General features: G+C 41.0%; 5 protein-coding genes across 11 annotated transcripts in view; all 5 read right to left on the bottom strand.

Moving 5' to 3' along the window:
- Positions 1-1,458, bottom strand: part of LOC308705796 (vitelline membrane outer layer protein 1-like) — a 24,123-nt gene extending 22,665 nt beyond the window's left edge. For both annotated transcript variants that reach the window (XM_081390997.1, XM_081390998.1), the window contains exons 1-3: positions 1,195-1,458; positions 834-958; positions 598-711 (exon numbers count right to left, since the gene is read on the bottom strand). In XM_081390997.1, the coding sequence (XP_081247123.1) occupies positions 598-711; positions 834-958; positions 1,195-1,380 (425 nt within the window). In that variant the 5' untranslated portion in view covers positions 1,381-1,458. The remainder of the gene's footprint in view (positions 1-597; positions 712-833; positions 959-1,194) is intronic.
- A 30,094-nt stretch (positions 1,459-31,552) lies between these two features.
- Positions 31,553-35,594, bottom strand: LOC308705789 (vitelline membrane outer layer protein 1-like). Of its 3 annotated transcripts, XM_081390987.1 has the most exons (6): positions 35,275-35,594; positions 34,323-34,453; positions 34,027-34,140; positions 32,613-32,797; positions 32,502-32,541; positions 32,257-32,328 (listed from the first exon to the last, which is right to left on the bottom strand). In XM_081390987.1, exons 1-4 carry the CDS (start codon positions 35,539-35,541, stop codon positions 32,614-32,616), a joined length of 696 nt encoding a protein of 231 aa, XP_081247113.1. In that variant the 5' UTR covers positions 35,542-35,594; the 3' UTR covers positions 32,257-32,328; positions 32,502-32,541; position 32,613. The 3 variants fall into 3 exon arrangements, with proteins under 3 accessions (XP_081247111.1, XP_081247112.1, XP_081247113.1); XM_081390985.1 differs by having other exon boundaries at positions 31,553-32,541; positions 35,275-35,500; XM_081390986.1 differs by lacking the exon at positions 32,502-32,541 and having other exon boundaries at positions 32,251-32,328; positions 35,275-35,500.
- A 7,365-nt stretch (positions 35,595-42,959) lies between these two features.
- Positions 42,960-45,312, bottom strand: LOC308705795 (vitelline membrane outer layer protein 1-like). The gene is made up of 6 exons (XM_081390996.1): positions 44,891-45,312; positions 44,248-44,372; positions 44,009-44,125; positions 43,336-43,517; positions 43,220-43,259; positions 42,960-43,037 (listed from the first exon to the last, which is right to left on the bottom strand). The coding sequence occupies exons 1-4, from the start codon at positions 45,092-45,094 to the stop codon at positions 43,337-43,339; spliced, it is 627 nt and encodes a 208-aa protein (XP_081247122.1). The 5' UTR covers positions 45,095-45,312; the 3' UTR covers positions 42,960-43,037; positions 43,220-43,259; position 43,336.
- On the bottom strand, positions 45,247-52,825 carry LOC308705792 (vitelline membrane outer layer protein 1-like). 4 transcript variants are annotated; one of them, XM_081390992.1, is made up of 5 exons: positions 52,428-52,825; positions 50,771-50,895; positions 50,537-50,650; positions 50,084-50,265; positions 45,247-45,436 (listed from the first exon to the last, which is right to left on the bottom strand). In XM_081390992.1, exons 1-4 carry the CDS (start codon positions 52,629-52,631, stop codon positions 50,085-50,087), a joined length of 624 nt encoding a protein of 207 aa, XP_081247118.1. In that variant the 5' UTR covers positions 52,632-52,825; the 3' UTR covers positions 45,247-45,436; position 50,084. The 4 variants fall into 4 exon arrangements, with proteins under 4 accessions (XP_081247118.1, XP_081247119.1, XP_081247117.1 ...); XM_081390991.1 differs by lacking the exon at positions 45,247-45,436 and adding an exon at positions 46,329-46,395; XM_081390990.1 differs by lacking the exon at positions 45,247-45,436 and adding an exon at positions 49,638-50,005.
- Positions 52,826-66,032: 13,207 nt separating this feature from the next.
- LOC308705794 (vitelline membrane outer layer protein 1-like) lies at positions 66,033-67,746 on the bottom strand. The gene is made up of 5 exons (XM_081390995.1): positions 67,374-67,746; positions 67,057-67,172; positions 66,828-66,941; positions 66,388-66,569; positions 66,033-66,318 (listed from the first exon to the last, which is right to left on the bottom strand). The coding sequence occupies exons 1-4, from the start codon at positions 67,575-67,577 to the stop codon at positions 66,389-66,391; spliced, it is 615 nt and encodes a 204-aa protein (XP_081247121.1). The 5' UTR covers positions 67,578-67,746; the 3' UTR covers positions 66,033-66,318; position 66,388.
- Positions 67,747-70,783: the final 3,037 nt, after the last annotated feature.

Raw genomic sequence — 70,783 nt, 5'->3', positions numbered from 1 at the left:
GCAAACGCGAGATCCGAGCCACTATAGATTCTGTATTGCAATGCAGACCTTTAAACTACGCGCTGCCTCGGCAACCACGAGATCCCAGTCACAGAATCCTTTCAGTTTGCACAAAATAGACAGTGCCCTCGAGAACTGTCCGTGCAAGCTCCGCTCACAACCCAACACCACAAAGCAAGTGTGCGCCATCCTTGCTTCTTTAATTTTTCTTAAATCAAGGAGACGCACACTGCCTTCGCCATAGTAGATTTGACAGACAACACCAAATAAGACGTACAGTTTGACATAGAACGCTGCTGAAGAACAGAAGCTGTCATTTCCTTGTTCCTGTGACCCTTATATAGCGTCCGGGTCACCGTCACATGCATGACGCACGATGACGCACACCAATCCAGATTGGAATAGTTGTATAGTGACTTCAGATAACGCATGCCGAAGGCATTCCCCGTAGCGTTTATATTAGACGCAGCGGGAGTTCCCCGTAACGAAGGGGAACTGAGTCCTTAAATAGCTAAATAAAACCAGGATGGGTAAGAGATGGTGTAAGAGGTTTACACTGGGTAAGAGATGTTATAACTTATAGCAGCACACACTCACATGATGTTGTTTGCGGCCGTATCATCTCCGTCTCCTTGGGAAGATTCAACTCTCAGCTGGAAAGCTGTCAAGTATCCAGAATGACACCATTTGATATCGGTCCACTCACCCCAGCTGAAGAAAACACACATAGAGGTTGCCTGATCAAATCGATTATTATTTTCAAGAAAATCCTAAATTTACTTATCTAGCTTAAACACTTAATGCAAGAATTGTTAATAATCTGAGTCCATTACTTTCCTACATCGGACTGAATTGTGTAGAAGTCATATAAGCCTGATGATTCTTTGAACTGATCGACACAGTGAAGACGAATTCCATTGAGCGCTGTATCATCACCACCACCAATTGGTCTTTCCACCTTAAAACAACAACAACATCAAAGCAATCTTCCATTTGAAAGAGTTAACTCTAACCCAGCCCATAGTAACATTTATCTTCATGCTCTTTAGTATTACACAGACACTTAAATCTTAAGCAGGTGCAGTTCCCTGGAGAAACCTGGAATTAAATGACAAACAGCAACTCCACAGTTTTGAGCCTTTGAAGCACTCATCCACCCCCATATTAGCAAAATAGAGTCAATGCCCAACTTACCTTCAGACTAAACCCTGCGGCGTACCATCCACTTGGACACATGTCCACAGGCCCCCACGATCCCCAATGCATTCCGTTCGTCACCGTCAGCTCAGATCTGGAAAATCGGTTGATGCTCCGCTGAGAACGACCTTCTGCAGGCCGACCGCTCACATGCCCAATAATGGCCAGCAGTGAAAACATCATGGAAAAGAAGAGATGGATTTCTACAGCACTGGCCTGATTGATAAATACAATCAGTGATCAGGTGGAAACAGACGCCTCAACCCTTGTGATGAAAAAGGCTCATATTTATACACAAGATTAAGCAAATTCATCCACCTCCTTCTTTGGTTGGTCAGTAGAACATGCCTGATTCTTTTTTAGCCAATCAGAACATTACAAATGTTAAATTCAGCCAATCAGCAGCCAGGAACACTGAGTCCACTCAATAACTGTAAATAAACACACAAAAATACAAACATCTGTTTGTTTAACTGAGAAAGTGTTTTACTCAGTAAAATGCCTATCATATGCTGGTTGATTTTGTCATTTTATTTCCTGTTGTAAATACCAAGTCTTGCAAAGCAGCAGGAAAAGATCAGCTAAAAATGATCATTCTGTCATCATTTACTCACTCTCACGTCGTTCCAAACCTGTATGACTTTCTTTATTTCAAGAAGAATTTAAGTGTCATAAATGTATTTTCACACAACTTGACTTGTGAAGTCTTATGATAATTTCCATGAATAATGAAAACACATAAAAATCATTGTTTATCCATATTGTTCCAGACGGTGAAACTAAATGATTGTGCAAGTCACGTAAACACACTTTAGACAAACACTGATCAGGTCGAATTGCCAGTAAAATCATGTGCCCTTTTAAAAAGTTTTACACTTTTTATCTTTCATGAGGTTTTAGATACTGGGAAGCAGAAAGCACACATTTAAGCAAATATGAACCATGAAGCGTCTGTGTGTGTAGGAAAATAACAAAAGCCTAAAATAAAAATAAAAATATTTTTTTTATTAAAAATAAAAAATAAAATAAAAGTCTTTGACTTCTTGATTCTGGCACCGTTTGTGATAGTCGCTGCAGGAGTGGCTTTACAATCTTCTCAAATATTAAAATAAGGTTTGAATTTGTTTTTGCATCAAATCATTTTATGAATATGCATTGTTCCATTTTAGCTGTAAACACATTGGTAACACTTTATAATAAAGTTCAGTTGTAAGTCATTTATAAGTGGTTAGTTAATGATGAACTAATCATTTACAAAACATTCATAAATGATTATTAAGTGATATACTAACATTTTATGTATGTTTTGTAAATTTCATTACAAGTGAATAGTAAATGATAAATAAATCTAATTATAAGTAAATTATCTAATAATTTACGAAACATGACTACGTGTTCATAAATGATTAATAAGTAATATGTTCATTACTTTATGTATGTTTTGTAGATTCATAAGTAATTTACAATTGATTAATTAATGATTAACTAATCATTTACAAAACATTAATATGCGTTTCATAAATGTTTAATAAATTGTTATTTTTTGCATGTATGAAAACACACAAAAATATATTTTTTTGTATGTGTGTGTGTGAACTCGTAAGTACGATGTCAGCAATTGGCTCTGGCCCCCTTCCTGTTCACCTGTTCAGAGTGATGAGATACTTACTAGACGGTCATTCAACCAACCTCACTCAATGGCTGGCTGTCTAAGTGGTGTGCACCAAATAATACAGAATTCCTAGACAATTGGAAAAGTTTTTGGGGCAGACCTGACCTGTTGAAAAGAGATGGTATTTATCCCTCCTGGGATGGTGCTGCTCTTTTCTCTAGTAATATGGCACATAGTCTTAGAGCTCAAACATGGCAATCTGGACCTCAGGTCAGGAAGCAGACAGACTGGCTAAACCGACCGTCTGCTAGCGGCCTCGCGTCACCAAGGTCAGATACATCCCATTAACAAAAAAAGAAAAGTGAAGTCCGCACACTGCATGCTGCTAAAGATTAATTTATTAAAAGCACAACGTTTCGACCATCAGGTCTTCATCAGGTGCAATATAAATATAGAGCAAAGTGAACTTTAAGTAGAAACAGGTAATCACCTTAATTAGGCCCACACACAAAGATTTGTGACCAATAATACAAGTAATTGACAATAATAAGTAGCACGTGACCGAGAGAGAGAGAGAGAGAGAGAGAAAAAATAAAAATAAAATAAAAAAATAATAATAAAAAGAAGGAAAAAAATTATGAAAAGAAAGAAAGAATAATAACAGAAAAAAAATACAAACAGCTAAACTAATAATAAACAACAGATAAAGAAATGACTCAATCATTATAAAAAAAAGGCTTAATAACAAAGTCCTCATTAAACCTCAATGGTGACAAAGTATTTAAGGTATAAATCCAAAAACATTCCCTCTGTAATAATTTCTTCTCATAATCTCCCCCTCTTGAGGGTCTTTTTACCTTCTCTATACCAATATATTGTAAAACACTAACGTTATGGCCTGCTTGTTTAAAATGAGATGCTATAGGACTACGCATATCTCCGGTCCTAATATTACTACGATGTTCGCTGTTGAGTTATATGTTCTCATTAATCATATAATTTATGTTTTGTTATGTAGCTTACTATTATTTTATTTATTTTTTAGATTATGCTACTGACTGTTGTATGCCAAAAATGTGCAAGAGTTCATTGTGCGCATGTGTGAACAAATGGGACCTTTATTTTGACTCAAGTGAATGTTAAAACTTTGTACTCAGTATTTAGTACGTGTTGCTGCTCCCTCGGGCACTGATGTTATACCAGTGCGTTGAGATGTAAACGGACAAATAAATAATACTAAGAAGTTATTTCTGGATTATTCTTTAATTGATGGATGACAACAACATATTGAACATAGACATGACGGATAGAAATGAAACCATTCGCTAATGCGAGTACGCAATGATCTAGAAGTTTTACCGACATACGCAAGACCACAAGGGCAACGAATGAGCACAGGTAATGGTACCACGTATCGGAATATTGCGGCCAGTGCGTGGATGACTAAAGGAATTACACTTATAAAGGCACTGGACACACTTGCCACACCTGTAATTGCCTGGAGGAAGAGTTGAAATACCTTGTTTTACACGTGATGGAAATTCAGATTTTACAAGCAAGTCACGAAGGTTGTTTTGACGTTTAAAAAACAATTTAGGACCTTTCTTAAAAACACCTGATAATTTAAGATCACTTGAATGATATGCCAATGCTTATTTAAGACTCTGCGAAACTGCGTACTTAATGCTGAGTACTTACAGTAGTAGTGCAAATGGGAGCATTAAAAGGTTGCTTTTTATTATTTTGTTTAGTTTTTTAAGCACTGTATCTGAGATGTCTCATTCAATTTCTTTTTGGCATTATCGATCCATTCAAAAATCTTAACGTTAAATCAGCGGATTGTTGAGAGTAGGATTCTTCTGTGCTACAAACTCTGCGAACACGCTTAAATTGACTAATAGGCAAACTCTTAATTAGATGTCTAGGATGGAAACTATGGTATTACGATCCGTTGGTTTTCGATACAAATCGGTATGGAGTTTCCCGTCACATATGTACACTCTAACATCAAGAAAACTAATGCTTACTGGATAGTATTCCATAGTAAAATTCACATGCTCAGTCCTTAAATTAAGGTAATTCAAAAACATCAATAACTCTGCAGGTGTACATTTACATTTACATTTTGTCATTTAGCAGACGCTTTTGTCCAAAGCGACTTACAAATTAGGACTAAATTAAGCGAGTCATCATGAAGAGGCAAAAACAACGCAAGAAGTGCTCAAAATACGAAGTTCAGGCATTATTCAGAGTAGGCTAAGCCCGATAAGTGAGGTTTTAATGGGAAAGGAAAGTTTTTTTTTTTTTTTTTTTTTTTTTTTTTATGCGGTCGTGTTCACGGAAGAGATGGGTTTTCAGCTGTCTTTTGAATGTTGTCAGGGATTCTGAATTCCGGATGAGGGTGGGGAGCGCATTCCACCAGCATGGAACTGTGAATGAGAATGTTCTGGAAAGTGATTTTGTGGCTTTCTGTGATGGAACCACGAGACGTCTGAAGGGATCCAAATTTAAGAATCTATTTCAGATATGTTTCCTTACATAACATCACGGTGAAGAATACTGATTTTAGCATTTGAGGTTTTAATTTAGATAGTATATAAACTGAGAAAGTGATTATTGAGTCTCTAGCAAGAGTCTCCTATTCCTACCAGACCTGTTTTCTCTATTGTGTTTTAAATGAGTCTTTAATGGCTCTAGCCAGTAGCTCCAAGACGCACCCTTTGTCTTAAATGGCTCTGGGATGGCCCGTGGAACCAGAGTTTCCTGGCCAGTATCAGCATTTGAATAGGTATGCTGATTAAATTGATACTGGTAAACACGCTGGGGTCTGGGGCAGGTTAGCTTAACCTTTATACCTCATTTACATGCTTTGTTTGTATTTGTCTCCACCTTCAAAAAGTCCCTCCTCCTAAAATGCCTATAAGATAACATGTAAAGCTATGTTAGATCAGATCATGTTGGAAGTTTCTACAGCCGCGTACAGAGGAGTTCTCAATAAAGAATAACTTCCGTTGAACGCGATCCCAACTGTCTCCTGGTCTCTGCTTCGATCAAAGAAAACTTTACAACAGATGGTGCCGTGACCCGGGTGGAGAAGAAGGAAACTCAAAGAATTTTAAGCTCAAAGAACTGCATCTTGAAACTTCAAGCTCAAAGATCTCAACCAAGCTGACTGAGTTCCAGACTGAATCTTCTGAATCCAGATTGAAAACTTCAAGCTCCAAAAAGATCTCAAAGACTGAATTTTTCCAGACGGAATCTTTCTCTACAAATGAAAGACTCGGTGAGTTTCACTCCATTAAAAGAACCAATGCAGACCAGTACAAATGTTTTCCTCTGCGCCGTTCAGAGAAGAAGTTAACAAACAGCTGTAGAGTTTGGTTAACTAAAGATAAGCCTCTAAAAAAGTTTTTCTTTTAGAGATGAAATTTACCCCCTGTTGTTGGCAGGGAAGATTAACAGTTACATGTTAATATTGTGTGTATGCTCTTGCTAGAGAAGACCTATCTGTAAGCTAGAGAATTAGCTTTAGAATTAGATTTAGCCTCTTGTGCTAATAAGATTGTACCCTATGTTTGCAAGACAGTAGAGAGAAGTTTTTTTAGTGTTTGTTTGTGGTAACAAAAAATTCACAAAATGTTTAGGAAAAGTACTAGACAGATTACACCTTTTTGGACAGATAGTGAATTCAAGTCTTTGTTATCAGAGCACATGGACTCCATCGTGACTAAGCCAGTCAGATTGAATTTAACCAAGAAATTTGGCATTGATCCAGAGAAAGTGTGGTCAATTGAAGATTGCAAGAAAGTGTTGAGTGCATGTATCAGGAAGAAAAATCTGAAAGGCATCATCGGTTGTCACCGAGAATTTAGCTTATCCATTGCACAAGAACAAGCGCAGTGTATTGCTAAGTTGAAAGAACAGATCAAACAATTGCAGACTCAGGTGTCCTGTCTCAAGACAAACGTGGGCCATAACAAAGCCTCAACCAAATGTGATTTAGAAGACTTTTCAGAGGAAAGCTATCCTGATTTACAGTCTTTTGATAGTATAGAGGACAATGTCAATACAGATGTAAATGCAGTTGAAGTGTGCGTAGCTAGACAAAAGCCTCAGGGAAAAGGTGTTGATACAGTTCCATTTGCAACCCCCATATTGCAGCCACAAGCAATCAAAACATCTTTAGGTCCTAAAGAGATTGAGAGAATTGCTGAAAGTTTGCCATCAGTGCAAAGAAATTTTTCTGAGTTTAGAAGAGCATTGATCAGCAAAATGCGGCTCTATGATATGACTCTAGCTGAAGTCACCCAGCTAATATCACAGATCTTGACTGAGTCAGAATTCAATGATTTTGAAAGTGCTGTAAATAATTCTGAACTGCAACAGGCCAGTAAAGATGAATTGAGAGAGGAAGTTGTTAAAGTGTTAAAAAACATTGTTGGACCGAAGGTGGACTGGTCAAAGCTCACTAATTGTGTACAGGAGGAGGATGAAACTGTTTGTGAGTACACAGAAAGATTTTGCCAGACCGCTGCCGCTTACAGCGGAATTGCCGACACTCCAGAGAAAGTGTTAGGTCATAATGGTCCTCTAGTTCGTGCATGGTCCGATGGTCTTTTGTCAGAACATAGAAATGCATTGCCTTTCTTAGATCTTACATGGTCAAATAGAACCCTGCAAGACAACTTGGACAGTTTAGCTATTTGGGAAAGAGACTTTGATGTCAAGGCAAGAGTAAAAATTGCAGCAGCATCCTTTAAGGTTAACTCAGAGAAGCCAAAGAAATGCAAAAGTCCTAGAGAAGCCAGTTGTTCTTACTGTGGCAAGCACGGACATTTTGGAAAAGAATGTCGAAAAAATAAAAATAACTTAAGACAAGTTAACAATGTTATGCAGCTCTTACTACATTTGTTTGCTACTTTGAAGCAACCCCTCCCCTCGTCATTGGACTCGTGGGTAAGCTTTTTGAGGTGTTAACAATTTGGGCTGTGATTGCTTAATCTCCCCAGTAACTTACAACAAAGATGAAAGACTTATTTTTTTGTTTAATAGAACAAAAGGAAAGTGACTGTCACAGCCTTTGTTTGGGGGACATTCAGAAAACTCACAGCCATAAATGTTACACTGCAGAACACTACAATCAGACCTCCATGCTCTATATGATGTCTATTAAGACTGATGTTTCACTGGAGAATGAAAATGTGCCAATTTTCTCACACAGTGTACAGTGTGTGCACAACACAGGGACAGAATAGGACACGGTTCAGTGAGGGCCCTGGAAAGAACTGACGCAACAGGCGTCGGGGGCCAATCCAGGGTGAAGACACTACCTCATAGGCCTTTCCTCATTTAGTCCATCCTTACCTCACTGGTCCATAGGTGTCAAATCAATTAAGAAATAGGGAAAGAATGAAACGACAACAGTACACTCTGAAAACGATAGAACCATTGTGTTTAAACTGCTACAACCGTAGTGTTTTGAAGAAATACTGCTCTCTGTTTTTCTGTTTTCTGTCTTACAGTGTGCAGATAAAACTTGATGGCTTTTTCAAGATCCATATGCAGCGACCGTCTCATTTGCGTATGAAGCCCCAACCTCAAGAAGACAACCAGACCCACTGCTGAACGAACTATCACAAAAGAAAATGAAAAATACACAACGCAGAAAATTCACGGACCCTAAATTGCATGTTTGTTTCTGTGTCAGCATGCAATTACAGATGAACAACACAGAGCAAGTTATATGTGCCTGTAACTTACACCAGTTACAAGAATGAACTTTATATGTCTAAATTTGTATTTTTGTGAGAGTTTGTAAGAACTCTCAAAGAGGGGACTGAAGGGATCCAAATTTAAGAATCTATTTCAGATATGTTTCCTTACATAACATCACGGTGAAGAATACTGATTTTAGCATTTGAGGTTTTAATTTAGATAGTATATAAACTGAGAAAGTGATTATTAAGTCTCTAGCAAGAGTCTCCTATTCCTACCAGACCTGTTTTCTCTATTGTGTTTTAAATGAGTCTTTAATGGCTCTAGCCAGTAGCTCCAAGACGCACCCTTTGTCTTAAATGGCTCTGGGATGGCCCGTGGAACCAGAGTTTCCTGGCCAGTATCAGCATTTGAACAGGTATGCTGATTAAATTGATACTGGTAAACACGCTGGGGTCTGGGGCAGGTTACCTTAACCTTTATACCTCATTTACATGCTTTGTTTGTATTTGTCTCCACCTTCAAAAAGTCCCTCCTCCTAAAATGCCTATAAGATAACATGTAAAGCTATGTTAGATCAGATCATGTTGGAAGTTTCTACAGCCGCGTACGGAGGAGTTCTCAATAAAGAATAACTTCAGTTGAACGCGATCCCAACTGTCTCCTGCTCTCTGCTTCGATCAAAGACAACTTTACAACACGTCGCTCGTTGACCGATCGTAGGCTTCTGGTAGGGATGTAGACTCGTAGGAGTGAGTGAAAGTAGGAGGGAGCTGAGCCTGCGATAGATCTGTAAGCAAGCGTCAATGCCTTGAACTTGATGCGAGCAGCGAGTGGTAGCCAGTGCAGTGAGATGAACAGAGGAGTGACGTGGGCACTCTTGGGCTCGTTGAAGACAAGACGAGCTTGAAGCATTCTGAATCATTTGTAGAGGTTTGGTTGCACATGATGGAAGTCCAGCCAGAAGAGCATTGCAGTAGTCAAGCCTAGAAATGACCAGGGCCTGGACGAGAAGTTGTGTTGCATGCTCAGTAAGGAAAGGCCTGATCTTCCTGATGTTGTGCAGTGCAAACCTGCATGATCGAGCTGTCTTTGAAATGTGATCTGTGAAGGTCAGTTGGTCATCAAATGTTACTCCAAGATTTCTGACCGACCTTGATGGGGTGATTGATGATGATTCTAGCTGGATAGTGAAGTCGTGCTGTAGAGACGGATTGGCAGGAAGGACGAGAAGCTCAGTCTTTGCCAGGTTGAGCTGCAGGTGATGTTCCTTCATCCATGCCGAGATGTCCGCCAGACAGCTTGAGATCCGTGCAGCTACTTTGGGATCATCTGGTTGAAATGAGAGGAAGAGCTGTGTGTTATCAGCATAGCAGTGGTAGGAGAAGCCGTGTGCCTGTATGATGTGTCCCAGTGATGTGGTGTAGATGGAGAAGAGGAGGGGTCCAAGAACTGAACCCTGAGGAACCCCTGTGATCATTTGATGTGCTCTGGATACCTCGCCTCTCCATGTGACCCTGAAGGACCTACCTGTGAGATAGGACTCAAACCAGTGGAGTGAAGTTCCTGTGATGCCCAGTGATGAGAGGGTGGACAGAAGGATCTGATGATTCACAGTGTCGAAGGCAGCAGATCCAGGAGAATGAGGACTGAGGATTTGGAAGCAGCTTTTGCGATCCGTAGGGCTTCTGTGACCGACAGTAGTGCAGTCTCAGTTGAATGCCCTTTCTTGAAGCCGGATTGGTTGACATCCAGCTGGTTGTTCAGAGACAAGAAGGATGTTACTTGGTTGAAAACAGCTCTTTCAAGTGTTTTTGCAATGAATGGTAGGAGAGAGATAGGTCTGTAATTCTCTGCAAATGATGTGTTTAGTGTTGTTTTTTAAGCAGTGGAGTAACCCGAGCCTGCTTGAATGCTGTAGGGAAAGTGCCAGTATGTAGGGATGAGTTGATGATGTGTGTGAGTGCTGGTAGAAGTGTGGGAGAGATGGCTTGTAGAAGGTGTGAGGGGATGGGGTCTAGAGGACAGGTGGTAGGATGACTGGAGAGGAGAAGTGTAGATACTTCTTCCTCGGTTAGCGGAGAAAAGAAGGAGAGAGGGTGATTGGCTGTGGAAGGGGTCGGTCTGGGCTCCTGTGTGTGTGGAGCTGAGAACTGACTGCTGATAGTTGTTGTTTTGTTGGTGAAGAAGTTCGCAAAATCGTCAGTAGTTAAAGAGGAGGTGGGTGGTGGTGGAGGTGGACAGAGGAGGGAGTTGAATGTCTTGAAGAGTGATCGTGTGTTGGAGGAGCTGTTGATCTTGTTGTGGAAGTATGAAGATTTTGCAGCATGAACATCAACAGAAAAGGAAGAGAGGAGAGATTTATACATACTAAGGTCAGATGTGTCTTTTGATTTGCACCATTTCCTCTCCGCTGCCCTGAGTTCGGTCCGATGTTCACGAAGAACCTCAGACAACCAGGGGTTAGAGGGAGAAGCACGTGCTGGCCTGGAGGAGAAAGGGCAGATATTGTCTAGAGAAGAGGTTAGAGTGGAGCATAAGGTATCCGTTGTCTGTTGCATGTGGCTTTTCGAGATGAATGTTGAAGTCACCACAGACTACAAGTGGGGCGCCGTCCTCAGGAAAAGAGGACAGCAGCACATCCAGCTCCTCTACGAAGTTACCCAGCTGACCTGGGGGGCGATAAATGACTACAATATGGATCTTATTGGGAGTTGTAAGTGTAAAAGCATGATATTCAAATGAGTTGTTGTTGCATAGAGAAGAGAGCGCTGAGTATTTCCAATTGTTAGAAATGAGAAACCCTGTGCCCCCAATTTCGACCGTGAGATCGGTAGTCGAATCAGGCTCCTCCTATCGAAGCATCGAATCTTCGACTATTCGGGGTCACCCCTAATTTTAACCTGTGCACTTTCACCTGAAATGTTTTAACATCTAACCAGCACCTTACCGTATGAGCTAAAATTACCATGGGAATTAAAAGGATCTCAAGAAATTGACATTTTACAAACTTTATTTGACACAAGTTAAGTACTACTTACAAAATTATAAATAGTATAATAAACAGTAAAATAATGTGCAAAGAAAAACAAATACAAATGTATTTTGAACAACTGGACAAACTCCAAGAACAGAAACCCGGCCTAAAAGTCCCTTTGCAGGAATGCAAATACAGATTATAAATGCTAATAATTGTGCAAAGAAAAAACAAATGTGCAATTTCAAGTGCAAACTCAAGAGAAAGTGCAAACTTGTGTTAAATCAGGTGGCTGGGCATTGTGGCTACTTTTTGAATGACTGGGCAAACTGTCCAAGAACAGACAGAAACCCAGCCTGAAAGGCCCTCTGCTGCCGTCTGCTTTCTTCAACTTCCGACTGCAGGAATGCCAACTCCTGCCTCCTCATCTCTCTTTCCGCAGCCTGGCTCTCAAGTAACAGCTGCATGTATTTGTCACGTTGTTCTTGTCCAAGCTGCAGGGTGGCCCGGTTAGCATCTTCCACGTCCATCAGCGCATCAAGGGAGTCACAATCCCTTTTCCTTTTCCCTAAGTGAAGAAACACATGACAATAAATAAGCCCACCCTGAAACAATAAAACCATAAAACACTTATTTTAAGTGTTTTCACTACAAAATCTTACATTTAAAACTTGTGTTGGGCCATCATGCACCATTTAAGTTGCAATATAAAAATAACACAATGACCCAAAACCATTAGGATTACAATTAGGTCAGTTTTGAAGTATAATTTGTCAACAGACAACATTGTTTTATACCTCGGCGTGTGTGCGTTTCAGCGGGAGACATGAGACGAGGGCTACTGGTGATTACAGGGGAAAACACGCTGGTCTCCGTTGGCTGCAAATCATTGGGGCCATTCATTTCATCTGTAAAAACACGTTGAAGTTTGTTTTATCACTGCAACGAGTTTAAGACGATATCATATAACTGTTAGATGTGATATTTACCTTCAACCGAGTGGTCCTCAGATTCCTGAAGTGATTCCAACAACGCAATTGCAGAGTCTTTTGTCACCGCTGCTCCAGAAAAGGCCGGCCTGTGTCCCAGCAACGCGTCCAGGCGGTCAAACCACTTGTTGGTACGTCGATCCGATCCGCTTCTATTGTTGTGATCCTTTAACTTGTAATCTTTTATTTTTATTTTTTTAACTTCTCTCTGCACTGTTTTCCAGTGTGAACAATGCCCAGCTCGCAAAACTGACTCGATATTTTCAGGTATACCTTTTCATTGTGGATTGCCGTTTCCAGTTCCCTCTGGATTTCCTCTTCCGCAAATACGCTTATTAAAGCCTGGACCTCATCGTCGGTCCAGCGATCGTATTTTTTATTAAATTCCATGTTGACAACTCTTACTGCACGAAGACAACAGACAACTCTAACTGCACGAAGCAAAGAACCTAAAATAAAATCTAAAATAAAATGCTGCATGGAGTCAACCAATCACAATGCGGCATGAACTCAACCAATCAGCATGTTCAGCGCACAAGTCCCACACCCGAAAGTTCCGGAACTTTAAAAAAGTACTACCTCGCCAGCAGGGACTTTCTGAGGGGGAAATATTTACCCAGAACTTCATTTAGACCCTGGTTCCTGCAGTGTAAACACACCGAGTACCACCCCAAAGTTCCTAGTTCCTGGGTAAAGTTCCTCCGGTGGAAACGTGCCAAAAGAAAAGAGGAGGCAAAAGGAGAGAGCCCCAAGAATAAGAAGAGAGCCCCAAGAAAGGGACCCAGAGAAGAAGAGAGCCAGAGCATCAAAGAGATTTCAATCTTCTTTTATCCTTTCCCTGACCATGTGACTAAAACCCAGATGTGAGACATTCAAACTGACCAATCAGATAATCACACTTCCCCCACCATACTAAAGGTGTGACAATTCATCGACCCCCAAAGTACAAACATGTTGGCCTACAGCCCTTGATCACTATCAGAAACCTCTGTGCCTTTAGGAACTCCAAATGGTCATTGTGGTAGGAAGAGGGGGTAGAAAAACAGTCAAGATTATTTTCAATTCTACATAACACTATCTAGTGTAAATGATAAATCACTCAAAGTAGCAATTGTTAAAGGAAAAGATCAGCTAAAAATTATATCTCACATCATTCACTCACCCCCGTTTCTCCCAAGGTTCTCGCACAAGAGGAATTTGCATGTCATAAATTAGATTTTCACACAACTTGACTTCTGAAGTCATATGATAATTTGCATGAAGAAATAAATAGGCATAGAACATTCTCATGTAGCAAAAGCATCATTGTTTATCCAGAAATTTACTGTGGAATTAGTGCATGCTGGCTAATTTTCTTACTGTAAATCAACAGCATAGTGATGCTGATGTCACAGTTTTGTTTTACAGTGAATTCACAGGATAAAGTTGTCTTTAACCATAATGCCACAGAAGTTATATTCTTCACCACTGTAATTGTTTTGAAGTCACCATAATGGTGATTAGAGTTCCATTTGCTTGGGATCTTGGACTTTGTATTCATATTCAAATTTCTGATTTAGTCAAGTCCAATGTGTGAGAAATGAAAACATTTGTTTAAACAATGACAAGCTAGAGTATAAAATGACCTAATTGGCTGATTTTAAGTTAGTCAAAATATATGATGATTAGCCTACATTTTGATGTTATTTTAGGATGAAGATTTACTGATTTCTTATACAGGATCTTTCACAGTAGTGAAGCAATTGCTGAGAATCTGCAACACAAGACTTTTTTTTTCTTAAAAGCATCATCGTTACATAATGATGCACAGACTTCAATACATCAACACTACAAAACACAACAATGGTGACACTCAGCAAATAATAATGATAATTAAAAACAACATAACAAAATAAACCAACAACTGCGGAAGAGGATTAGGGCCAGGCAATAATAAAAAAATAAAACCATCTCGAGATTAAAGTCATTATAATGCGAGATTAAAGTCATTAAATTTCGAGAATAAAGTCGTTGTGTTTTGAGAAAAAACTCGTTAAATTTCGAGAAAAAAGTCTAAATACAATATTGAGTATAAACTCATTAAATTTCGAGAATAAAGTCGTTGTGTTTCGAGAAAAAAAACTCGTTAAATTTCGAGAAAAAAAGTCGAAATAATCGTGAGAACAAACTCATAAAATTTCAAGAATAAAGTCGTTGTGTTTCGAGCAAAAAAGTCTAAATGAAATTTAGAGAATAACGCATTTGATCAGTGTTCATTGCACAGCCTACTGATACATGGCAGAGTTGGATCACTTAGTCAAGCTATATTTTAGACTTTCTTTCAGTAACAAAGAATAGAACATTCTTAGGTCTAGGTCGGCTATCTTTTTAGAAGAAAAAATCTGTCCAATTTGCGTGATGTACTAGCTTTTGTCCAACATGAAATTCATCGAGGTTTCGTGGTTTCCCAGGAGACCATAAGACACATCAGGCCCTAGTTGTTGATCCTCAAGGTGTGGAATTTCGACGAAGGAGAGTAGGCCTAGGCTACACTTGTGCTGGCCCAAATGCACTCTGGCATATGGACAGCTATGATAAATTAAAACCGTACGGCATTGCCATTAGTGGCTGTATAGATTGTTACAGTCGTTACATTCTGTGGATGGAGGCGTACACAACCAACAACGATTAATAATGCGTCTTATGGTATCCTGGGAAACCACGAAACCTCGATGAGGTTGATATCAGTATGAACACTGATCGAATGCGTTATTGTGAGTTTATTCTCAAGATTGTATTTCGAGTTTTTTTTAATCGAAATTATCGATTTTTTTCTCGAAACACGACGACTTTATTCTCGATATTTAATGAGTTTATTCTCAAGATTGTATTTCGACTTTTTTTCTCGAAATTTAACAAGTTTAATCTCGCATTATAATGACTTTAATCTCGAGATGGTTTTATTTTTTTATTATTGCTTGGCCCTAATCCTCTTCCGTACAACACAAACTGCTAAAAGTGAAGCAAAAATAAGGTCAGCAGTGCACATAAAACCAAACTGTAAAAACTCTAGGCTACAGCATAACCTATTCATGCTGCATTGCATGCTGGGTACATTCACAGTACAAATGCACTGTAGAAATACAATATGATATTGTTTGTGTACAGCCATTTAAATTGCCTGTAAAGTACTGTAGATTTTACAATAAATTTCTGTACAATAAACAGAATCTGTTGATGTTGTTGCCCTCAAAATTGTCTTGATTTGGTGCCCTGGATATTGATATTTTGTTATGTATTCTTTTAAAAAAAAAACAGTATAGATGATTACTTTGTGGTTATACACCTGTTTCGGATATTCATGAACACAAAGGTGCATGTCAAGCCATAAATCCACAAAAACTTTTGGTGTTGCCACCTCTCATAGTCCTCATGTCCTCATTTATAGTCCTATAAATTATTTTCTAGATCCACCCCTGCATAAACACACTTTAGACAAACACTGATCAGATTTCCAGTAAAAGCATGTGCCCTTTGAAACAGCTTTGCTTGATAGTTTTACTTTTTTTATCCTTGTTTTGCAGTGAGTACTTTGATCTTAATACCTTTAACCTTGTAATTTATTATCCTCAGGTTAGGTAAAGTATGTCTAGTCTGGCCTAAATAAGCATTTTAAAAAACTTACAATTCTGTCAGAAGACTTTTCTGTGGTAGCCTATGTTCTTGTTCAAAGTCACCTTTATTTATATAGCACTTTTTATAATACAGATTGTTTCAAAGCAGCTGTAAAGTGATCCACTGGAGGCAAGTGTAAATGAGAACCCAAGTGCAGTTTATTATAAACAAAACCAAACATGAAACAAAAACATGGCGTGGCAGTAGTGATGTGACATTTGAACCGAGGCGTCGGGGCTTGTGTCGAGAAAAAATGGGCGTGCCAGATGAAGCAGCGATTCGAGGCTTGTGTTAGGCTTGTTCGACTTCATGCAGCTCTGCGCAGACCGATCGGCGGCTGACTTGAAGCAGTGCATGCCGGTTAGAAATTTTGTCCGACTTGATACAGCGCCGACGCCACGTGACTGTGACGTATGCCATCAAAGTACCGCGAGAGCAATTCGAGAGTAGCCGGAGAACTCAGCCAGCGCAGCTTCTCAAGAGCGGCTGCACGAGGGCTGATGACGACACAGCTGTTCCACGATTGGCCGGATTCACCGCATGACAACGATCACGTGTGTTTCGTGTTTATTCGAACACCTTTAGTTCCTCTAAAGCTCTCAAATCAGTTTATTATAACAGTGAACACTCTTTTTATGTCGTTGTCATGCTATATTGTGTCATGTTTATCAAATTAAAACTGCTTAAAAAACGTAGACTCCACTTCATTGATAGTTGCTAATGTTGAACTTTATTCTTGTTCAAACAGACGCTGTATGAAGCAGTACATAAAGTATTGAATGAAAATGTCTCTGAAACATTATTAGGCAAATATTGCATTTATTTCACTTCAGCTGTGGTAAAGTATGCAAACACCACGTGAGCAGTCACTACGGGAACCAGAAAGTGTCCGACTTCACGTCTCCGTTTGCAGCTCCTCCCCGCCTGCACGCGGCTACTCTCGCCGATCGGGTGCATCCAGCCGCAGCCGATGTTGAACACACCTGTTGTTAACGTGAAAATCACGTGACTAATGACAAACAAGGCCTCGGTTTGTGTGGATACGTCCTCGGTTCGGTCTGAGTGTCTATTTTGGAAAAAGGGGGTTTGAAACTCGCGCCACCTTGTGGGTGTTGTCAGGAGTAGTAGAAGCAGTTAGTGTCAGAGAGTCAGAGAGTTAGATAACTATCATTGTGTCATTGTCGTTATTGTGTTATATATGTTTTAGGGCTGTATATTATTACATTATCAGGTTAGAATAGTTATAGTATATTGTTATTATTAATTATAGTAGGCCTACCTATAGCCTATTATAGTCTTGTTATCATCACATAGCCTTCACCATACCTAGAGATCGGCATGGTTTTATTTCAGTTAGCCTAATAGCTGGTTTGATTTGCATTGAGAGATGATCTTATGGAAAGTACTCCATGCCAATCTCTAGGTATGGTGAAGGCTATGTGATGATGTGGGGCTATTTTAATTCCAAAGGCCAAGGGAACTTTATCAGGATGCATAGTATCCTGGATCCATGAAGTAACTGGCCTTTAAAAATAAAAATCTGCCTGCCTCTATGGGAATTTAACATAGGGGTGTCCAAACTTATGCACCCTGTATTTTAAGGAAGAACATTTACTTATTTACGATACATTATTCATTCACAAAGAAAATTGGTGTCCTTAAAGGTAGGATTTTTCCTATTTTTTTTAATTAAGGCATTAAGTTCAATTTCCAAAAGATGATTTTTTATTCCTCTTTTAGACACACACTAGTTCAGAATGAATTAATTTGTCTGCTATTTCTTTGCACTGTAGCTAGGTGTCACTAGTGAGCAATACTGAATGAAGCTTCGAGTAATGAACCTTTGGCTGAAGCAATGGGCTGCGATCTCAGTGGTTCAGAAAGCCTCATTTTGCCATTACTACGTGGCATGAAAACTCAAAACAAGACATGAACATGAAAAGGACTACCAACAGTTGTTACAGGAAACAATACTTGACAAAGACACATGGCAAACATGAGGCCTTAAATACACACAAGACTAATGACTAGAAAAGGGACATCTGTGAAACAATGAACCAATGACAACATGACACATCAGACAAGCGAACACATGGCAGGATCACATAACAAACAGGGAATCACATGACAGACATGGAAACATGAGATGAACAAACCAAAAACTTGACAGCAGCTTTACAGTGATAAAAGGAAAATAATGCAACAAAGTTGAAAAAGCATCACAGTCCAGCTTAAGTAAGTTCAGTGATGTTTCATTTTTAAAGCTATTAAAGCTGCAGTCCGTAGTTTTTCCTCTTTGTCGCCATCTATGTTTGAAATCTGCAATTGCAGTTATTCGCGGAATTATCAACTTCACATGAGTTGTGCCTCGGCACGCACAGCGCGGATGAATCCAATGTTTTGAGGAGAATGTGCGCCGGTCAGTCACCGAGCTGGTGTGGATATTGTCATTCGCAATCACAGATTCTACTTTTTGGAAGTATGATCAACATAAGAACCAACACATTAATGTTCCAGCAGAAAAAAAAGCCATCTTTGCGTCCGTTTTGAAACCCTTCAAAACACACCACACCACCTTTCAAATCCCCTTTCAAACCACCTTTCAAAAGCCCTTCCGATATTTATCCTTGTTTATCGCATGGGCCGGTTGCAGTCTCTTTTTTTCTGTAGCCACTCTGAAGTCTTTTGCATTTTACAATGGGTGAATCTTTAGTTGTCACTGGTGATTGTCATTTGTCCCTTTCTGGATCCGCCATCAAATTGATAAGTTTAATTATATCAAGTGCTGTGAGAAAAGGCTACAAATCTCCACCTCCAAAATCCTCACACTCAATATAGCCTTGTTACGTCACGAAACACAAGATCCAGTTGCAAATGAAAGGTGATGTTTATTTATGTTAACAGTAAAATATCAAGACAAGACAGGCTGATGTTGATAATGCAGGTCGGCGATAGGTACTTGGCAGCGCAGGGACTGCTGTGGCCTTAAATCCAAATCCTCGCAGATAAAACATCAAACGAGGACGAGCCGAAAATAAAACTGGGCAAATAGTTCGAAGCTCAGGAACTGGTAGCAGAATTATCCGGAAATACTGGAACTGGAGAGAGAGGCACTGAACAGACAGCAAGACAAGACGTGAGAAGCAAACAACGATCTGACAATGAACATGACAAACTCAAGACTAGGACACATAAACGAGCCGCACCTGCGGCTGATCTGATTGCTCGTCAGCACAGCTGACACTAGCCCCGTTTACATGCACACTTTTTTGCTATTCTGATTGAGATCGTTCTGATTGATGGATTCCGGTTGACTGTTTACATGGGATGTTATCTAAACCGATCTGGTGTTTACATGTGCTGACGCTTTCAATCGAAATCATTTTCTGACATGCGCACACAGCTTGTCTGCCGGATCTGGAAGCTCATTATTTCCACGTTTTCAATCCTGTCAAGATGGTGCATCACTTAATTGTCGCGTTAGTTGTAGGCATCAGCCGCGTTTCCACTGTCGGGCCAGTGCGAGCCATAAACGGGCCGTTTTATTGTATAAAACTATTATCTATTGTTCTTTGTTTATTATTGTCTTGTTTTGTATTTGCATCAGTTTTTCATTCTCATATTCATAGCACACTCATTATAGCATATAATTAAATATATATCATTATTGTAAAAAAAAAAAGAAGAAAAAAAGGAAGTTTTATCAGAAAACTGAGCAGAAGGAAATCACTGGAAACAACAAGAGCGACTGTTTGCTGGCATTTTTGTTGTTTAATTGAATATTTAAAACCCAAGAATAGATGTTTTACCACAGGTTTACAATAAAAAGCGATACATTAATCATAATGAATTAATTTGTGTCAAAATTGCACATTAGTCACACAGAAATAAAGTGGTTTACCGTTTATGACGTTTGTGAACGTTTACAAAAGAAAGAGGACACACAACTTATTCGCGTCTGTTTCTGTTTATTTGGTAGCCTAGTAACAGGACGTATTTACATCACATTTAGAAAGAATGTTAATTTCTACAAATATGCCACCAAAAATATGACCTGAGGAGCTTTAGCACCCTCTCCCAAAATGATAGTTATATTTTCAGTCAGAGAAAAAGAGGATAGTCCGAGACATATAAAAACAGGATTGATTTGTCTGATTTCTTCAAGCATATTTACCATGTTTACTATGGTAATGGTTAGCGTGCATAGTTTTTTACATCGGGTATAAATATTCCTACCTTATACGGTGATCAGAATCCACATCGGATCACAAACAGAAGGCATTATGTTAGCTGACAGAATTATCTGGCGCAAAACCAGGCATGCGCAGAAAGACGTACGCTCAAAGTAATCGGATCAGCTCGTTTACATGGTGTAATCTTTCGTTTGATCGGTTCGTGAAAAGGTTTATTCCACCCCCTTCAATCCGACTGAAATTTCAATCGGTTTGAGCATTTTTTTTTTCGATTGAGGTGTTGACATGGAGCATTTCATTCTGATTGGATTTTTAAACTGGTTGTAATCGGAATACAATGCAACATGTAAACGGGGCTACTGATAGGCAATCAGACCAGAACAGTACACAAAGACATGAACAGCCAAACCTGCAAACCGTGACATTACCCCACCCTCTAGGAGCGTCTCCTGATTCTCCAAGAGGGTCCTACCTGATGATTGTAATCATCGATAAGGGAGTGGTCAAATATGTCCGGGCAGGAACCCAACTCCTCTCCTCCGGACCGTAACCTTCCCAGTCCACCAAATACTGGAATCCGCGTCCTCTCCGCCTTCAGTCCAGAATATGACAAACCGAATAAACAGGCTTCCCATCTACGATTCGCGGCGGTGTTGGAACGAATAAGGGGTTTCATCTTTGAAACATGGAGGACGGGATGAATTCTCCGGTACGCTGGAGGCAGTTTTAAGGATTGGATTTTGGTCGAAGGATTAGGGCGAAGGATTTTGGTGACGGTAAACGGGCCAATGAATTTGGGAGCAAGTTTTCTACAGACGGAGCTGAAAGGAATATCAGTAGATGAAACCAACATTTTTTGACCAACGACAGAGACGGGAGGCTTCGACCGGTGGCGATCGGCCTGGGCCTTAGTGTGCAAACCCACCTGGAGGACAGTCTCCCTGGCTCTTCTCCAGATGCGTCTGCACCTCTGGACAAATTCGGGAGGAAACCGCGACTTCGGATTCCAGATTCGAACAAGACACAGAAGAACAAGCAGACACCAAACAAGACGCATGACAGCTCTCACTCCAAGACATAATAGTGTTCTGACGCCAGTTTATGTGAGGGTTGTGGAGGGTGAGCCAAGGGTGAGCCAAGGGTGACCCAAGACCACAGGAGCAAAGGCAGAGCCAATCAATAAAAAACAAATCTCCTCCACATGGTTGCCATGTGCTATGCCATCGTCCTGACAACAGTAGTCCCAGACAGCAAGCCAACATTGAATAAACATTGTTTTTCCATCTGAATCATTATGGTTGATATTGAAATTAATGCAAAATAAATGTTGAATTACCATTACCATATCGATGAAAACCTGATGTTATTAATGTTCATGGCAACAATATTGAAACAACATTGATCTATAGTTATCTTTATGATTTATTAAGCATTGATATTTGGTTTACCGGGCGATCGCTGAATGTGTTGAAAAGTCATTGATTTATAGTTGACCGGGAAACAACGCTGTTGTTGAAAAGTCATCGACATATAGTTGACCGGGAAATATGATTGAAAATGCATCGATATATAGTTGACCGGAAAATATGAATGAAAATCCATCGATTTTTGGTTGACCTGGAGATCAACACCAATGTACTGCATCGGACAGAGCTCATTTCTGGACCCTTGGCACAAGCGTACAGGTAAGCTTGCTTAATGTTCGATATGAATGAATTCTACCAAATCAAATACTGTTAGGCTGATCGTTAACATGATGGTTATGTAGTAACGTTAGTTACGCAGTGCTGCAGTCACTGAAATAGATTTTTGTTTTACCAATGTGTCAAAATCTGCCAAAAGTACTTAATGGTTCTCTTCTAGGTTATAAAGTTATCAAAACCTCCGAGCCCAGTCTATTTTTGTGATAGCTAGCTCAAAATACATGTTTGTACCCATTGCTAGTGTTGTGAAATCTATTAACATAGCACCGCTACGTTATCTCTTCTGACCGCCGGAGAACACCGGCGAAACCAACGCTAGCATGTGCTTCGCCTAGCGCTACCCACAGAAGTGACCGCGGCGGACCAGAATTACACAGAAGACATGACTTACCTTTTACTTTATTCAATGCAGAACTGTCTCGAGTTGTAACTGGAAATGCCGATTAGACCATCTCGTCGTAATACAAATCCAAAATATTAATAATCCTCGAGCAGGGCTGCGATATGCGTGCGATACAGTTTTGTAACTCCAGTGTTTTTTGATGATCTTCTCCAAGATCTGCTTTTGAGGAAAACATTTCATTGGCGTTGTTCTGACATGCACCTTTTCTGTTTTTGTTCTGACATGCACAATTTTACAGTGCCTGACAACCAGGCCTTGCATCAAGGGGGGGCTTGGGGGGGCTTAGCCCCACATACTTCATATAGAAACAATTAAAATGCCTCGTTAATTTTAAAGACATAGCCTATTTATTATTATTAGCCTGTTTTTGCGGTGAGATTTATGCATGCGCTCGAGTGCATGCTATATTCCTCCATGCACCCAGTATTTAAGCAGAAATTAATATGTGCGATTAGTCAACCAGAAAAATCTTTTGTCTATGGTAACTCTAATCAATACATTTACTATTTAATTAGTTATAAGTATCCAGTTATTTATATTAAATATGTTGAGTTAACAATTAGTTCTGAACTAATAAAATAATATACATTCATTTTTTAGAGTCACTTGGCCTCATAAATTGTCCTTATGAAAGATGTCACTGCACGCTAATCCTTTTTGCCTCCCTTTAATTCGAAAACATCCATGAACATATTGGGCAGCTTTGAAAAGTGCTTTGAATGTAGGGGAAACATGATAGGCTAGCCTACAACACATGGACAAATATCCGATCATTGAAAAATCATAGGATCATAAAAATCTAATAATAATTTTTTGCATTGTGAATTTGTGATTTTATTTTATGTTTTAGATGCTCTTACTCAGCAGATGGGGACAGCCACCGTCACCAGACCGGGCAGGAGGGACTGGACTGGACGTCAAAATATTCAGGCGTCGGAGGACATTGAAGTGTAAATAAAGAGTACAAATAATAAAATAAAAAGGCTAATAAAAATGAATTTGTTTTTAGTGTGGTGTGTTCTGTGTTTTATACAAGATTTCAAATGTTCCATTACTTTTTAACAGCCTGGTTGAAGATAAAGCAGGCTATTTAATTTATGGCATTACATTTAAAATTAACATTTAAAAACGATTGAAATTCCATTGAAATCACGTTGATCCTTAGTTCAGTTGAAATTTCAACATCGTTTCAATATTCCTAATAATTGAAATACCATTGAAATTCCGTTGATCTATGGACAGGACTTCAACGTTGTTTCAATATTAAAACAGGATGCAAAAAGATGTAGAATCAACATCAGAGTTCGATGTTGATTCAATGACTTAATGTTGAAAACGGAATGTTGATTTAACATACTTTCAATGACTGTTTGCTATCTGGGGTGTTATCACAAACGCTACTTTGGACTCTTCAGTGGGGAATAATGAATACTGCAGAGCAAAGAACAGCGAACACTTTTTCAAAAATGCACGGCATAATTAGGGTTCACCAGAATAAGCAGCAGGAGGTGGCAGACGAGGTTCCGTTTTGCGAGCGGATCGGTCCGCGGGTGGAACAGCGGGTGGTGGGTTGGGCGCAGAGGGCGCGTGGGCAGGCTCATCTCTCCGATGTTGTAGTTGGTTAGTTAGTTCTGAGACCTGCGCTACCAAGACCTGAACTGCTCAACCGGTCGCCGTAATCTGCTCATCTTGACGATCAAAACGAACGTTGTTATTGTTCAGAATGTCTTTCAGTTTAGTAACATTCGCTGGATCCATCTGGTCAGATCATTCTGTTACGTCACAAAATACAAGATCCAGTTGCGAATGAAAGGTGATGTTTATTTATGTAAACAGCAAAAGATCAAGACAAGACAGGCAATCAGACAAGTTGATAATGTCACAAAGACATGCTCAAATTTCCCGCAGAAATCCACCAGTACCACTGGAATTGAAAACATTATCACAAGCTTACCATTTTGAAACAAGCTAAGGCAAGCAGATAGTCTTGAACACTGGCTGGTTATGTACTTGCTCCAAAAAATTTTTGGATAATTTTTAACCCTCAAAAGTTATGCACTGCAGCTTTAATTTAGTTCATTTATATGTAGTACAGCCGCTCTGGAGTAAACCGTGATGTCATCGTCCAGCTCAGTTCAGTTCTCATATAATGGTGTCAATACAGGCAGATCAATAATATTGTTGAATATTAAATTAAATGTCCCCACCTAAGCAAGCCAAAAGCCAATGGTGACAAAGGTGAAAAAGGCAACCGTGGAGAGGAACCAAAGCTCCATCAGTGACAGAATAGAGAAAAAAACCCTTGGGAGAAACCAGGCTCAGTTGCTCAGTTCTCCTCTGGCCAACAAACCAACGGTGTATGATTATGATTCAGGCAGCATTACAGGTCAGAAGTCAGATTGGATCAGAACATTCAGAACATTATCCAGTTCCATCTGGTTGAAGATCACTGGCACTTCAGGAATGCATTGAGGTCATGTCTAGGTGCAGGTCCTCCATCTGATCTGGATACGGCCCTGATCCGGCTGACTACATCATGTGTTGTGGTCATGTCTAGGCGCAGGTCCTCCATCTGATCTGGATACGGCCCGGATCCGGCTGACCACATCATGCGTTGTGGTCGTGTCTAGGCGCTGCATGGTCCTCCATCTGATCTGGATACGGCCCGGATCCGGCTGACTACATCATGCGTTGTGGTCATGTCTAGGCGCAGGTCCTCCATCTGATCTGGATATGGCCCGGATCCGGCTGACTACATCATGCGTTGTGGTCGTGTCTAGGCGCTGGTCCTCCATCTGATCTGGATACGGCCCGGATCCGGCTGACTACATCATGTGTTGTGGTCGTGTCTAGGCGCTGGTCCTCCATCTGATCTGGAAACGGCCCGGATCCGGCTGACTACATCATGCGTTGTGGTCGTGTTTAGGCGCAGGTCCTCCATCTGATCTGGAAACGGCCCGGATCCGGCTGACTACATCATGCGTTGTGGTCGTGTTTAGGCGCTGGTCCTCCATCTGATCTGGAAACGGCCCGGATCCGGCTGACTACATCATGCGGTGTGGTCGTGTTTAGGCGCAGGTCCTCCACCTGGTCTGGAAACGGCCCGGATCCGGCTGACTACATCATGTGTTGTGGTCGTGTCTAGGCGCTGGTCCTCCATCTGATCTGGAAACGGCCCGGATCCGGCTGACTACATCATGCGGTGTGGTCGTGTTTAGGCGCAGGTCCTCCACCTGGTCTGGAAACGGCCCGGATCCGGCTGACTACATCATGTGTTGTGGTCGTGTCTAGGCGCTGGTCCTCCATCTGATCTGGATCCGGCTGACTACATCATGCGTTGTGGTCGTGTCTAGGTGCTGGTCCTCCATCTGATCTGGATCCGGCTGACTACATCATGCGTTGTGGTCGTGTCTAGGTGCTGGTCCTCCATCTGATCTGGATCCGGCTGACTACATCATGCGTTGTGGTCGTGTCTAGGCGCTGGTCCTCCATCTGATCTGGATACGGCCCGGATCCGGCTGACTACATCATGTGTTGTGGTCGTGTCTAGGCGCTGGTCCTCCATCTGATCTGGATCCGGCTGACTACATCATGCGTTGTGGTCGTGTCTAGGTGCTGGTCCTCCATCTGATCTGGATCCGGCTGACTACATCATGCGTTGTGGTCGTGTCTAGGTGCTGGTCCTCCATCTGATCTGGATCCGGCTGACTACATCATGCGTTGTGGTCGTGTCTAGGTGCTGGTCCTCCATCTGATCTGGATCCGGCTGACTACATCATGCGTTGTGGTCGTGTCTAGGTGCTGGTCCTCCATCTGATCTGGATCCGGCTGACTACATCATGCGTTGTGGTCGTGTCTAGGTGCTGGTCCTCCATCTGATCTGGATCCGGCTGACTACATCATGCGTTGTGGTCGTGTCTAGGTGCTGGTCCTCCATCTGATCTGGATCCGGCTGACTACATCATGCGTTGTGGTCGTGTCTAGGTGCTGGTCCTCCATCTGATCTGGATCCGGCTGACTACATCATGCGTTGTGGTCGTGTCTAGGTGCTGGTCCTCCATCTGATCTGGATCCGGCTGACTACATCATGCGTTGTGGTCGTGTCTAGGCGCTGGTCCTCCATCTGATCTGGATCCGGCTGACTACATCATGCGTTGTGGTCGTGTCTAGGTGCTGGTCCTCCATCTGATCTGGATCCGGCTGACTACATCATGCGTTGTGGTCGTGTCTAGGTGCTGGTCCTCCATCTGATCTGGATCCGGCTGACTACATCATGCGTTGTGGTCGTGTCTAGGCGCTGGTCCTCCATCTGATCTGGATACGGCCCGGATCCGGCTGACTACATCATGTGTTGTGGTCTTGTCTAGGCGCTGGTCCTCCATCTGATCTGGAAACGGCCCGGATCCGGCTGACTACATCATGCGTTGTGGTCGTGTCTAGGCGCAGGTCCTCCATCTGATCTGGATACGGCCCTGTTCCGGCTGACTACATCATGCGGTGTGGTCGTGTTTAGGCGCAGGTCCTCCATCTGATCTGGAAACGGCCCAGATCCGGCTGACTACATCATGCGTTGTGGTCGTGTCTAGGCGCTGGTCCTCCATCTGATCTGGATACGGCCCGGATCCGGCTGACTACATCATGCGTTGTGGTCGTGTCTAGGCGCTGGTCCTCCATCTGATCTGGATCCGGCTGACTACATCATGCGTTGTGGTCGTGTCTAGGTGCTGGTCCTCCATCTGATCTGGATCCGGCTGACTACATCATGCGTTGTGGTCGTGTCTAGGCGCTGGTCCTCCATCTGATCTGGATACGGCCCGGATCCGGCTGACTACATCATGTGTTGTGGTCTTGTCTAGGCGCTGGTCCTCCATCTGATCTGGAAACGGCCCGGATCCGGCTGACTACATCATGCGGTGTGGTCGTGTTTAGGCGCAGGTCCTCCATCTGATCTGGAAACGGCCCAGATCCGGCTGACTACATCATGCGTTGTGGTCGTGTCTAGGCGCTGGTCCTCCATCTGATCTGGATACGGCCCGGATCCGGCTGACTACATCATGCGTTGTGGTCGTGTCTGGGCGCTGGTCCTCCATCTGATCTGGATACGGCCCGGATCCGGCTGACTACATCATGCATTGTGGATTTAAGGTCAAAGCCTTAAAACACTAAAAATCAAAGCCTCTGTGGGCAGTTTTTGTAATCAATTACATTTCTTTTAACTGTTTACTTTTATTTTTATGTTCTGTCCTCACTAGACGTGTCACTTCTCTATCCAGCTAGACAGACAGTGAACAGGCGAGATGTTGGTTCATGGCTTTTTACTCTTCCAGTTAGCTTTCATGAATCTTTTCTCGTTTAACTTTAACATTGTAAAACTGTAAACAGACATAGAAAATACAGCAATTAGAATTGTTCAAAGTGCATAGCTGACTGAACAGTATTTACTGCCTAAATAACCCTTACGAAAAAGAAGTATACTTAAAGTTAATTTTATGAAGTATACTTGAGTAATGTTCAAGTATATTTTTAAGTATACATTATGTAGTAAGTATACTAATGTCAATATGTACTTGTAGTAAACTTGTAAGTGTACTATTTTAATACCGCTTGGGACTAAATTGGCCCACTTTTAGTATATAAAAAGTATATGTTTAAGTGTACTATAAGTAACAGTAGTAAACTTTAAGTGCACAACTAGTTCATAATTAGGTTTCTCATTTGTACTGCAAGTGAACTTATGGGTATACTAGTAGTTTACTATTTGAATACTTGTACCAACTTTGAAGTATACTCTCAGTAAACTACTAGTTTAGTAGTTTTATACTACAAGTTTTCTTTAAGTGAACTTAACATCATACTTATAGTTTACCATTTGAAGAGTTCAAGTGCCATCTGAAATTTTCTTCTAGAATGATAATTTTTATCAAGCTTGTATATTTAAGTTCAGTCATTTCACAATTAATAGGTAATTTTCATTGCCATTTAAGTGAAATTATGGAACTTAAATATACACGCTTGATAAAAATTATCATTCTAGAAGAAAATTTAAAATGGCACTTAGAGGCTTTTGCATCTGAACTCCTCATTTATATTAGTTTTGCTCTTTTATTGTACTCTCAGTAAACTACTAGTTTAGTAGTTTAACACTACAAGTATACTTGCAAGTTTTCTTTTAGTGTGCTCTGAGTAAACTACTAGTTTAGCAGTTTTATACTACAAGTTTTCTTTAAGTGAACTTAACATTATACTTATAGTTTACTATTTATATATAATTTTTGCACTTGGAGTAGGCCTATACTACTATGTTCAAATGTTATTTTTTTTATACTTGAAAAATACCTTTAACTGTAGACTACTTTAATTTTAAAAACATTTTATTAGTTCATGCATCCTTTTTTATCAACATTTGAATGTTGGTAAGTTTCATAAATAAAGGCAACATTTTAAACAAAAAAGATGAGAAAATCTAATTTTTGTCAAAGACTGCGCCTTGATCAGATTCAGAACGATGATCAAACACAGATGGAGTAGATCGAGTCCAACACCAACAAAGCTTCACAGTCGTTTTCTCTTCATGGGTTATGCTTCATTTCATTTGGTCATATTAAGCAGTTTTGATTTACAAGCTGTTTAATGTTTGATGATCATGTTATTTTACATTTGAGTGGGCAATCTTCTATCACTTGTTTCCAGAGGTGGACAGAGTACACAGCTTCATTACTTGAGTAAAAGTACAGATACCCATTGCTAAATTTTACTCAAGTACAAGTAAAAGTACTACAGTCAGATGTCTACTTAAGTAAAAGTACGGAAGTACTTGTTTTCTAAAAGTACTTGAGTATCAAGAGTACAAGAGTTAATTTTCTAAATATTGCATTACTACTGCCACAGTGCTTACATTGGTAAACACAGCAAACACTTGAGCGAAAACTAATTGTCAGCAAAAAATAGGATTTTTTAGGATTAGGTTATGGATAGAAATGTAGTGGAGTAAAGAGTACAATATTTGCCTCTCAAATTTACTTGAGTAAAGTCATGAGCACTCCCCAAAAATGATACTCGAGTAAAGTACAGATCCCTCAAAATTGTACTTAAGTACTGTACTCAAGTAAATGTACTCCGTTACTGTCCGGCTTTGCTTGTTTCAGCTTCTTCTTCTCCTGTGTTTTGATCCGGAGATTCTGTAGTAGAAGATGTGCCATAGCGCCCCCTACCATATAACAGTGAAAACACGGATAGCTGGAAAATTCAGTCAATGGTGGGGAAAGAGTAAAGAAGTAAATTCCTATACACTAGTGGACTAGCCTACCCAAAAATTCAGATACGCAGAATTAGAAACATATCTGTTTTATATCAATATTTCAATCAATATTTTCAAACAATGTAAGTTTTATAAGACTTTATATGAAAAACTATGTAAAAAAAAAGTATATTTAATAGGCTACTCGATCAAAAGAGTTAACACAACTACAAGCCAAGTATACTTTGAATAATTAAACTTAAGTATATCTCGATCAAAAGATTGAGTACAAGTATAGGCCAAATATACTTGGACTTTTCTCTCAGTATAAGTCAAGTACACTTAAGTGTAATTAAGTATATTTCTGAGAAGTACATAAAGTATATTTGTGAGAAGTATATAAAATGTAGACTGAAAGTATGCTTTCTTCTTTTTAGTTGAAAAGAAGTATAGTAATAGAACACGTGAATAAACTTATTTTTCGTAAGGGAATTATTATCGCTGTGTACAAGATCAGGTTCAGTTACATGCTTATTTTATTTACTCTATAAGCTATTCCACCTGAAAGCTTGTTACTATATAAACTTGAACATGTTAGTTTATAAGACAGCGTGTAATATTATGTTTGTAAGTATTTAATAAGCTACTCAATCAAAATAATAAACACAAGTACAAGGCCAAGAATACTTAGAATACTTAATTATACCTTTAAGTATATCTCAATCAACAGGTATAGGCCAAATATACTTAGACTTTCATGTCAGTATAAGTCAAGTACACTTAAGTGGAATTTGAAGTATATTTCTGAGAAGTACATAAAAAGTAGACTGAAAGTATACTTTTTTTAATTTTTTATTTTAAAAGAAGTATACTAATAGCACACTTGAATAAACTTCTTTTTCGTAAGGGAAAGCATTCAAATGAAACATTAAATCAACACATTAAGCATTAAATGTTACATTGTCATGTGCATTTGTTAATTATATTCCTTGATTTAGGTAATGGCTTGTAATCATGGAATCAAAATTAGCCTAATAATCATAACAAAAGACAGCTAGCATATGGCGCTCTAACTAATGCTCACGCTTTGCACACTCACTTTACGTTTTGTTTTTAGCAACATTTGCATCTCTAGATTAATGAATTTACTGACAAACATCTTAAACCAACTAAACATCATATTTATATGCCAAATAATAACAACTTACAGCCTTATGCGGGTTACGACTTCACTGCACGAGCCGCTTTTCAGCCATAACACTTCACAATGAACTCATCTCAAAACAAGTTATACAGTTTTAAAAAATAAAGTTACCACACAATCCGCGCCACAAGAGGGCACAACATATAATCAAGTCAACCTTTCTTTACAATTACCATACTGAACCATTACATTTTATAATAAACAAAAAAATGTAATGCAAAATAAAACTTCATTAAAGTATAAATAACAATAATCACGCTTTGAATCAAAGGTGTAGTCAGCTCTAGGCTTCGAGGGTTTAATGCAAATCAGTATCCAAAGAGGCAATCAACTCTTCTGTCTTTTACCACAGAAGTTAGGTTCTAATCTTCTTGATTAACGTAAGTTTCAAGTTTACAAAATCCTTCAAGGCCTCGAAGGTGCAAGTTGGATGCCTCATGTTCTTGAACTCCACAGTAAACTCAACCAAGATGGCTGATGTCCTTTTAAGGTTCTAGGAGCAGAACACTGTGAGTAGGAGTTGGTTACAATGATAAGGAGAAAAGGCTCTAACTACAGCAGTCTTTGTTTTATTAACGAAAAGATACTCAAAAACAGGACAACTAACTTAAAACGTGAAGTAGAACTGACACTGAACTAAAAAAAAACAAAAAAAAAACAGAACAAACCAATCAAAGAAATGTGAAAAACCATGTGATAACTTAATCAACCAACTGAAACACAGAGAAACGAGAGAAAACTGCACAGAACTGAAACATAATACAACACCCATCCAAACATAACAAAAACTTATAGTTACTTCTAGTTACTAGTTTACTTCTAGTTATGAATGTCCTACTCAACCAAAAATGCAACTTAACCAAATATAATAAGTATTAAAATGAGGTTTGAATTTGTTTTGCATCAAATAATTTTCAGAATTTGCAATGTGCAATTTTAGCCAAATAAACACATTTATATATATATATATAGGGATGATTATGCCTTTAGAAAGGCAAAAAGTTTAGGGTGACAGGGTTGACAATATTACACTTTAATTTAATGTAGCCTAGTGTTCGGTCACACTAAATGCGTCTCTAGCACGCATTGTGTTTATCGTGCAATTTATACACTAAAACGAGTTTTTACGTGCATATGATACGCATGGGTAGCTTTAATAGTGGTGTGGGTAGACGTTTGGGTAGGATTAGTATTGTGGGGTGCGTGTGTATTGAGATTAGGCTGGTCATTCTCAGGGAATGCATGAACGGATAAGACAATTACTTTGAATGCAATATAAGTCACTTTAGACCATCTGCCACATGCACTAATGTAATGAACGATCTGATGTAAAGTGTTGTGCAAAAGAATGTGAAACTACAAGGTTCTGTTTAGAAAGTCTTTATTGCTGATATTTGGCAACCGTTTCAGCAGAAGTTCAGGAGTCTTCAGAAGAATCACTAACCTACAAGAAAGAATAAAATAATTTCAACTCTAATAATAGACGGGATGTAAATGTCATGATCATCCGGTTAGGCTTTATTTTGTGATAATGACTGTGCATTATCCCTTACAAAGCTGTTGTATGACATGGTTCATGTTAGTTTATCACAGTATGATGATCAATAATTACAATACATTTGATCTTCTTGCTGTTCTTGTTGTCATCCTCTTACACCTGAAAGAATAAACACACTGATCTGCAGTCACTATTAGTAAGATCTGAGTTTTTGATTGTGATCACATCACCTTAATCACAGCAGAACATGCGCACGTCATTGAGAGCGGTGTCGTCTCCTTTGATTCCCTGTGGCTCTTCTATCCGTGTCCCGATGCCGCAGATTCCTGTTCCTTTACATTTTGGACTCCAGTTTCCCCAATCGCCCCAGTCTGTGCCGTCACCTTGAAGGATAGAACCTCCACTGCAGTTGAATCTGAAATAAATGTGACAGTATTATGTTAAAGTGCCCATATGCTTTTTCGGATATGACCTTTCATGCAATGTGTAATAGAGCTGTTTGTGAATGTAAAAGTCTCAAAGTGCAGATAAATGGAGTTTTTGTCTCCCAAAAGAAAGAAGCGATTCTGAACTGCCTGAAATTCAAATCTCACTTCCTGCTGAACATATGTAGGTTTGTTACGAATTTGCATAATGCCAGTCTCTGGTCCTGATTGGCTGAACAGCGTCTCTTTGCCCCGCCCTCAAACACTGTAGTGTATCTGAGGCTGGAAGAGTTTGGTTCGTGTTGTTCGTGTGGAGAAGACGCTGTTTTCTGCTGACAAAGCAAATCCACTTTGATGAGATTGATACGGTAAAACCCACGGCATTGTTACTGTTCGTATCACTGTGATCAAGAGCTGAGAGTCAGATATGATAATGAGCTTTTGGTTTCTAACCAATCACAGCACACTGGGCCGTCTGACCAATCAGAGCAGAGCGGCTCTCAGAGAGGCGGGGTTTAGAGAGACTGAATCTACGAACGAAGCGTTTCAGACACTGTGAGAAAAGAGCTTTTAAAGTAAAGGAAATTAAAGTGTGTTTCTATTTTCAATGGAAAGAAGCTAAAGCCTACTCAAAAAGTCACTAAATGTTGCGCCAACTGTCTGCAGTTTACATCTGTTTTCTTTCCTAATCCGTGCTCACATATTGTAATTTTAATATAATACATATAGCTGAATGTCCAATAAAGCTATTCTCATTTACATATTTTCTGTCAGACAGCGGAACGAGTGTGATTTAGTGACTGACTACATGTAAACACCAGCAATCCAAAAAGTCGCTAGATTTATCGCTAAAAATAAGTCGCTATAGGGGTATGAAAAGTCGCTAATCCTGTGACAAACTCGCTAAATTGGCAACACACATTTTTGACCTTGGATGCACTTAAACCGAGACTCTAGAACACAATTTTAAACCTTTAAAATAGCATAATAGGGGCACTTTAAACGTGAAGTTTGACTTTTTTTGGGAGTTTTTTTTTTTCGGCACAGAATAAATATATGAACTAGCGGAAGTATTGATTTACTGTTTATAGAACTTGTGTAAAAGAGATATAACACTTAATAGTTGTGTTGCTGCTCTGAATATCATTCATATGCTTGATGAGGGAAAACTGAGACCCTGAATGGCAAATTCAGAATGATTGTTCTGTTACACACTCACCTGATGTTGTTTGCGGCCGTGTCATCTTTAATTTCTTGGTTAGATTGGACTCTCAGCTGGAAAGCTGTCAAGAATCCCGAAGGACACCATTTGATATCAGTCCACTTACCCCAGCTGAAGAAAAAACACAATTTATGGCTTTTTTGAAGGTTTATTGAAGACAATGAAGATTAAATCCACAGTTCATTTATCTAGCTTATGAAAAAACTGCTCTTTAATGTAAGAATTCTTTATAAACCCAAAGTAAACATGCTGTTACTAGTTTTACTTCATTGCATAGAGTCCGAGCTCATTACCTTCCTACGTCAGACTGAACGAAGATTTCCTTATTTAAGTTTGATAAGTCTTTGATCCGACTGACACAGTAAAGACGAATCCCGTTGAGTGCTGTGTTATCCCCCCAAAAAAATAAAACAGGTTCTTCCACCTAAAAAACAAGAAAAAACAGCAACAACATTAAGACAATCCTCTATTTGATAATGTTCATGGCAGGTGGAGATTAACTAACACACACATACACACACAACCTCCAGGCCAATCACAGTATTTGTTTATAAAATATAAATTATAGGAAATCCAGAAGCCTCTCAATATATTTAAATAAGGAGCTATTTGCGGTTACACGTGTTTTAATTTTTTAACACCTCCAGATGATACTATTCTCACTTCAAAACAATGGATTTCAAAGGCCTTCACTCTATTTTAATCTGAAATATTGCAATTATTAAAAAAAGATAATGGGAAAGAAAGTACATTAACTTTAGTGGAAAAAAAAATAGCTCATACAATGTTTATAAATATTGCACAGTATCATAAAATCCCCTAAAAAAATTGAAATAAAAATCAAAAAATATTATTGAACAAAAATAAATTACATTGATTTTTCTGGAGGAAAAAAAATACATTTTAAAGCTTCGTCACTTTTGACAGCGAAGGAGCCAAGTTTGACCCCAAAATGAAGAGGCTCAGAGGGTTAAAGTCTACATAAAACCTCTGACATGTGAAGGAAAAAAGTTGACAGGACTTGCTTTTACACTTCAGGAATTGATTGAATCATGATAAATCTTGATATTTTCTAACCCAGATACTTTTTCTTGTTTAAAGCTCAAACTCACTTCAAGTCATTTTGCTTCTTCTCCAGTAAATGTATCTTGATTTAAAACTGTTTAGATATTTGTACTGGAAAACAAGACAAAAATACTGAGTTAGAAAATCAAAACTACTTTCATGATTCAATGGTCAACTTACCATCAGACTAAATCCCGTGGCGTATGTTCCAGTTGGACAAAATTCCCTTTGACCCCACGAACCCCACTTCAATCCATTGGACACAGTCAGCAACGATATAAAAGTTCTTTCAATGCTCTCCTCAGAAGGTTTTCCAGCGGACTGAACGCTCACATGCAGCCCAATAATGGCTAGCAGTGAAAACACCATGGAAATGAAGGGATGCATTGCATTGCATTGCCAAATAATGATTAAATTAATTCTGTTTGGTTTCCAAACCAAAAACATACCCCGGTTACCCTAAGCCTTCTTTGGTTGGTCAGTAGAACATGCCTGCTTCTTTTTTGAGCCAATCAGAACATTACATTTATATCTATTAAATTCAGCCAATCAGCAGCCAGGAACACTGAGTCCATGTCAATGCCTGTAAATAAACAAACAAAAATACAAACATCTGTTTGTTTAACTGAGAAAGTGTTTTATTCAGTAAAATGTCTATCAAATGCTGGTTGATTTTGTCATTTTATTTCCTGTTGTAAATATCAAGGATTGTAAAGCAGCAGGAAAAGATCAGCTAAAAATGATCATTCTGTCATCATTTACTCACTCTCATGTCGTTCCAAACCTGTATGACTTTCTTTATTTCAAGCAGAATTTAAGTGTCATGTGATTTCACACATAATTTGCATGAAGAAATGAAAACATAAAAATCAGTGTTTATCCATATTGTTCTAGTCGGTGAAACTAAATGATTGTGCAAGTCACGTAAACACACTTTAGACAAACACTGATCAGGTCGAATTGCCAGTAAAAGCATGTGCCCTTTTAAAAAGTTTATTTATACTTTTTATCTTTCATGAGGTTTTAGATACTGGGAAGCAGAAAGCACACATTTAAGCAAATATGATCCATGAAGCGTCGGTGTGTGTAGGAAAATAACAAACTTTGATTTCTGATTCAGAACTGCTTCTTGATTCTGGCACCGTTTGTGAGAGTCGCTGCAGGAGTGAGTTTACAATCTTCTCAAATATTAAAATAAGGTTTGAATTTGTTTTGCATCAAATCATTTTCTGAATATGCATTGTGCCATTTTAGCTATAAACACATATATGTATATATTAGGGCTGTCAAAGTTAGCGCGTTAATAACGCGTTAACGCAAAATCATATTAACGGCACTAATTTTTTTAACGGGCGATTAACGCAGCGCATATTTTCTGTTTGACCCATGGCCCAACCCCTAGTTGGAGAAATGGAGATACACAGTGTTGGCAACTTAGCGACATTGCAGACCTCTTTAGCAATTTTTTTCCCTTCAACAAAGCGCCCAAACCTTATTTAGTTTCTGAGAATCGTCTCCGGTTACTTATTGTAACCTTGTTCCCTGAGAAAGCGGAACGAGATGCTGCGCTGCTCAGCGCATTGGGAACATATTTTATCGTGACCAGCTGTGAATAGTGTGTATAACACGTCGATGGAATTGACCCAGAGGTAATATAGCCTCGGTCGGTGACGTCATCGGCGCGCCCCCGCGACACGAGGCTATAAGTAGATGAGCCACAGGTGCATCGTCAGGATATCTTGTCTGAAGAGCAGTCCCGGGACATCTTCAGCACGGCAAAGTAGCGCAGCATCTCGTTCCGCTTTCTCAGGGAACAAGGTTACAATAAGTAATCGGAGACGTTCCCTTTCGAAAGCTACAATCGATGCTGCGCTGCTCAGCGCATTGGGAACGAGAATACCCACGCCGCCGTGCTTGAACATGTCTGGACTCCCACGGTTGTGCAGGTGTGTTTCACAAGAACGTAAGAAGGCCTAGACATTAGCTTGCGATGTCGACTCAAGGACATGAGAGCCCGGAGTGGCATGAACATCCAAACTATAAAATCTTATGAATGTGTGCGGAGAGGACCAACCTGCCGCATCACAAACCTGTTGCAAAGGGGCCCCCCTTGCCAAAGCACTAGAAGAGGCGACCCCCCTGGTGGAGTGAGCCCTAAGGCCTATAGGCGAAGCTTGGCCGCGCGCCTCATAAGCAAGAGCGATAGCATCCCTGACCCAATGAGACATAGTCTGCTTGGTAGCAGCTCCTCCTCTGTTGCTGCCCCCATAACAGACGAACAGTTGCTCCGACTTACGCCACTGGCTAGTGCGGTGGACGTAAGCCTGAAGAGCACGGACTGGACACAGCCTGTGAGATCTTTCCTGCTCCGGCGTTGTGAACGGCGGGGAGCAGAAAGCCTCAAGAGTGACAGGATGTACAGCCGAAAATGGAACCTTAGGCAGGTAATCAGGATGTGGATGCAAAATCACTTTCACCAAACCTGGGGCAAAGTCTAAGCAGGATGGAGAGATAGAAAGAGCCTGCATATCCCCAATTCTTTTCAAGGAAGTTATTGCCATCAGAAAAACCATTTTTAGAGTCAGAAGTTTATCAGACGCTGATTCTATTGGTTCAAAGGGGGTGTCAACCAGACCCTCAAGAACTATAGCTAAGTCCCATGAAGGGATCTTGGTTCTTACTGGAGGCCTCAGTCGCCTGGCTCCCCGAAGGAAGCGTGAGAGCAGAGGGTGTCTCCCAAGTGGCGCCCCGTCAACTAAGGCGTGGCAAGCCGAAAGAGCGGCGACGTAAACCTTAAGAGTGGCAGGACATGTGCCTGTAGATAATTTCTCTTGCATGAAGTCCAGCACTGAAGCAATCTGGCAGTTAACTGGATCTACATTGTGTTCAACGCACCACCTTTCAAAAACACCCCATTTAATAGCATAACTTCTTCTAGTAGAGGAAGCCCTAGCACTCAGAATGGTCTCAATAACATCCGATGAAAGCCCAGTGTCTCTTAATTGGTTCCCATCAGGGGCCAAACATAAAGATTCCACAGGTCGGGCCTGGGATGGAATATCGTGCCCTCCGCCTGAGACAGAAGGTCCCTCCTCTCCGGAATCGCCCACGGCGAGCCGTCGAGGAGAGCTATTATCTCCGAGAACCACACTCTGTTCGGCCAACGTGGCGCTATCAGCAAGAGGCAAGACCCTTGTTGGCGAACTCTGGCTAACACTCCCGGGAGCAGAGAAACTGGAGGAAACGCATACAGGCGCATTTTGGGGCATGTGTGCGCCATCGCATCCAGACCCAGGGGGGCTGGGTGACTCAGAGAGAAGTAGAGGGGACATTGCGCTGTCTGTTGTGAGGCGAAGAGGTCCACCTCCGCTTCGTAAAATTTGGTCCAAATCTGTTTCACTACTTCTGGGTGGAGCTTCCACTCCCCCGTCGGTAGTGTCTGTCTGGACAATAGATCTGCTCCCACATTCAAATGCCCTGGGATGTATACTGCCCTGAGTGACAGGAACTTGCCCTGGGCCCAGAGAAAAATCTGCCTCGCTATTCTGTTCAGGTTGCGTGAGCGCAGACCTCCCTGGTGATTTATATACGAGACTGCTGCTGTGTTGTCCACCCGCACTAGGACATGACAGCCCCTCAATTGATGGAGAAAATATTTCAGAGCCAGAAATATGGCCATCAGCTCGAGGCAATTGATGTGCCAATCGAGCTGATGACCTTCCCATTCCCCTTGAGCTGGACGGCCATCCAAGACCGCACCCCAGCCTGTCAGGGAGGCATCTGTCGTTAGCAGTTTGCGACGACACGGCGCCCCTAAAGTGGGACCCAAGGCGAGAAACCGGGGTCTGAGCCACAGAGATAGTGTACGAAGCCCGCGGCGCGTCACTTTTATTAGCCTTTGAGGATTGGCTCTTGGATGAAAACCTCTGGCTTTTAGCCACAACTGAAACGGTCTCATGTGCAACAGCCCCAGAGGAATCACCGTGGAGGCTGATGCCATGAGACCTAACATTCTTTGATACTGTCGAACAGTACGATCTTGGCCTAGCTTGACTTTGGTCATGGTCTGCCGAATGGTCTCGATTCGAGCGGGAGACATTTGTGCCCGCATCGTAACCGAATCCCAAACGATCCCGAGATAATTCGTTCTCTGAGCAGGAGAAAGAACACTTTTCTTGGTGTTGAGTTTCAGCCCTAGAGAAACTAGATGAGCTAACACGATGTCTCTGTGTTGGAGCGCCATCTCTCGTGATTGTGCTAGTATTAACCAATCGTCTATGTAATTCAAAATGCGAATGCCCTGGAGTCGTAATGGAGCCAGTGCTGCATCCATGCATTTTGTGTATGTGCGGGGTGACAGAGCTAGACCGAATGGAAGAACCCGAAATTGGTACGCTTCGCCCCCAAAAGCGAACCTCAGGAATTTCCTGTGTTGTGGCAATATTTCTATGTGAAAATATGCGTCCTTCAGATCGATCGTGACGAACCAATCGTGATGTTGTATTTGCGACACGACCGTCTTGACAGTTAACATCTTGAACTTGAGTGCTTTGACTGTGCGGTTTAAGCCTCGAAGATCTAAGATTGGACGCAACCCCCCATCCTTTTTGGGTACCAGGAAGTATCTGCTGTAATAACCTGACTCCCTCTCTGGAAGAGGAACACGTTCTATGGCCTCTTTGCTCAGAAGTGTTTGCAGCTCTTGCGACAGTACATGCATCTGCTCCGGTTTCACGGTGGTGAAAATCACGCCGTTGAAACGCGGAGGACGACGAATAAATTGGATTCTGTATCCTAACTGTACTGTGCTTAATACCCACGCAGAAACGCCCGGCAGAAGTTCCCACGCTGCCAGACTTTCTGAGAGTGGTATTAATTTTAATACTTCCTTTTGAGGGGATATTAGATGTTCCGTGTCCGGAATGACAGCCGGAAACAACGGAACATCTAATATTTCGCTGGAAACCGCTGCCCCCCGAAGCACGAGAGGTGGCGGGGATGGAGAGGTTTTGTGAGGGTAGCGGGAAGGGACGAATAGATTTTGAACGCGCCCCATCCCGCGGGGGACTACCCCCACTAGATTGGGCGCCAGACCATCAGGACTTCCTCTTTCTATTGAAGATAGTCCTGAGGTCTGGCTTGGGAGGTTGCTGAGCCTGGCGAGTCTGCCTCCAGTCTCTCTGAGGGGGAGCGCGACTCGCCACGCTCTGCTTTTTTTACCTCCCTGACTTTTGAAGGACCGGGGCGGGGTTGGGTGGCAGACGGCCCCTCCCCTTGAGTGCGGCGAGGAAGAAACTGCACAAACGCTTCCTCGTGTTTCTTGACTTCCTTAAAGCGTGTGACAACGGTGTTAACTGCGTCACCAAACGGCCCAGATGGAGATACGGGAGAGTCAATAAGAAACAGACGATCTTTTTCCTTAATCCCTGTCAGATTAAGCCACAGATGCCTCTCCGTGCTGACTAAAGCAGACATAGAACGGCCGATGGCACGGGCCGTCTGCTTGGTCGCACGGAGAGACAGATCTGTGGCACGACGAAGCTCCGTGAACGCTTCCTCGTCGATCGTACTGCCCACACTCAAATACTTCAACAGGTCAGCCTGGTACGCCTGTAACACTGCCATAGTGTGCAGCGCAGCACCAGCCTGACCTGCAGCTTGATAAGCTTTCCCCACTAATGATGATGTTATACGACAGGGTTTAGTGGGGAGGGTAGGTTTCTTTATCGAAGATGCCGATTCGGGTGAGAGATAGCCCGCGAGCGTCTCTTCAACCCGAGGCATCTCCGTATACCCTCGCGCTTTCGCACCCACGATAGTCGAAAAAGTCGACGTCGAGGGCACAAAAACGCGAGAAGTATATGGTTTACTCCATGACTTAGACAGCTCGTCATGGAGGTCCTCGAAAAAGGGGAGAGACTGATGTAATGTTCTCTCCCCCCTGCCACCGGACAGAAACCTATCCTCAAGCTTACTGGGTTTGGGGGTCTCTTGGTCGCGTGGCCAGTCAAGCTGTAACCTGGCCACCGCGCGAGTCACCACCTCTAGCAATTCCTCGACAGATCTTTTTTCACGGGAGGAATGCTCAGAGGCTGGCTGCTCGTTATGATCTGACGAACCAAGAGATATATCATCCCCCTCGTGAACCGAAGAAGCACCGGAGCGCGCTTCGAGATCACGGGAAGGGATGTTAGGATCTGGTGACGCAGCAAGCGAAAGGGACGGACCCGTCTCTTGCTCGTCATGCAGATCCATACGAGAGCCCCACGTTGGTAATGCGGGTGCGGACTGGAAATAGTTCAGACGGGAGCGGAGCATCTTAACTGTGAGCTGATCACAATGCTCGCACCCGCCCTTCTCTATCGCCAGTACCGCGTGCTCTTCCCCCAAACAAACAAAGCAATAATCGTGTGTATCCAGCTCAGACATGGGGCGGGAGCATGGAGGAACACAGCGCTTATTGCTTTGTTGACTCATTTCACTTCTTTTTTTACTTTTTAAACTCTATGATGTAGCGAGAGAGAAAAAGATTTTTTAAATGAGAGAGAGAGATGAAAATTCTGCACACTGCCTGTAGTAAACTAACTCCTAGCAACAGATCTGTATCAGAACGAAGGTAGAGAGAGTTTCAACGCACACACTGCACAGTAATGGTCTGAAGACAAAAGACCTGACGATGCACCTGTGGCTCATCTACTTATAGCCTCGTGTCGCGGGGGCGCGCCGATGACGTCACCGACCGAGGCTATATTACCTCCGGGTCAATTCCATCGACGTGTTATACACACTATTCACAGCTGGTCACGATAAAATATGTTCCCAATGCGCTGAGCAGCGCAGCATCGATTGTAGCTTTCGAAAGGGAACTACCGGTACCGCCGGTACTGCTCTCTCAGCACGCGCGCGCGCCTCTCTCTCTCTCACTCTCTCTCTGCGTCTCGCGCGGAGGAGCAGCGCTTTAATTCAGTTAAACACAGATATTATGTTGCTTCTCTAATTTTACAAATATAGCCGAAATCAGAGCACGGATATTGTCTTTAGCTTATGTGTATTTGATTTCACCAGACGACGGCTCGATTATCAGAATTTTTGTGCAGATTAATGTCTTGGAAGGGAGAGCTGGTTATGTTTATTGGGTCGCGTTTCAGTCACCATTTCAAATTCATTCCGTTGTTTGAAAACAGAAACAGTAAAATATAGCCTACCAATGAAAACAGTTTTATTGAGAATTTAGCTTCATCAAAATGGGCACAGAGAGAGACAAACTACAATGTAATAATAAATGCTAAATGTACATTTAGCATTTTCAGAAGAGCTGCCCTGTCATGCAAAAATCTAAACTTTTTTGTGTTAGTAAATTGCTTAGTGCAAAAAAAGAGAAGTAATGGGAACCTGGTATTTCTTTGTTCTTTCTACATGTGTCTAATAGATATGAACAAGTTCTTTGAAAAACATCTATGACCTTTGAAACATGTCTCGTCTTCATGCTATATTGACTATGGTTTCAATAATAAACATACATTTGCATAAAGCATCTATATTTATCCATGCCTACATTGATTAGAGTATTACAAACTTGAAAAGTATTAATTTAAGGTATATTTATAACAAATAAAAAATGTGTGATTAAATGCGATTAATCGCGAGTTAACTCATGACAAACATGCGATTAATCGCGATTAAAAATTTTAATCGATTGACAGCCCTAGTATATATGAATACAATTATTTCTTTAGAAAGGCAAAAGGTTGCCTTGCCTTGCCTTGAATGCAATATAAGTCACTTTAGACCATCTTCCACATGCACTAATGTAGTGAACGATCTGATGTAAAGTGTTGTGCAAAACAATGTGAAACTACAAGGTTCGGTTTAGAAAGTCTTTAATGCTGATATTTAGCAACCGTTTCAGCAGAAGTTCAGGAGTCTTCAGAAGAATCACTAACCTACAAGAAAGAAAAAATTAATTTCAACTCCAATAATAGGCGGGATGTAAATGTCATGATCATCCGGTTAGGCTTTATTTTGTGATAATGACCGGCTGACTTTACAGATTTACATTAGAAAGCTGTTGTATGACATGGTTCATGTTAGTTTATCATAGTATGATGATCAATAATTACGATACATTTGATCTTCTTGCTGTTCTTGTTGTCATCCTCCTATACCTGAAAGAAAAATCAGATTTAGTAGATCTGCAGTCACTATTAGTAAAATCTGAGTTTTTGATTGTGATCACATCACCTTAATCACAGCAGTACATGCGCACGTTATTGAGAGCGGTGTTGTCTCCTCTTCCCTGTGGCTCTTCTATCCGGGTCCTGATGCCACAGATTCCTTTTCCCATACAGGTTGGGCTCCAGTCGCCCCAGTTGCCCCAGGCTGTGCCGTCACCCTCCAGCTCCTCACCTCCACTGCAGGTGAACCTGGAAAAAATTCAGATGTGACAATATTATGATAAAATATGTTATTGTGCTGTCAGATTGAATGTCATCACATGATCCCCTGCAGCAATCACAATCACAAACAGCTAGCCATATAAGCCTAGAAAATCGCAACTTTACATTTTCCGTCAGTCTTAGTACATGATGTAACTACAGAAGAGTCAAGTTTTAAATAGGAAAAATATCGAAACTCTTTGGTTATTTTTTTGAGAGAGATGCTAATGGTCTTGTCCGATTCAATGATCTATGCTAAGCTATGCTAAAAGTGGTACCGCCAGACCCAGAGATCGGCTGAATGGATTCGAAAACGGTAAAACTCAACTGTTTAACTCTGGGGGAGTTGTAAAATGAGCCTATTTCCAAAAAAAGTGGAGAATCCCTTTAAATAACAAAATAAACCCAGGATGGGTAAGAGATGGTGTAAGAGGTATACACTGGATAAGAGATGTTATAACTTATAGCAACACACTCACTTGATGTTGTTTGCGGCCGTATCATCAAATGCAAATCCTTGGTGAGATTCAACTCTCAGTTGGAAAGATTTCAAGTATCCAAAATGACACCATTTGATATCTGTCCGCTCACCCCAGCTGAAGAAAACACACAAAGAGGTTGTCTGATCAAATAAATTATTATTTTCAAGAAAATCCTCAATTTACTTAAATAGCTTAAACACTTAATGCAAGAATTGTTAATAATCTGAGTCCATTACTTTCCTACGGAGGACTCAATTGTGGTGTAGTCATGTGAGCCTGGTGATTCTTTGAACCGATCGACACAGTGAAGACGAATCCCATTGAGCGCTGTATCATCACCAGTACCAATTGGTCTTTCCACCTTAAAACAAGAACATCAAGGCAATCTTCCATTTGAAAGAGTTAACTCTAACCCAGCCCATAGTAACATTGATCTTCATGCTGTTTAGTATTACACAGACACATAACAATCTTAAGCAGGTGCAGTTCCCTGGAGAAACCTAGAATTAAAGGTGCTCTAAGTGATCACGTGTTTTTTAGGCCAAACATTTTTTTGTCACATCCAGCAAACATCTCCTCACTATCCGCTAGCTGCCTGTCCCCTGAACACACTGTAAAAAAAATGCTGGTAAATTCAGCTCGGTTTTTCTAAATGGTTCATGACTGTCTCAGGAAGCACGGAAGGGAGGGGGAGGGGACGGGATGAGGAGGAGTTAGGGTCGAGCTAGCCTTTATTTTGTTTGACAATACTTTGAACGTCAACAAGAAGTGACTTCATCCAACATCGCTTAGAGCAACTTTAAATGACAAACAGCCACTCCACAGTTTTGAACCTTTGAAGCGCTCATATTAGCAAAATAGAGTCAATGCCCAACTTACCTTCAAACTAAACCCTGCGGCGTAACTTCCACTTGGACACATGCTCCTAAACCCCCATGACCCCCATTTCATTCCGTTCGTCACCGTCAGCACAGATCTATAATGTTGGTCGACGCTCCGCTCAGAACGACCTTCTGCGGGCCGACCGCTCACTTGCCCAATAATGGCTAGCAGTGAAAACATCATGGAAAAGAAGTGATGCATTGCTACAGTACTGGCCTGATTGATAAATACTGATTGTTAGATTAATTTTCAGGTATACTATCTGCAGCCTCAGCTATCAGTGATCAGGTGGAAACAGAAACCTCAACCCTTGTGATGTGAGAATGATCAAGCAGACACAGAGACTGTGTAGTACCATAACATTCTCAAGTTTATTAAGGGAAAAGGCTCATATTTACACAAGATTAAGCAAAATCATCCACCTCCTTCTTTGGTTGGTCAGTAGAACATGCCTGATTCTTTTTTGAGCCAATCAGAACATTACATTTATATGCATTCAATTCAGCCAATCAGCAGCCAGGAACACTGAGTCCACATCAATGCCTGTAAATAAACAAAAAATACAAACATCTGTTTGTTTAACTGAGTGTCCTTGGAAAGTGTTTTACTCAGTAAAATGACTATCAAATGCTGGGTTGAGTTTGTCATTTTATTTCCTGTTGTAAATATCAAGGCTTGCAAAGCAGCAGGAAAAGATCAGCTAAAAATGATCATTCTGTCATCATTTACTATTGTATTTTCACACAACTTAACTTCTGAAGTCTTATGATAATTTGCATGAAGAAATGAAAACACATAAAAATCAGTGTTTAGTCAGTCGGTGAAACTAAATGATTGTGCAAGTCACGTAAACACACTTTAGACAAACACTGATCAGGTCGAATTGCCAGTAAAATCATGTGCCCTTTTAAAAAGTTTATTTACACTTTTTATCTTTCATGAGATGTTAGATACTGGGAAGCAGAAAGCACACATTTAAGCAAATATGATCCATGAAGCGTCTGTGGGTGTTTAGGAAAATAACAATCTTTGATTTCTGATTCAGAACTGCTTCTTGATTCTGGCACCGTTTGTGATAGTCACTGCAGGAGTGGCTTTACAATCTTCTCTAATATATTGCATCAAATCATTTTCTGAATATGCATTGTGCCATTTTAGCTAAAAACACACATTTATATATTGGGATACAATTATATCTTTAGAAATGCAAAAAGTTTAGGGTAACAGGATTGACAATATCACACTTTAATTTAATGTAGTGTTCCTGTAGTAGAGTATGTTGGTCATTCTCAGGAAATGCATGAATGAATAAGACAATTACTTTGAATGCAATATAAGTCACTTTAGATGTAAACATCTGCCACATGCACTAATGTAATGAACGATCTGATCTAAAGTGTTGTGCAAAACAATGTGAAACTACAAGGTTCTGTTTAGAAAGTCTTTATTGCTGATACAACCGTTTCAGCAGAAGTTCAGGAGTCTTTAGAAGAATTACTAACCTACAAGAAAGAATAACATAATTTCAACTCCAATAATAGGCAGGATGTAAATGTCCCGATCATCCGGTTAGGCTTTATTTTGTGATAATGACTGGCTGACTTTACAGATTTACATTAGAAAGCTGTTGTATGACATGGTTCATGTTAGTTTATCATAGTATGATGATCAATAATTACGATACATTTAGTCTTCTTGCTGTTCTTGTTGTCAAGAATGTTGTTCTTGTTGTCATTTTTCAATGGCGGCGCGTGAGCACGCAGCGGCTCGGAGCTCTCGGCTTTTTTCATGTCTTTGTGTGTTTTGTATGTGTTTTCGTCGCTTAGTCAAGGACTTGCAGCAAAAATACAATACGGTAGGGCCGAAATGTTGGAGCTGGAAAAAAAATCAGGACTTTATGCACCCCCAAAGCTGGATTCTATACCACTGGAGCTGCAGCGGATCATGGGGGCTTTCACCATCCCCCCCTCTGTGGCCCAGGAGACGTAGAAGACACCGTAAACAAAAGCGGGGGAAGCGGAGCGGGCTGCGTGCTAGGCTATATGCTAATCCACACAGACCGGTGCTGCCCAGCCTTCTCGCGATCGCCAGGTCTCTCACCAACAAGTTGGACGAGATCCGCTTGAGGTTCACCTCGCGGAGGATGGACAGCTGTGTGGCGATCGTCACTGAGACCTGGCTGGATAACAACATACCCGACGCTGCGATGGAGCTAGCGGGGCGCTCTCTGTTCCGGGCCGACAGGACCGCAGCTTCAGGCAAGAACAAAGGCAGAGGTTTGGTGCTTTACATTAATAACTTGTGGTGTACTGCTACCAATCTTATCGGAACATTTTGCTCCCCTGATCTGGAATATCTGGCAGTGATGTGCAGACCGTTCAAACTGGTTAGAGAACTCGGCTCTGTAATAATCATAGCAGCTTACTTACCATCGAGTGCTAATGTTAAATCAGCACTGGAGGAGCTGTACTGTCTGTTTAGCACGCAGATGAACGCTAATCCAAAGGTGGCTGTGGTTGTAGCTGGGGACTTTAACCATGCAGAACTGAAATCAGTGCTTTCCAAATTTTACAGATTTGTTGACTTTCCAACCAGAGAAAATAACACACTGGATCAGGTTTATTGTAACATTCCGGGAGCATACAAAGCTTATGCAGCTCCACACCTGGGCATGTTAGACCACATTACAGTGAAGCTGATAAACCTCTGATCTGCAGGACTAAACCCACCACCAGAACCGTGCAGATCTGGACCGAGGAGGTCTCCTCAGCACTACAAGACTGTTTCGAGCATACAGACTGGGATGTGTTCAGACAGGGCGCTAATCTTGAGGAATATACTTCTGCTGTTCTGTCCTATGTTCATTTCTGCACTGACACTGTCCTGCCCACAAAGACCATCACGTTTTTTCCCAATCAGAAGCCATGGATGGATGGCACAGTGTGGCCTCTGCTCAAAGCCCGGGACGAAGCTTACAGGTCAGGAGACAGGCTGGCTTACAGTAGGGCCCGGAAAGAACTGAAAAAAGGTATCCAGCTGGCAAAATTCAGATACAAACAGCGCATTGAGGAGCACTTCAATAACAACAACCCACGTAACATGTGGAAAGGTATAAGGACCATTACGGACTATAAGCACAGTGACCGGCAGGTCAGCCATGATGACCCCACTCTGCCAGATACCCTGAATATCGCCCAGTTGCCCTGATCATTAATCATTCAGTGCTTCGAGAGGATCCTCCTTAATCACATCAGAGATGCTATCCCTGCTGGTCTGGACAGCCTTCAGTTTGCCTACAGGAAGAACCGCTCTATGGAGGATGCTGTCTCGCTAGCACTCCATACAGCCATGACACATCTGCAGCACCCCAACAGTTATGTTAGGATGCTATTCGTGGACTTCAGCTCAGCTTTTAACACCGTTCTCCCGGACAAGCTGGTCCTGAAGCTCCACAACCTGGGACTATCAGCTTCACTGTGTTCCTGGATCAGGGACTTTCTCACAAACCGACCACAGATGGTGAGGATAGAGAACTCTACATCTTCCACCCTGATCCTGTACACTGGAACACCGCAGGGCTGTGTGCTCAGCCCGGCCCTTTTCAGCCTTTTTACTCATGACTGTTTGGCTATTCACTCCACAAACACGCTCGTGAAGTTTGTGGACGACACCACCGTGGTGGGTCACATATCCGACTACGATGAGACTCAATACAGAGAGGAGATCCAGCACCTGATATACTGGTGTTCAACTAATAATCTCATTTTGAACACCAGCAAGACCAAGGAGGTCATAGGGGACTTCAGGAGGTCCAGGAAGACGAAGCACGCTCCTCTTTGCATACAGGGGGACGCAGTGGAGTGTGCGGATAGTATTAAGTTCTTGGGCGTCCACATTTCATCTGACCTGTCCTGGTCTGTCAACACATCACACCTGGTGAAGAAGGCGCAACAACGGATTTTCTTCCTCAGGAAGTTAAATATGTACTGGACTCTCCTCTCAGCTGCCCAAGAACTTCTACAGTGCTACAATAGAAAGCATACTCAATTTTAGTGCAACGGTGTGGTATGGCGGCTGCACCGCAAAGGAAAGAAGGAACTTGGCCCTGGTGGTGAGAACTGCTCAGAGGATTGTGGGCTGCCATCTACCAGATCTGGACACATTATATGCTGTCCGGGTCAAGAAGAGGGCCAGCCGCATCGTGGCGTATCCCATCCACCCGGGAAATGGACTGTTTGTACCGCTTCCTTCAGGAAAGCGGTACAGAAACATTAAGACTACCACAACCAGACTTAAAAACAGCTTTTTCCCCAGAGCTGTGAAAGCCATCATCCCCTCACTCCCTCGCAGTCATACACACATGTAACCTCCCTACATAGCCATACACTCACACGTACACCTACCCCTACTGATGCAAAAGCACATTGAATACATAAATCTGACTGTTTTGCATTGCTGCACTTTGTTTTATTTTACCTGACTTTATTTACATTTACACTCTAGTTTATATTCACTCTGTTGCTATCTAATTATTTATTTCATTTATGTACATACAATGTATCCCAGTGTCCAGTTTTTACTTGAGGTGTTTTAGAGTCGACATTTCTATTTCTATTTAAAAGTTGGGTTTATAATTGCTTGTGTTTATATAATTGTTGTGTTTGTATACTTGCTTGTGCTATTTTCTGTTCTTGATAATTGTAACGTCTCTGGGTTGAAGATAAAGATGAAGAAGACGATGATCCACGATATACAAAAATACTCTAAAGTTTATTTACAAAGGAAAACTCGAAACAGTGAGCGTGTGCTCAAACATACACTTACACTCAACATAGACAGACAACTGAAGATCCAAAAGGGAGAACTTAAATACACAGATGATAATGGGTGACGACAGGTGACGGTGATGATGAAGATTGACTAATTAACTAAACACAGGTGACAGAACTGAACTAATGATGATGATGATACTAATGACAAAGAAAACAAACAGAAAGTCCATGAAAACATGACAATAATGTTTAAAGCTGAGAGTCTCATACAAAATTTCGTTATGTGTGAGCATAAATGACGATAAAGACTCTTGAATCTTGAATCTTGAATCCTCTTACACTTGAAAGAAAAATCAGATTAAGTTGATCTGCAGTCACTATTGGGTAAGATCTGAGTTTTTGATTGTGATCACATCACCTTAATCACAGCAGAACATGCGCACGTTATTGAGAGCGGTGTCGTCTCCTCTTCCCTGTGGCTCTTCTATCCGGGTCTTGATGCCGCAGATTCCTCTTCCCATACAGGTTGGGCTCCACTTGCCCCAGTTGCCCCAGTCTGTGCCGTCACCCTCCAGCACAAAACCTCCAGTGCAGGTGAACCTGGAAAAAATTCAGATGTGACAGTATTTTGATAAATAAAATATGTAATTGTGCTGTTGGATTGAATGTCTGTCACATGATCCCCTGCAGCCGACGGCCTAATCACTGCAATCTTGAACAGCAGCACGACTGCGAGTGTGATATTAACTAAACTATTGATGGGGGAAAACTGAGTCCTTAAATAGCAAAATAAACCCAGGATGGGTAAGAGATGGTGTAAGAGGTATACACTGGATAAGAGATGTTACAACTTATAGCACCACACACTCACCTGATGTTGTTTGCGGCCGTATCATCTCCTTTTCCTTGGGAAGATTCAACTTTCAGCTGGAAAGATTTCAAGTATCCAGAATGACACCATTTGACATCGGTCCACTCACCCCAGCTGAAGAAAACACACAGAGGTTGCCTGATCAAATCAATTATTATTTTCAAGAAAATCCTCAATTTACTCATCTAGCTTAAACACTTAAAGCAAGAATTGGCAATAATCAGAGTCCATTACTTTCCTACGTCAGGCTCAATTGTGGTGTAGTCACGTGAGCCTGATGATTCTTTGAACCGATCGACACAGTGAAGACGAATCCCATTGAGCGCTGTATCATCACCAGTACCAATTGGTCTTTCCACCTTAAAACAACTATATTGAGACAATCTTCCATTTGAAAGAGTTAACTCTAACCCAGCCCATAGTAACATTTATCTTCATGTTGTTTAGTATTACACAGACACTGTAAAAATCTTAAGCAGGTGCAGTTCCCTGGAGAAACCTGGAATTAAAGGGGTCATATAATGGTACATGCACTTTTACAAGTTGATTGTACTGAAATGTGTGTTGGCAGTGCCTGTACACAACCATCATAAAATGATAAAAATCCATCCAGTGTTTTTTTTTTTTTTAAATCTCCTTATATGTTTTTCCCTCTCTCTAATCAAGCCGTTCGACCGTGTGACGTCACACGGTCGGACACCCCTCCCACGATTGTTGATTGACAGCAGCGTTTCAACACAAACCCGCCCTCGCTTGTGAGCGAGCTGTCAATCATAGTCCGCATTGTTGATACACTGGAGCACTGTCTATGAGCAGAATGACGTCTAAGCGATTGTGGTGTTCTGTTCTTGGGTGTAATACAGAACACAGCATCATTTTGATGTTCCTAAATCCGAACCGCTGAAGACGCAGTGGCTGAGTTTTGTTTTCGAAGGGAATATTCCCCACGATCAACGTCAATGCTTTCATGTTTGAGCGAATCATTTCACACACCAGACTGCTTTACAAACGAGGGTCAGTAAGTTATAAAGCTGGTTTTGCTAAGAAGCTGCTCCTGAAAAAAGGATCGGTACCAACTATTTGTGTTCCTGCTGCACCTCCAGAAGAAGAAGTGAGTGTAACGTTTTATTAACCTTTATATTAATCTACATATTAATCTTTGCAAATCGCTTGCACGCTTCACAATGAATGCAGCTGTTTACACTAAGGGTACATTACGGCATGTTTTCTATGTACAACATTCTCAATATAATTCATAATCCCAACGTTTATAATGAACAACGTTTTATTGTGTTATTATTTCAAACGGTGTACGCACAGAACAGAGGAGCGAAGTTCATTATCATTTAAAGACACATGCACTTAAACGGCGTGCTGAAAACAGAGCTGTTTTTGACCAGGTAAAATGAGTGTTTTCTTACAATACTAATGAGATTTTTAATTAAAGTATATTTCAAACTTTTAATTTAGACCCTAAAGAATCGTATTAGTTTGTACAAAAATGGCATTATATGACCCCTTTAAAGGTGCTCTAAGTGATCACACGTTTTTTAGGCCAAAACATGTTTTGTCACATCCAGCAAACATCTCCTCACTATCCGCTAGCTGCCTGTCCCCTGAACACATTGTAAAAAAAAATGCTGGTAAATCCAGTTTGTTTTTTCTAAATGGTTCATGACTGTCTCAGGAAGCACGGAAGGGAGGGGGAGGGGACGGGATGAGGAGGGAGGGTCGAGCTAGCCTTTATTTTGCTTGACAATACTTTGAACGTCAACAAGAAGTGACTTCATCCAACATCGCTTAGAGCAACTTTAAATGACAAACAGCAACTCCACAGTTTTGAACCTTTGAAGCGCTCATATTAGCAAAATAGAGTCAATGCCCAACTTACCTTCAGACTAAACCCTGCAGCGTACCTTCCACTTGGACACATGCTCTTATATCCCCACGATCCCCAATACATTCCGTTCGTCACCGTCAGCTCAGATCTGTAAGATCGGTCGGTGCTCCGCTCAGAACGACCTTCTGCGGGTCGACCGCTCACATTCCTAATAATGGCCAGCAGTGAAAACATCATGGAAAAGAAGTGATGCATTGCTACAGCACTGGCCTGATTGATAAATACTGATTGTTAGATTAATTTTCAGGTAGACTATCTGCAGCCTGTAGGAAACTCAGAAGCGAAGACCAGGATATTTTAAGCCTCAGCTATCAGTGATCAGGTGGAAACAGACGCCTCAACCCTTGCGATGTGAGAATGATCAAGCAGACACAGAGAATGTGTGTAGTACCAGTTTATTAAGGAAAAAGGCTCATATTTACACAAGATTAAGCAAAATCATCCACCTCCTTCTTTGGTTGGTCAGTAGAACATGCCTGATTTTTTTTTTTTAGCCAATCAGAACATTACATGCATTTAAATTCAGCCAATCAGCAGCCAGGAACACAGAGTCCACATTAATGCCTGTAAATAAACACAAAAATACAAACATCTGTTTGTTTAACTGAGTGTCCTTGGAAAGTGTTTTACTCAGTAAAATGACTATCAAATGCTGGTCGATTTTGTCATTTAATTTCCTGTTGTAAATATCAAGGCTTGCAAAGGGAAAAGATCAACAGGAAAAGATCAGCTAAAAATGATCATTCTGTCATCATTTACTCACTCTCACGTCGTTCCAAACCTGTATGACTTTCTTTATTTCAAGCAGAATTTAAGTGTCATAAATGTATTTTCACACAACTTGACTTCTGAAGTCTTATGATAATTTGCATGAAGAAATTAAAACATAAAAATCAGTGTTTATCCATATTGTTCCAGTCGGTGAAACTAAATGATTGTGCAAGTCACGTAAACACACTTTAGACAAACACTGATCAGGTCGAATTGCCAGTAAAAGCATGTGCCCTTTTAAAAAGTTTATTTACTCTTTTTATCTTTCATGAGGTTTTAGATACTGGGAAGAAGACATGACACATTTAAACAAATATGATCCATGAAGCGTCTGTGTGTGTAGGAAAATAACAATCTTTGATTTCTGATTCAGAACTGCTTCTTGATTCTGGCACCGTTTGTGAGAGTCGCTGGAGATGGGTTTACAATCTTCTCAAATATTAAAATAAGGTTTGAATTTGATTTGCATCAAATCATTTTCTGAATATGCAGAATATATCAGCAGATCTTAAATATATTAGTAAATTTGCTATATTTTAAGCCTCAGCTATCAGTGATCAGGTGGAAACAGAAACCTCAACCCTTGTGATGTGAGAATGATCAAGCACACACAGAGAATGTGTATAGTACCATAACATTTTCAAGTTTATTCAGGAAAACCCCTAGTGAAAAAAGTATACTTTATTGTATTTGAAATATGTTCCCTTTTTCAATGGTAAATTGCAAATATACTAACAAAGATTTCACTATCTTTAAATATATTAAGAGTATATTTGTCACGATCAATAAACAGGAAGCAAGGATGCAAGTAATCTCTTTTATTGAATGTAGTAGAAGTAGAACCATGATAACAGGCAGGCAACGCAGGGACTAGATGGTCAGAAAAAAAAAGGTGCTGAGGTGAAGTGATGACGAACAGTGAAGAATCCAGATGAAAACGAAAACCAGTTGAACTGGACAGAACAACAAATACACGAGACACGAAGAAAATAGTGAATTCATGAACCGTGACAATATTAGCATCATGCTTTTACCTATTTTAACAAAAAACCTTTAACACACTTCAAAATAATTTTATTGTTGTATATTTTCTCAAAAAAAAAAAAAATATATATATACTTGAAGTGAAAATTCTATTTATTTTTTAAAAGTGTATCTATTTGCACTTTATTAAAAATATATTTTAGGTATATTTTAACTGTGTGCTGGAAATGATCACTGTAACAATGCATTGAAAGTATACTTTCAAAATACATTATAGTATACAATAGTATTTTGTGCAAAGTACACTGAAAAAAACAATAAGAAAAAATGTATACATTTTTCTTTGGCAAGTTTTTGCACAAATATTTTTTAAGTAAATTTCATATATAGAATTAAGTGAACTCTACCTAACCAAGTTAAGTTCAAATTAACAAATAAAATAAGTAATTTTAACTTAGCCAGTAATCACTAAAAGTTGTGTAATATCTATTTAGTTGAAGTAGCCGTTGCAATACATTTCATTCAAACAATATAACATTGAATTAAACCACACATTTAAAGTGTATGCTTTAGTTAGAAACATCTAAGTAATTAATAGATATAGTGTGAGACACCATATCTACATGTCGAAAGAGTGTTGTGAACGCAGAGACCTCAATATTTGGTAGGCAATACACAATGACCCGTTTTTGTCATTTTTGGTAGAAAATGAACTCCAAATGTCATAAAATGGCAAGTTACTAATCAACATCAAAAGCAATGATAAAACAGTGTAAATACAGCTGGAAAACAGGGAAATTATTATTTGAGGCCCAGTGCATGATGGGAACACCAGTATCAGAAAAGTTGAGTAATTTGACTTAATTTTATAACATTGATATTTATTCATTTCGACACACTTGATTTGAGTACTAATATAGAATTTACTTACGTTTTTTAAATTCTTGCCTGAACTAACTTTTTCAAGTAAATTACATTGTTTATTTCTGTAGTATTTACTTAACCACTAAATATTTGTATATCAGTGTATAGCTGAGTTTTATTTATCTAATAATGACATTTTTTTATTGAAGACAAAGTATGCCATTTGTAGTATTTGGAATAAGCCAAAGGTATTAATCAGCCTATAGTTTCTAGTCAGATATATCACATGATAGCATCATGGGCAAGTACACCGACATGTGCTACGGAGACCCGTGTTCGAGTCCCGGCTCTTGTAAATAAACACACAAAAATACAAACATCTGTTTGTTTAACTGAGTGTCCTTGGGAAGTGTTTTACTCGGTAAAATGACTATCAAATGCTGCGTTGATTTTGTCATTTTATTTCCTGTTGTAAATATCAAGGCTTGTAAAGCAGCAGGAAAAGATCAGCAGGAAAAGATCAGCTAAAAATGATCATTCTGTCATCATTTACTCACTCTCTCGTCGTTACAAACCTGTATGACTTTTTTATTTCAAGCAGAATTTAAGTGTCATGTATTTTCACACAACTTGACTTCTAAAGTCTTATGATAATTTGCATGAAGAAATGAAAACACATAAAAATCAGTGTTTATCCATATTGTTCCAGTCGGTGAAACTAAATGATTGTTGCAAGTCACGTAAACACACTTTAGACAAACACTGATCCGGTTGAATTGCCAGTAAAAGCATTAGCACCTTTATTTATACAGCGCTTTTAACAGTATAGATTGTTTCGAAGCAGCTTTACAGTGGCAATAGGAGATTACAGTAACAGAGATTGTTTTGGCTTTACAGCAGATCTAGAATAAAGTTATGGTCCAGCTAAAGTTAGTTGATTTATTCACTTCCGTCGCAACGATCATTAGTTATTAACTTAGGGGCCGCTGGCATGACACCGTTCTAACAGAAAACCCTTAAGTTCTCCTTGTGCAAACTTTTAAAACGCGAACCTGTGAGAACGCTGATGGCGTGCACATGCGTATTACATGTTTAGTCTATAGGTGTGTGTGTGTTTGAATATATATGTGTGCAGGCGTGTAGCGAACTCTCAACCAACTACTTGTCCGGCATTAAAATTTATAATACAGAATTTTAGTCATCCAATTTTTTAAATCAGCTTTGCATTTCGTTAATTTTCTGAATTTGTAAGTTTCGTCGGGCGTGAAGAAATATGAAGCTGAGTATCATCAGCATAACAGTGAAAACTAATGCCATGCAATAAATGATATAATGATATCTCCCAAGGGTGGCATGTACAGGGTGAACAGCAACAGTCCTAGTACTGAGCCTTGTGGTACGCCATACTGAACTTATGATGGAACTTTTAGCGTAAATATGGTACGCAGTTTTCGCGTGCATATGATACGCACTTTATGGCGTATAATATGCACGCCCTCCTCACCCCTAATCCTACCCAAGGGGTTTTCAGTGCGTATCATTTGAACGCTAAAACTCGTTTTGGCATATAAATTATACGAGAATTATCATTCGTGCTATAGATACGCACTTTCATGAGATTGTGTTGGAAATGGTTGCTAAAACCATATCCTGATACTGGCAGGCTTACAGACGGCCAAGAACTTTACAACATGCGAACAAGTCGAGCCCGATGTGTGGTTGAGCATGCGTTTGGGAGGTTGAAAGGAAGGTGGAAGTGTCTCAGTAAGCGAAATGACTGCAATGTAAATGTTGCAGAAATGTAAAAGACTTTGTGACTCAGATAAGCCATTAAGGCAGGCATTGGTATAGACAACTATGCATACGGATGGGCACATTATTTAAACGGCTGTCTGATGGGCACCTTTTGTATTCTGTAATGCAAATACGATCCTAGTCAGTAGAATGATAATTAGGCTATAAGACATTTATTGTATAGACTACTATGCTTATTGATGGGCACATTATTTAAACGGCTGTCTGATGGGCACCTTTTGTATTCTGTAATACTGTAAACAGTGTAAGCAGTTTCACATTTAAAAGTGTCATTAACAGAAGTGACCATATCTAAAACATTTTAACAGACATATACTTACAACTGCAATAAATAGATAAAAACATACTGTAGAGCTGAGTATTTTTGATTTTATTTAAAAATAGTGAGAACATTGTTTAATTGTATATTATTATTTAAAAAAAATAATGTTTATTTTAAAATTAATTTATTTTAATTTTTATTTAAAAAAAATATTGCAGTATTCACTCTGTATGCTTAAATGGCCTATTTCTTATTGATCAAATAATGTCTGATGTAACCATGTACCGTTTAGGATAAAGAATTGTATTCAAGTCACAAATCAGGGTTACGCCAAATCTTCATTTCAAATATTTTATTTGTAACAAACACAATATAACAACAACTTACAATTATTGCTGCTGCATGAACAACTGTATATTTTTTTTATAACCTGAGATACTTTTTTCAGGATTATTTGATGAATAAAAAGTTAAAAAGAACTGTATTTATTTAGAATAGAAATCTTTTGTAACAATATACACTACCGTTCAAAAGTTTGGGAACAATAACTTTTTTTTTAAAAGAAATTAGTACTTTAATTCAACAAGGATGCGTTAAATTGATAAAAGGTGATGGTAACGATTTATATTGTTAGAAATGTTTTTATTTTGAATAAATGCTGTTTTTATGAATAAATGCTGTTAACGTTTTACTCATCAATGAATCCTGAAAAAAGTATTCCAAAAAAATATATTAAACAGCACAACTGTTTCCATCATTGATAATAACTGAGTATCAGATCATCATATTAGAATGATTTCTGAAGGATCATAAGACACCAAAGACTGGAGTACTTGCTGATGAAAATTCAGCTTTGCATCACAAAAATAAATCACATTTTAAAATATATTAAAAAAGAGAACCATTATTTTAAATTGTAATAATATTTCATAATATTACTGTTTTTTTTTTTTTTTTTTTTACTGCAGGCTTGATGAGCATAAGAGACTTCTTTCAAAAACATTAAAAATAGTAATGTTTCCAAACTTTTGACTGGTACTGTATAATTCACACAAGTTGTGCAGTGTACAGCATGTCTCCACCATATCAACAACAACATTTACATTGCAGTCATTTCGCTTACTGAGACACTTCCACCTTCCTTTCAACCTCCCAAACGCATGCTCAACCACACATCGGGCTCGACTTGTTCGCATGTTGTAAAGTTCTTGGCCGTCTGTAAGCCTGCCAGTATCAGGATATGGTTTTAGCAACCATTTCTGCAATGGGTAAGCAGAATCACCAAGAATGAAGTAGCCAGCATCAGTTCCACATATGTGTTTTACTCTCAGAACATGCGCACGTTATTGGGAGCGGTGTCGTCTCCTCTTCCCTGAGGCGCTTCTGTCCGGGTCTTGATGCCGCAGATTCCTCTTCCCATACAGGTTGGGCTCCAGTCGCCCCAGTTCCATCATAAGTTCAGTATGGCGTACCACAAGGCTCAGTACTAGGACTGTTGCTGTTCACCCTGTACATGCCACCCTTGGGAGATATCATTATATCATTATTGCATGGCATTAGTTTTCACTGTTATGCTGATGATACTCAGCTTTATATTTCTTCACGCCCGACGAAACTTACAAATTCAGAAAATTAACGAAATGCAAAGCTGATTTAAAAAATTGGATGACTAAAATTCTGTATTATAAATTTTAATGCCGGACAAGTAGTTGGTTGAGGGTTGGCTACACGCCTGCACACATATATATTCAAACACACACACACACCTATAGACTAAACATGTAATACGCATGTGCACACCATCAGCGTTCTCACAGGTTCGCGTTTTAAAAGTTTGCACAAGGAGAACTTAAGGGTTTTCTGTTAGAACGGTGTCATGCCAGCGGCCACTAAGTTAATAACTAATGATCGTTGCGACGGAAGTGAATAAATCAACTAACTTTAGCTGGACCATAACTTTATTCTAGATCTGCTGTAAAGCCAAAACAATCTCTGTTACTGTAATCTCCTATTGCCACTGTAAAGCTGCTTCGAAACAATCTATACTGTTAAAAGCGCTGTATAAATAAAGGTGCTAATGCTTTTACTGGCAATTCAACCGGATCAGTGTTTGTCTAAAGTGTGTTTACGTGACTTGCAACAATCATTTAGTTTCACCGACTGGAACAATATGGATAAACACTGATTTTTATGTGTTTTCATTTCTTCATGCAAATTATCATAAGACTTTAGAAGTCAAGTTGTGTGAAAATACATGACACTTAAATTCTGCTTGAAATAAAGAAAGTCATACAGGTTTGGAACAACGAGAGAGTGAGTAAATGATGACAGAATGATCATTTTTAGCTGATCTTTTCCTGCTGCTTTACAAGCCTTGATATTTACAACAGGAAATAAAATGACAAAATCCACCAGCATTTGATAGGCATTTAAGTAAATACTACAGAAATAAATAATGTAATTTACTTGAAAAAGAAAGTTCAGGCAAGAATTTAAAAAACTTAAGTAAATTCTATATTAGTACTCAATTCAAGTGTGTCGAAATGAAAGCGTAAATATCAATGTTATAAAATTAAGTCAAATTTACTCAACTTTTCTGATACTGGTGTTCCCATCATGCACTGGGCCTCAAATAATAATTTCACTGTTTTCCAGCTGTATTTACACTGTTTTATCATTGCTTTTGATGTTGATTAGTAACTTGCCATTTTATGACATTTGGAGTTCATTTTCTACCAAAAATGACAAAAACGGGTCATTGTGTATTGCCTACCAAATATTGAGGTCTCTGCGTTCACAACACTCTTTCGACATGTAGATATGGTGTCTCACACTATATCTATTAATTACTTAGATGTTTCTAAGTAAAGCATACACTGTAAAAAAAATCCTAATTTTACAGAAAATAACTGTGATTTTTTGACGATCATTTTCTTTAATTTTAAATTGTACTCAAAACACTGTAAAATTACAAATAATAACTTTAAAATAAAATTCAGCTGTTATTTTAGGTATTGTGACATTAATGACAAATTACAATAATTCACATTTTTTATACAGAAAATTGATTGTATTTTTCATAAACTATTTTTTCTGTTTTCTTAAATTACATAAAAATGTATGTAAAATTACAAATATAATCTGTAATTTAACAGAAACAAAACAGTTAAATTATAAAATGGTCAAATGACTGTCAGCTCCCCAAAAAACTGTAAAACATCCTAAATTAAATAAACTGAAAAACACTGTTATTTTACAGGTATTTCCTGAATAATCACGATCATATACCTTCATTGTAAAAAACAATCGTAAAAAAAGGGTCAAATGACTGGCAGCTGCGGCTGCCAAACAAAAACCTTAAAATTAAAGTAAAATATGCTAATTTAAATCGAAAAAACACTGTAATTTCACAGGTATTTCCTGTTCGGCCCAGGCGTTATCAGGAGTGCCGTCAACTCTGACGTGAAGGCCCTCCATTCACGCATGGAAACTTGCCACGTATTGTTCCCGCATCAGTTCAATGTTTAGCTTTGGAGTGACACTTTGAAACTTTTTTGGGTGAGTTTTAGAGTGCAGTGGACAAGGGCATGGTCGGTGTCACAGTCTGTAGAGTGCATACTCCTGTACCTATTGACAGCATTGAGTTGGTGCCTCCTGACAATAATATGTGATCAAGTTGGTGCCAGTGTTTGGACAGGGGTGCATCCAGGTAACCTTGGATCTGATAGTTCCAGATGAGAAGGAACCCGGTAAGCACAGGCCATGAGCAGCGCACAACTCGAGGAGACGTTGACCGTTGTCATTGATGCTACCAATCCCAAAATGACTCAAGTTTGGCCTCCAGGCAGTGACATCCCCTCCAACTCTGGCGTTCAAGTCAAGTCATCTTCATTTATATAGCGCTTTTAACAATGTAGATTGTTTCAAAGCAGCTTTACAGAGATAAACATATAATTTAAGGTAACAGAGATTGTTTTGGCTTTATAGCGGTTCTTTAATAAAAAAAATTCCAGCTAAAGTTTGTTTTGATTGATTCGCTTCCAGCGCAACGATCATTTGTTATTTAATTAGGGGCCGCTAAGACGACACCATTCTCTCTACACAGACTTTAAACGCGAACCTGTGAGAAACGCTGATGGCGTTCACATGCGCATTAACAATTGGTTCTATAGTTATGTGCGTTTGAATATATGTGCGCAGGTTTGGAATTCCCTACAAGCCAAGTCTAAACAAAGTACTGGTCTTTCCTTATAAATTTTGATACAGAATTTTAGTTTGTCACTACGCAAAACAAATTTCCCGACAATGCTTTATCGGTTGAGTGAACTGGGCTAATATGGTCATTATTCCTGCTTCTGGTAAGAACTCGAGCTGCTGCGTTTTGGACCAGCTGTAGTTTGTTTATTAAGCGTGCAGGGCATCCACTGTCACATGCCTGTCCTGTCTTGTGCTGCACATGGGTGTTTTGTTATTTTGGGCCATGTGCTCATGTCATTGTCTGATCCCTCCCACTTGTTATCTGATTATTGTTTGAGTTTTTCCACCTGTTCCCTCTTGATTAGTTCCCTTTATAAGTCCCCTCTTGTTTGCAGTCTGTGTCGGTTCATTGTCTAATGTTTCCTGTTCCCTGTGATTCCCCAGTAAGTTCTTGTTCTGTTTTTGGTTTTGTATTTACTAGCTATGTTTTCCCCCTCGTGGGTTTTGTTTTGTGTTTAGCTTTTCTTTTATTAATAAATATTTCTTCTCTGCACTTGAGTCCTTGCACCTTTTTGTATTTACCCAACCCGTGACAGAATGAACCGACCAATGAGGACTCAGCGGAGAAAGGGGGCGCAACCAGTCTCCTGTCCGCACTGGGAGCGGATTCTCCAATTTCAGGAACTAATCTCCCTTCGTCAGCAGGGGACGGGGGTGAGAGAATTCAGTCACGTGTTTTGTAGCGCAGCTGAGGGGCTGAATCTTGACGTGGAGGCTCGTAAAGACTTATTTAATCATGCGCTCGACGAACCGATGGACTGGCTGATCCGATCGGCGTTTGACGGGGTCACTTTTGAGGCGATGGTGGAGGGTCTTATTCGCCATCAGGAGAGAATGGCCAGGAAGGTGGTCCCAGTTCTGGTGATCCCGAGTCCGATGGTCCCGAGTCCAGTGGTCCCAGTTCCGGTGGTCCCGAAACGAAGGAGAAGGAAGACTCCCTCCGTCCCAGTCCCGGTGGTCCCGAGTCCGGTGGTCCCAGTTCCGGTGGTCCCGAGTCCGGTGGTCCCAGTTCCGGTGGTCCCGAGTCCGGTGGTCCCAGTTCCGGTGGTCCCAGTTCCGGTGATCCCGAGTCCGGTTCACGTCACGCCTGCCGAGCCTGTGTCTTCGGACAAGATGGCCGCCGCCGAGCCTTTTCACGTCACGCCTGCCGAGCCTGTGTCTTCGGACAAGATGGCCGCCGCCGAGCCTGTTCACGTCACGCCTGCCGAGCCTGTGTCTTCGGACAAGATGGCCGCCGCCGAGCCTGTTCACGTCACGCCTGCCGAGCCTGTGTCTTTGGACAAGATGGCCGCCGCCGAGCCTGTTCACGTCACGCCTGCCGAGCCTGTGTCTTCGGACAAGATGGCCGCCGCCAAGCCTGTTCACGTCACGCCTGCTGAGCCTGTGTCTTCGGACAAGATGGCCGCCGCCGAGCCTGTTCACGTCACGCCTGCCGAGCCTGTGTCTTTGGACAAGATGGCCGCCGCCGAGCCTGTTCACATCATGCCTGCCGAGCCTGTGTCCCCTGACAAGATGGCCGCCGTCGAGCCGGTGTCTGTTCCTGAGCCTGAGCCGGTGGTGCCAGTTCCAGGACCTGAGCCGGTGGTGCCAGTTCCAGTGCCTGAGCCGGTGGTGCCAGTTCCAGTGCCAGTTCCAGTGGTGCTAGTTCCAGTGCCTGAGCCGGTGGTGCCAGTTCCAGTACCAGTTCCAGTGCCTGAGCTGGTGGTGCCAGTTCCAGTGCCTGAGCCAGTGGTGCCAGTTCCAGTGCCTGAGCCGGTGGTGCCAGTTCCAGTGCCTGAGCCGGTGGTGCCAGTTCCAGTGCCTGAGCCGGTGGTGCCAGTTCCAGTGCCTGAGCCGGTGGTGTCTGTTCCTGAGCCGGTGGTGTCAGTTCCAGTTCCTGAGCCGGTGGTGTCAGTTCCTGAGCCGGTGGTGTCAGTTCCTGAGCCGGTGGTGTCAGTTCCTGAGCCGGTGGTGTCAGTTCCTGAGCCGGTGGTGTCAGTTCCTGAGCCGGTGGTGTCAGTTCCTGAGCCGGTGGTGTCAGTTCCTGAGCCAGTGGTGTCTGTTCCAGTTCCTGAGCCGGTGGTGTCTGTTCCAGTTCCTGAGCCAGTGGTTCCAGTTCCTGAGCCGGTGTCTGTTCCAGTTCCTGAGCCGGTGGTGTCAGTTCCTGAGCCGGTGGTGTCTGTTCCAGTTCCTGAGCCGGTGGTGTCTGTTCCAGTTCCTGAGCCAGTGGTTCCAGTTCCTGAGCCGGTGTCTGTTCCAGTTCCTGAGCCGGTGGTGTCTGTTCCAGTTCCTGAGCCAGTGGTTCCAGTTCCTGAGCCGGTGTCTGTTCCAGTTCCTGAGCCGGTGGTGTCAGTTCCTGAGCCGGTGGTGTCTGTTCCAGTTCCTGAGCCGGTGGTGTCTGTTCCAGTTCCTGAGCCAGTGGTTCCAGTTCCTGAGCCGGTGTCTGTTCCAGTTCCTGAGCCGGTGGTGTCTGTTCTAGTGCCTGAGCCAGTGGTTCCAGTTCCTGAGCCGGTGGTGTCTGTTCCAGTTCCTGAGCCGGTGGTGTCTGTTCCTGTTCCTGAGCCGGTGGTGTCGTCTCCGCCCTGGCCGCCCGAGGGGTCGTCTCCGCCCTGGCCGCCCGAGGGGTCGTCTCCGCCCTGGCCGCCCGAGGGGTCGTCTCCGCCCTGGCCGCCCGAGGGGTCGTCTCCGCCCTGGCCGCCCGAGGGGTCGTCTCCGCCCTGGCCGCCCGAGGGGTCGTCTCCGCCCTGGCCGCCCGAGGGGTCGTCTCCGCCCTGGCCGCCCGAGGGGTCGTCTCCGCCCTGGCCGCCCGAGGGGAAGTCTCCGCCCTGGCCGCCCGAGGGGAAGTCTCCGCCCTGGCCGCCCGAGGGGAAGTCTCCGCCCTGGCCGCCCGAGGGGAAGTCTCCGCCCTGGCCGCCCGAGGGGAAGTCTCCGCCCTGGCCGCCCGAGGGGAAGTCTCCGCCCTGGCCGCCCGAGGGGAAGTCTCCGCCCTGGCCGCCCGAGGGGAAGTCTCCGCCCTGGCCGCCCGAGGGGAAGTCTCCGCCCTGGCCGCCCGAGGGGAAGTCTCCGCCCTGGCCGCCCGAGGGGAAGTCTCCGCCCTGGCCGCCCGAGGGACAGTCTGCTCCGCCCTGGCCGCCCGAGGGGAAGTCTCCGCCCTGGCCGCCCGATGGACAGTCTGCTCCGCCCTGGCCGCCCGAAGGAGAGTCTCCACCCTGGTCTGTTCCTCCCGTCCCGCCCTGGTCTGTTCCTCCCGTCCCGCCCTGGTCTGTTCCTCCCGTCCCGCCCTGGTCTGTTCCTCCCGTCCCGCCCTGGTCTGTTCCTCCCGTCCCGCCCTGGTCTGTTCCTCCCGTCCCGCCCTGGTCTGTTCCTCCCGCCCCGCCCTGGTCTGATGGAGCGTCTGGTAGTCGCTCCGTAGGGAGGGGGTAATGTCACATGCCTGTCCTGTCTTGTGCTGCACATGGGTGTTTTGTTATTTTGGGCCATGTGCTCATGTCATTGTCTGATCCCTCCCACTTGTTATCTGATTATTGTTTGAGTTTTTCCACCTGTTCCCTCTTGATTAGTTCCCTTTATAAGTCCCCTCTTGTTTGCAGTCTGTGTCGGTTCATTGTCTAATGTTTCCTGTTCCCTGTGATTCCCCAGTAAGTTCTTGTTCTGTTTTTGGTTTTGTATTTACTAGCTATGTTTTCCCCCTCGTGGGTTTTGTTTTGTGTTTAGCTTTTCTTTTATTAATAAATATTTCTTCTCTGCACTTGAGTCCTTGCACCTTTTTGTATTTACCCAACCCGTGACATCCACCCAGTAGAGCATTACAATAATCTAGCCTTGAGGTCATGAATGCATGAACTAATTGTTCCGCATTTGTCAATGAGAGCATATGGCGTAATTTAGATATATTTTTAAGGTGGAAAAATGCAGTTTTTCAGATACTAGAGACATGACTTTCAAATGAAAGATTGGTATCAAAGAGCACACCCAGGTGCTCGTGCGAGTAAACAAGCTAGGAGACCAATAAAGTCAAATTACTTGACTAACAAATATAGAGTCACCTTGAAAAAAACAGCAAATCACATTTAAATATTTTCAATGACTCACGAAAGAAAATGTCCACTTTATGGAAAATGGTCGCTATTGTTCAGCCTCAGAAAACTTAATGCTCATCTCTCTTCAGTGGGCACACACTGGCTGACGTCACAGTGAAGAGCGCGCTTATTGGCTGTGCCTTCTTAACATCAGCCATCCAAACATAACAAAAAACTCAGATTATTACAGTCTTTGAATACAGATTTATAACTGCTTGATTCTGGCACTGTTTGTGATATTTACTGCAGGAGTGAGTTTTTTTACGGTCTTCTCAAATATTAAAGTATTAAAATGAGGTTTGAATTTGTTTTGCATCAAATCATTTCCTGAATGTGCATTGTGCCATTTTAGCTAAATAAACATTTATATCTTTGGAAAGGCAAAGAGTTAATGGTAACTTGACAATATTACACTTTAATGTAGTGTTCCTGTAGATTACACAAGTCATTCTCAGGGAATGCATGAACGGATAAGACAATTACTTTGAATGCAATAAGTCACTTTAGACCATCTTCCACATGCACTAATGTAGTGAACGATCTGATGTAAATTGTTGTGCAAAACAATGTGAAACTACAATGTTCGGTTTAGAAAGTCTTTATTGCTGATATTTGACAACCGTTTCAGCAGAAGTTCAGGAGTCTTCAGAAGAGTCACTAACCTACAAGAATGAATAAGATCATTTCAACTTCAAAACTGGTCTAACCCGATCATCCGGTTAGGCTTTATTTTTTGTGATAATGACCGGCTGAATTTACAGATTTACATTACAAAACTGTTGTATGACATGGCTTGTTAGTTGATCATAGTATGATGAATAATTACAATACATTTGATCTTCTTGCTGTTCTTGTTGTCATCCTCTTAAACCTGAAAGAAAAAACAGATTTAGTTAATCTGCAGTGTGTCAGTCTGAGTTTTTGATAGCGATCACATCACCTTAATCGCAGCAGAACATGCGCACGTTATTGAGAGCGGTGTCGTCTCCTCTTCCCTGTGACGGTTCTACCAGTGTCTGTATGCCGCAGATTCCCGTTCCTTCACACGTTGGACTCCAGTTGCCCCAGTCGCCCCAGCTCGTGCCTTGACCCTCCAGCACCTGACCTCCATTGCATTTGAACCTGGAAAAAAAATCAGATGTGACAATATTATGATAAAATATGTAACTGTGCTTTTGGATTGAATGTCAGTCACATGATCCCCTGCAGCCGACGGCCTAATCACTGCAATCACGAACAGCAGCACGACTGCGAGTGTGAAGTTAACTAAACTATTGATGGGGGAAAACTGAGTCCTTAAAAATGTCAAAATAAAACCAGGATGGGTCAGAGGTTAACACTGGGTAAAAGATGTTATAACTTATAGCACCACACACTCACTTGATGTTGTTTGCGGCCGTATCATCTCCAGATCCTTGGGAAGATTCAACTCTCAGCTGGAAAGATGTCACGTATCCAGAAGGACACACTTTTTCAACGCCCCACTCACCCCAGCTGAAGAAAACACAAAGAGGTTGCTGATCAAATCAATGATATTCAATAAAATCCTCAATTTACTCAAATAGCTTAAACACTTAATGCAAGAATTGTTAAAAAAAAAGTCCATTACCCTCCTACGGTGGACTCAATTGAGCTGTAGTCACGTACTACGAACTTAGCGACGCAGTAAAGACGAATCCCATTGAGCGCTGTATCATCACCACCAAAAATAAGAGGAGATTCAACCTTAAAAGAACAAGAAAATCTTCCATTTGAAAGAATTAACTCTAACCCAACCCATAGTAACATTTATCTTCATGTTCTTTAGTATTACACACACACTTTAGAAACCTGGAATTAAACGACAAACAGCAACTCCACAGTTTTGAACCTTTGAAACACTCATCCACCCCCATATTAGCAAAATAGAGTCAACGTCAAACTTACCTTCAGACTAAACCCTGCGGCGTACATTCCACTTGGACACATGTCCACAGGCCCCCACGATCCCCAACTCATCCCGTTGGACACCGTCAGCTCAGATCTGTAAGGTCGGTCGACGCTCCGCTCATAACGACGTTCTGCGGGCCGACCGCTCACATGCCCAATAATGGCCAGCAGTGAAAACATCATGGAAAAGAAGTGATGCATTTCTACAGCACTGGCCTGATTGATAAATACTGATTGTTAGATTAATTTTCAGGTAGACTATCTGCAGCCTGTAGGAAACTCAGAAGCGAAGACCAGGAGACTTGGTTGTATCTTCAGCAGAATTCTTTACTGAGAACACGAGCTGTCGGTAGCTGAGGTCATCAAGTCTGACTAAAGGAACTTTACATGGCATCTTATAGGCATTCAGTGGGCAGTCCTTAAAGGTGTTGACCTACAGATTTAGAGATGACTTGCCCCCCCCCCCCTCCCTTAAGTTCAAATTAACAAATAAAATAAGTAATTTTAACTTAGCCAGTAATCACTAAAAGTTGTGTAATATCTATTTAGTTGAAGTAGCCGTTGCAATACATTTCATTCAAACAATATAACATTGAATTAAACCACACATTTAAAGTGTATGCTTTAGTTAGAAACATCTAAGTAATTAATAGATATAGTGTGAGACACCATATCTACATGTCGAAAGAGTGTTGTGAACGCAGAGACCTCAATATTTGGTAGGCAATACACAATAACCCGTTTTTGTCATTTTTGGTAGAAAATGAACTCCAAATGTCATAAAATGGCAAGTTACTAATCAACATCAAAAGCAATGATAAAACAGTGTAAATACAGCTGGAAAACAGGGAAATTATTATTTTAGGCCCAGTGCATGATGGGAACACCAGTATCAGAAAAGTTGAGTAATTTGACTTAATTTTATAACATTGATATTTACGCTTTCATTTCGACACACTTGAATTGAGTACTAATATAGAATTTACTTAAGTTTTTTAAATTCTTGCCTGAACTTTTTCAAGTAAATTACATTGTTTATTTCTGTAGTATTTACTTAACCACTAAATATTTGTATATCAGTGTATAGCTGAGTTTTATTTATCTTTTAATGAAACATTTTTATTGAAGACAAAGTATGCCATTTGTAGTATTTGCAATAAGCCAAAGGTATTAATCAGCCTATAGTTTCTAGTCAGATATATCACACGATAGCATCATGGGCAAGTACACCGACATGTGCTACGGAGACCCGTGTTCGAGTCCCGGCTCTTGTAAATAAACACACAAAAATACAAACATCTGTTTGTTTAACTGAGTGTCCTTGGGAAGTGTTTTACACAGTAAAATGACTATCAAATGCTGCGTTGATTTTGTCATTTTATTTCCTGTTGTAAATATCAAGGCTTGTAAAGCAGCAGGAAAAGATCAGCTAAAAATGATCATTCTGTCATCATTTACTCACTCTCTCGTCGTTACAAACCTGTATGGCTTTCTTTATTTCAAGCAGAATTTAAGTGTCATGTATTTTCACACAACTTGACTTCTAAAGTCTTATGATAATTTGCATGAAGAAATGAAAACACATAAAAATCAGTGTTTATCCATATTGTTCCAGTCGGTGAAACTAAATGATTGTTGCAAGTCACGTAAACACACTTTAGACAAACACTGATCCGGTTGAATTGCCAGTAAAAGCATTAGCACCTTTATTTATACAGCGCTTTTAACAGTATAGATTGTTTCGAAGCAGCTTTACAGTGGCAATAGGAGATTACAGTAACAGAGATTGTTTTGGCTTTACAGCAGATCTAGAATAAAGTTATGGTCCAGCTAAAGTTAGTTGATTTATTCACTTCCGTCGCAACGATCATTAGTTATTAACTTAGGGGCCGCTGACACGACACCGTTCTAACAGAAAACCCTTAAGTTCTCCTTGTGCAAACTTTTAAAACGCGAACCTGTGAGAACGCTGATGGCGTGCACATGCGTATTACATGTTTAGTCTATAGGTGTGTGTGTGTGTTTGAATATATATGTGTGCAGGCGTGTAGCCAACCCTCAACCAACTACTTGTCCGGCATTAAAATTTATAATACAGAATTTTAGTCATCCAATTTTTTAAATCAGCTTTGCATTTCGTTAATTTTCTGAATTTGTAAGTTTCGTCGGGCGTGAAGAAATATAAAGCTGAGTATCATCAGCATAACAGTGAAAACTAATGCCATGCAATAATGATATAATGATATCTCCCAAGGGTGGCATGTACAGGGTGAACAGCAACAGTCCTAGTACTGAGCCTTGTGGTACGCCATACTGAACTTATGATGGAACTGGGGCGACTGGAGCCCAACCTGTATGGGAAGAGGAATCTGCGGTATCAAGACCCGGACAGAAGCGCCTCAGGGAAGAGGAGACGACACCGCTCCCAATAACGTGCGCATGTTCTGAGAGTAAAACACATATGTGGAACTGATGCTGGCTACTTCATTCTTGGTGATTCTGCTTACCCATTGCAGAAATGGTTGCTAAAACCATATCCTGATACTGGCAGGCTTACAGACGGCCAAGAACTTTACAACATGCGAACAAGTCGAGCCCGATGTGTGGTTGAGCATGCGTTTGGGAGGTTGAAAGGAAGGTGGAAGTGTCTCAGTAAGCGAAATGACTGCAATGTAAATGTTGCAGAAATGTAAAAGACTTTGTGACTCAGATAAGCCATTAAGGCAGGCATTGGTATAGACAACTATGCATACGGATGGGCACATTATTTAAACGGCTGTCTGATGGGCACCTTTTGTATTCTGTAATGCAAATGCAATCCTAGTCAGTAGAATGATAATTAGGCTATAAGACATTTATTGGTATAGACTACTATGCTTATTGATGGGCACATTATTTAAACGGCTGTCTGATGGGCACCTTTTGTATTCTGTAATGCAAATACGATCCTAGTCAGTAGAATGATAATTAGGCTATAAGACATTTATTGTATAGACTACTATGCTTATTGATGGGCACATTATTTAAACGGCTGTCTGATGGGCACCTTTTGTATTCTGTAATACTGTAAACAGTGTAAGCAGTTTCACATTTAAAAGTGTCATTAACAGAAGTGACCATATCTAAAACATTTTAACAGACATATACTTACAACTGCAATAAATAAATAAAAACATACCTGTAGAGCTGAGTATTTTTGATTTTATTTAAAAATAGTGAGAACATTGTTTAATTGTATGTTATTTAAAAAAATATTGCAGTATTCACTCTGTATGCTTAAATGCCTATTGCTTATTGATCAAATAATGTCTGATGTAACCATGTACCGTTTAGGATAAAGAATTGTATTCAAGTCACAAAACAGGGTTACGCCAAATCTTCATTTCAAATATTTTATTTGTAACAAA

Source organism: Scardinius erythrophthalmus, assembly GCF_964197995.2.
Source record: "Scardinius erythrophthalmus genome assembly, chromosome: 17".
NCBI classification, from domain to species: domain Eukaryota; kingdom Metazoa; phylum Chordata; class Actinopteri; order Cypriniformes; family Leuciscidae; genus Scardinius; species Scardinius erythrophthalmus.
Note: the sequence above shows the minus strand (reverse complement) of the source record. Positions and strands in the feature narration are given on the sequence as shown.

Excerpts from the sequence above, each read along its gene's own strand:
- LOC308705789 (XM_081390987.1), bottom strand. The coding sequence starts at position 35,541 with ATGTTTTTGGTTTGGAAACCAAACAGAATTAATTTAATCATTATTTGG. Across the intron at positions 34,141-34,322 it reads GTTCAGTCTGACGTAGGAAG|CTGGGGTAAGTGGACTGATA; the intron begins GTAATGAGCTCG and ends TTTTTTCTTCAG. Across the intron at positions 32,798-34,026 it reads ACGGCCGCAAACAACATCAG|ATTCAACTGCAGTGGAGGTT; the intron begins GTGAGTGTGTAA and ends CATTTATTTCAG.
- LOC308705795 (XM_081390996.1), bottom strand. The coding sequence starts at position 45,094 with ATGCATCACTTCTTTTCCATGATGTTTTCACTGCTAGCCATTATTGGG. Across the intron at positions 44,373-44,890 it reads CCGCAGGGTTTAGTTTGAAG|GTGGAAAGACCAATTGGTAC; the intron begins GTAAGTTGGGCA and ends TCTTGTTTTAAG. Across the intron at positions 44,126-44,247 it reads ATTGAGTCCTCCGTAGGAAA|CTGGGGTGAGCGGACAGATA; the intron begins GTAATGGACTCA and ends TGTTTTCTTCAG.
- LOC308705792 (XM_081390992.1), bottom strand. The coding sequence starts at position 52,631 with ATGCATCACTTCTTTTCCATGATGTTTTCACTGCTGGCCATTATTAGG. Across the intron at positions 50,896-52,427 it reads CTGCAGGGTTTAGTCTGAAG|GTGGAAAGACCAATTGGTAC; the intron begins GTAAGTTGGGCA and ends AGTTGTTTTAAG. Across the intron at positions 50,651-50,770 it reads ATTGAGCCTGACGTAGGAAA|CTGGGGTGAGTGGACCGATG; the intron begins GTAATGGACTCT and ends TGTTTTCTTCAG.
- LOC308705794 (XM_081390995.1), bottom strand. The coding sequence starts at position 67,577 with ATGCATCACTTCTTTTCCATGATGTTTTCACTGCTGGCCATTATTGGG. Across the intron at positions 66,942-67,056 it reads ATTGAGTCCACCGTAGGAGG|CTGGGGTGAGTGGGGCGTTG; the intron begins GTAATGGACTTT and ends TGTTTTCTTCAG. Across the intron at positions 66,570-66,827 it reads ACGGCCGCAAACAACATCAA|GTTCAAATGCAATGGAGGTC; the intron begins GTGAGTGTGTGG and ends TTTTTTTTCCAG.